Source organism: Nicotiana tabacum, chromosome 8 (genome assembly GCF_000715075.1).
Source record: "Nicotiana tabacum cultivar K326 chromosome 8, ASM71507v2, whole genome shotgun sequence".
NCBI classification, from domain to species: domain Eukaryota; kingdom Viridiplantae; phylum Streptophyta; class Magnoliopsida; order Solanales; family Solanaceae; genus Nicotiana; species Nicotiana tabacum.
In genome coordinates, this window is record NC_134087.1 from 12,646,105 (window position 1) to 12,718,193 (window position 72,089).

Consider the following 72,089-nt stretch of genomic DNA (forward strand, 5'->3'; position numbering starts at 1 on the left):
CCTACAGTTAATTCAGTCCCAGTAGTGCAAGATTTCTCTGATGTGTTTCAGCTGATCTTCCAGGCATGTCGCGCGAAAGAAATATTGATTTTGGCATTGATTTGTTGCTGGGCACTCAGCCCATCTCTATTCCTCCTTATCGGATGACTTCTCATGAGTTGAAGGAGTTGAAGGAACAATTACAGGAATTGCTGGATAAGGGCTTTAGTCGGCCTAATGTGTCACCTTCGGGTGTTCCTGTCTTATTTGTGAAGAAAAATGATGGTTCTATGCATATGTGCATTGATTATCTCTAGTTGAACAAAGTTACAGTGAACTTGTTTGATCAGTTACAGGGTGCTCGAGTGTTTTCTAAGATTGACTTGCGTTCAGGTTATCATCAGTTGAAGATTCGGGAGCCAAATATCCCGAGAATTACTTTTAGGACTCGGTATCGTCATTACGAATTCCTTGTTATGTCATTTGGGCTGACCAATGCCCCAGCAACATTTATGCATTTGATGCACAGTGTATTCCGACCATAGCTTGACTCATTCGTCATTGTCTTTATTGATGATATTCTGGTGTACTCTCGGAGTGGGGAAGATCATGAATAACATATGCGGACAGTGCTTCAGACCTTGAGGGAAAAGAAATTATATGCGAAGTTCTCAAAATGTGAGTTCTGGTTGCATTCCGTAGCATTCTTGGGTCACGTATTATCGAGTGAAGGGATCAAGGTGGATCCAAAGAAAGTGGAAGCAGTGTAGAGTTGGCCTAGACTATCCTCAACTAAAGAGATCCGCAATTTTTTGGCAGGTTATAACCGTCGATTTTTTGAGAGATTCTCATTTATTGCAGCACATATGACCAGGATAAATCAGAAGGGTGCTCCGTTCAGGTGGACGGAAGAGTGTGATGAGAGCTTTCAGAAGCTCAAGACAGCTTTGACTACAGCCTCAGTATTGATATTGCCTACAGGTTCGGGGTCTTATACTGTCTATTGTGATGCCTCAAGGATTGGCCTTGGAGCGGTATTGATGCAGGACGGTAGGGTGATTGCCTACGCATCCAGACAGCTGAAGGTGCATGAGAAGAATTATCCTGTCCATGATCTCGAGTTAGCTGCTATTTTTCATGCTTTGAAGATCTAGCGTCATTATTTGTACGGTGTTCCTTGTGAGATATATACTGATCACCGGAGTTTGCAACAGCTATTCAAGCAGAAGGACCTTAATTTGCATCAGAGGAGGTGGTTAGAGTTGCTTAAGGATTATGATATCACTATTTTGTACCACCTGGGGAAGGCAAATATGGTGGTCGATGCCTTGAGTCGCGAGACGGAGAGTTTGGGGAGTTTGGCTTATCTACCTGCTGCAGAGAGGCCCATGGCGAGGGATGTTCATGCCTTAGCCAGCCAGTTTGTGAGATTGGATATTTCGGACCCCAGTCGGGTCCTAGCTTGTGTGGTTTCTCGGTCTTTCTTGTTTGATCGTATCAGAGAGCGACAGTATGATGACACTCATTTGCTTGTCCTCAAGGATAAGGTTCTGCATGATGACGCCAGAGACGTGACCATGAGTGATGACGGGGTATTGAGGATGTTGGGTCGGATATGTGTACCCAATGTTGATGAGCTTCGGGAGTTGATTCTGGAGGAGGCCCACAGTTCGCGGTATTCCATCCATCTGGATGCCACAAAGATGTATCAAGATTTGAGGCAGCACTATTGGTGGAGGCGGATGAAGAAAGATATATTTGGGTTCGTAGCTTGGTGCCTCAATTGTTAGCAGGTGAAGTATGAGCATTAGAGACCGAGTAGCTTGCTTCAGCAGATAGATATTCCGAAGTGGAAGTGAGATCGGATCACCATGGATTTTGTAGTTGGACTTCCACGGACTTTGAGGAAGTTTGATGCCATTTGGGTGATTGTGGGTTGGCTGACCAAGTCCACGCACTTCATTCATGTGTGTACTACCTATTCTTCAGAGCGGTTGGCTGAGATTTATATCCCAGATTATTCGCCTACATGGTATTCCAGTTTCCATCATTTCAGATAGAGGTACTCAGTTTACATTATAGTTTTGGAGAGCCGTACAACATGATTTGGATACTCGGGTGGTGTTGAGCACAATATTTCACCCCCAGACAGATGGACAATTCGAGCGCACTATTCAGATTCTTGAGGATATGCTTCGTGTGTGTGTGTGTGATAGAGTTTGGAGGTTCTTGGGATCAGTTCTTGCCACTTGTGGAGTTTGCCTACAACAACAATAATCAATCCAGCATTCAGAAGGCACCATATGAGACTCTGTATGGTAGGCGGTGTAGGTCCTCGGTGGGTTGGTTTGAGTCGGGCCAGGCTAGATTACTAGGCACAGACTTTATTCAGGATGCTTTGGAGAAGGATAAGGTGATTCAGGATAGACTTCGCACAGCCCAGTCCATATAAAGAGTTATGCAGATGGAAGGTTCACAATGTTTTATTTATGGTTGAAGAGCGGGTCTTGCTTCGGGTTTCGCCTATGAAACGCATTATGAGTTTGGAAAGAAGGGCAAGTTGAGTCCAAGGTTTATTGGCCCCTTTGAGATATTGCAGCGTGTTGGGGAGGTTGCTTATGAGCTTGGCTTACCTCCCAACTTGGCAGGAGTTCATCCGGTTTTTTATGTTTCGATGCTCCGGAGGTATCACGATGATCCATCTCACGTGTTGGATTTCAGTTCAGTCCAGTTGGACAAGGATCTATCTTACGTTGAGGAGCCAGTGACTATATTGGACAGTCAGGTTCAAAAGCTGAGATCAAAGAGCATTGCATCAGTAAAGGTTCAATGGAGGGGTCAGTCGGTCGAGGAGGCAACTTGGGAGACCAAGCAGGATATGTGAAGCCATTATCCTCATCTTTTCACCGCTTCAAGTATGTCTCTATGCTCGTTCAAGGACGAACGAATGTTTTAAGAGGGGGAGGATGTAACGACCCGGCCGGTCATATTGAGAATTAACACCTTGATCCCCTATTAACTACTTTTCCCGTGTCTTTTTCTGCTATTGTGATTTGTTGGGATGGTTCATCTTGAGTTTCGGAGTGTTTTGGGACACTTAGTCCCTAAATGAGAGCTTAAGTCTTAGAATTTAGACCATAGTTGGAACAGTGTGAAGACGGATGCAAAATGGAATTCCATCAATTCCGTTAGCTCCGTTGGGTGATTTTGGGCTTAGGGGCGTGTCCGAATTGTGTTTTGGAGGTCTATAGCTATTTTAGGCTTGAAATGGCAAAAGTTAAATTTTTGGAGTTCCGGGCCGATAGTGGAATATGACGTGTGTGCAAAATTTGGGGTCAATCGGACATGGTTTAGTTGGTTTCGACATCGATTATAGAAATTTTGAATTTCAAGTTCATTAAGTTTTGATTGGAGGGTGATTCGTAGTTTTAGCATTGTTTGATGTGATTTGAGGGCTCGACTAAGTTCGTATGATGTTTTAGGATTGGTTAGTATGTTTGGTTTACGTCCCGGGGGCCTCGGGTGAGTTTTAGATGCTTAACAAATTTGGTTGGAGACAGGCATTTTCTGAAGTTGCTGCACCTGCGGATTTTGGACCGCTGGTGCAATGCAGCAGAAGCGTCTGGGTAGCCACAGAAGCGGAAGTGGATTAAGGCAGTAGGAACCGCAGGTGCAGCTGGGGGACTGCAGATGCGGCCTAGTGACAGCCGATGTGGCCCCAGCCCGGATAAGTGACCTTCGCACTTGCATTGATTTTTCCACAGGTGCGTGACCGCAGATGCGGCCCCATGCGCGCAGGTGCAAAAATCGCTGGGCAGAAAAGAGGATTTCGAGGGTTTGAAATTTCATAACACAAAATTCGATTTAGAGCTCGGTGGGAGATGATTTCTCGAGGGATTTTGAAGGAGAACTATTGGGTAACGAATTCTAACTCTAATTTGATCCTAATACATTAATCTATTGTTGTTTTCTTCATCTGACTAAGGGATTTGAGGGTGGAAGTTTGGAAATGGAGGGAAAAGTTCCCCAATTGAAAATCTGAGGTTTGAATAGGAATTTGACGTCAGATTGGGATGATTTTTGTACGAGCGAACTCGTGAGTGAATGGGTGTTTGTAATTTGTGATTTTTACCTGATTCCGAGACATGGGTCTGGGAAGGATTTTTGGGTGTTTTCCTATTTTCTTGCCTTAGCTCTGAATTCATTAGCTAAATTAGTTGCTTGTAGCTTTATTTACGTTATGTAATTGATTTGATTAGATTTGGGCCACCTGCATTTGGATACTCGTGGCAAGAGCGTGATTTCAGATTGATTTTGAGCTTGGTTCGAGGTAAGTGGCTTGCCTAACCTTGTGTGAGGGAACTCCCCTTAGGATTTGGTACTATAGTTATATGATTGCCATGTACGTGAGGTGAAGATTGCGTGCACGTGCTAATTGTTGAACCCCCCCCCCCCCATTTTCATTAAGTAAATATCTATATTTTTCCTTTAATTGAGAAATACTAGTATATGTAGCCTCATGTTTAGCTTAGGAAAGCATGCTTACGTGTCTTAACTATATTATTTGCTTTAACTGCTTACCTAGATGTTGTGTAGCATGTTTAGAGTAAGAATTACCTGTCTTCTTTGCTACGAATTTGATTAGAACTGTAGATTTTTCCTAGCTGGAACTATTGTGTATATTGAATGAGTTGTGTATTTATTTTGGGATAACGGAACGGTATTCTGGGAGATCCCCCTGTATGTTTATGTTTGGGACTACGGGACGGTATCCTAGGGATCCCCATGTACTGCATTTTTACTTTGGGACTACGGAACGGTTCCAGGAGATCCCCTACACATTTACGATTTGGACTATGGGACGGTATCTCGGGAGATCCTCTGTACATTTACCTTTGGGACTACGGGACGACATCTTGGGAGATCCCTTGTTGCTATATCTGTGTACTGAGTTATTTCTTCCTGTGATTTCACTTTTCATTGATTGTTAGCATTTTTAACTCTACTGCGATATTTCATACTATTTTATCTTATTATATGTATAAACCAGTAGGGCCCTAACCTGATCTCGTCACTGCACGACTGAGGTTAGGCTTGGCACTTACTGGATACCGCTGTGGTGTACTCATGCCCTTTCCTGCACATGTTTTTCGTGTGCAGATCCAGGTACTTCTCAGGCATACTTCCAGTGAGGCAAGGCGATCTTAGAGACTTCGAGGTATATCTACCGCGTCCGCAGACCTAGAAGTCCCTCTCTATAGACTTTCTGTATTTTCTTCATTGATAGATTTCTGGAGTTAAAAACACTATGTACTTCTGTAGCTTGTGATTCATAAGATTCCGGGTTTTGGGAGTGCTTATGATCAGTTCAGGAGTGTTTTATTGTATATGTCGAGTGGTATTTTAAAATTCTTTATGATATTTACCTGTTAAATTATTAGTTTTCGTATCTTTGTTTCTTTCCTCAAGTTGTTAGGCTTACCTAGTCGTAGAGACTAGGTGCCGTCACGACAGTTCACAGAAGGAGAACTTGGGTCGTGACATTTTATCTCAAATCTTTCATGGGAGCCGACTTTGGGAGCAACTTGGGAGTGCCATTTTCATCATCAAGCATGATGTAAGTGGTGTATACTAGTTTTGAGTTAAATACATCATTATACATGGAATCGAACATGGAAATTAGTGGAAATCGTGGGGTTTTGGTAGAAAACCTAAAATTTGGTATTATTGGATTTTGAACACAATTTTGGGCATGGAGTTGAGAATAAATTATATATTTGAGTTCGTGAGGTTATGGGTAAACTTTATCCTCGAAAAATTTTGGAATCTGGGCACGTGGGCCCGAGGGTGATTTTGTCTACTTTTCGAGCAAAGTTAGGAATTTATCTAAATTGAATTGTTGTGAGTATTAGAGAATATATTTATGGATTTTCTCAATTATTGGCTAGTTTTGGAGTGTTGTGCAACGATTGAGTCGTCGAAAGGGTTTGGAAACCGGTTATGGAACTTCGGAGTGAGGTAAGTCTCCTTTCTAACCTTGTAAGAGGGAATTATCCCATTGGTGAAATAAATTATTATGTGCTTCTAATTGTGGGGCGCTATATACGCATGAGGTGACGAGAGTTCGTACGTAGCTACTAGTTATGCCTATGTCCGGGTAGTTTTAGGCTTACATCATGCTTTGTTGATATTGTTGTTAATTTATGTTATTGTTGTCTTGAGAAGAAACAAGATTAGGGTTGCGTAATAATTGTATTGAAAGGAATTTTAATTGAGGTGATCTCTCATCACTACTTCTTCGAGGTTAGACTGGATACTTACTGGTTACGCGTTGCTTTCATACTCATACTACACTTGCTGTGCATTTTTGTTGCACAAGCACATGTATATCTAGTGGCCTCGTTGGGCATAGCGGCATGGTTGATATGGAGAATTAGGTGAGTTGCATCTCTCAAGACGACCCGCAGCCAGCAGAGTCTCCTTCAAAGTATTGTATTTTCTTTTCTGTCCAATTTGTATTCCAGACAGTTACTGTATTATATTTTCAATTCCTAAAAATTGCTCATGCACTTGTGACACTGGGTTCTGAGGTGATTATGGGATTTTTTAGTATTTAAATTAGTTAAAGACATTATTATTTACTCAGTGTAGTAAATTATATATTGTTTAATATGAGGAAAAGAAACAATTTCAAAAATACTGAAGTAAGAATTTAATTAACTTCTTGGTGTTGGCTTGCCTAACAGTGGTGTCCGACGCCATCACAGCCTTTAATGGATTTTAGATCGTGACAAAATGTTATAAGAGCACTGGTTCCCTTAGGTCTCACGAGTCATGAGCGAGTCTAGTAGAGTCTTTCGGATCGGTATGGAGACATCTATACTTATCTTCAAGAGGCTACAGGGCTGTTAGGAGCACTTCCCTTCTTGATTCCTAATCGTGTGATTTGATTCCTTTGAGGCTTATGCCTTTATTTCCTTCCCATTTAATCTTATATGACGTGAAGTGATGGTTCTAAATTGAGAATTGTAATGGTACTACAGATGTGGTGTGTGATGTTTCCTCTTGCGTATTTGACTGTGCAACGAAGGATGAGGAAGGGTGTGTGGGAAGTGTCTTGTGGTGATTAAGCTCCTAGAAGGCTAAGTGTGGGAAATAGGAGTTGAGTAGTTGCTTAAAGGAGTGAGTTTGACCAAAGTGGGAGAGTGGTAGAGCAGCACATGGGTTCTGTGGTAGGATGACTACACACCTTGGGAGGAGATTAGAGTGAATTGGGATTCATGGTGGTCAGTGACTGGGTCTACGGGCTGGATTTGAAATATTGACTGCTATACGGCGGGAAATCTGGGTGCAACAAAAAGGAGTTGCTTGCTATGAAGAAGGATACAACATGAATTTGGATTGGAATGTATTGTCGTGCTTTTAGTTGATGTCCATGAGGAGTGAATGGACTTGTGCAGCTAGGGATTGAGCATGGGCTCAGGATGGGTTAATGATTTTGTAGTAGTTGGCCAGTACAGCGTCGTTGGGAGATGTCGGCATGTAATTTCCATAGGTGGGTTATCTCTTGTGAGCAGGTCAGTGGTCGTGGGGTTGGTGAAGTTCCTATGAAGGATTTTTACTGGCTATCCAATAAGAGGTCGAATATATGGATTTTACTAGAGATTCAAAGTGTTCATGAAATGTTAATGGAAGGATTTCGAGGAATTTGGCGGTTTGATTGTGCAAGATCATGTCAATAATATATAAATGACCTTTATGGGTTCCAGGGTGGTGTAATAGTAGCTTCGAGCAAAGTGGGAGAGTCCCACCACCTACGATTGGGTTGCATAGTCGTCAATTTATGAGATTTTTGGTCATCACTATTGATTTAAGCAAAGAATTTGAGGAATGCATGCTATAATTGGCCTTATTGATTATGTTCGAGACCAAGTCAGAGTGGGGTGCTCTCAATAACGGTCTATCACGACCCAAACTGATAGGCCGCGACGGGAACCCGGTACCTTACTCAAACGAGTATCAATATAGCCTATCTTTTCATGTCATACTATCATGAATAACTAAGTCGGAGAGGCTACCGTGAAATAGGTAGAATACAATAGGTAATGCCAACTTATACGTAAGACATATGGACCTTTAAGACCAAAATGACCACTTGAACACTGAACATAGGCCGACAAGGCCATACAATCTTTTACGTACATGACATCCGTCTATAAGCCTCTAACAATGCATAATTTTCATAAAGGTCGGGACAGAGTCCCGCCATACCAAACAATACACATCTAACTCATACTAACCAAACAAGCAACTCCAAAACAAATGGCGCACACCAATATCTTTCGCTGAGCTGATAGCCTACTTGGAGGGCTATCGACTTGTCTATTGAGACCTGCGGGCATGAAACGCAACATTCCCAGTCAAAAAGGGACGTCAGTATGAATAATGTACTGAGTATGTAAGGCATATAAATAAGTATATAACAGACATGGAGGAAATATATAGTAGATGACTCCACCTGTAAGTCCGAATAACTTTGTAAATCACGAAATGATTATAGTATCATGCATATGCGTATGAATGTCATGTCGTGCATAGGTACATGTTTCATAACATCATCAGCCTTTGAGGGCATCTCATCATATCATCTCGGCCACTGTGGCAACATCATCAACATATACCAACTGATCAGGTGGTGGTGCGTATATGTAACACCCCGTAAATTTGGCCTAGGTATGAATGAGTTAAAGGAGTAGTAAGGTTATATTTTGAACATGTGAAGTCCCATCGGGATGATTATGGGTGAAAATAGTTGTTTTAAAATCAAGATGGAAAGTAAGGTGCATAAGATTTGACAATAGTTAAACTTCTCTTCTAGTGGAGTTTCCTTTATATGTGAGTGCAAACCACTCATATAAATGGTTAACTACCAAGACATTCAGGATTGTCTCATTTCTCTCTACTCTTGATCATGCCATGAAGCTTAGAGCAATAGTTAAACTTCTCTTCTTATTCCAAACATATTGGATGCCCAAGCGACGCGCGGAAGAAAAACCCAAGGTTCTAGAGAGGATGATTCCCATTGGGGTATAATTATGGAGGATAAACTGGTAATAAATGAGACATGAGATGATGTTAAAAGTGGGATGCAATAGGTAGTAGTACAGATTAGAGCATAACCTCATCAGAAAGTACAAAAGCAGTTATCATGTCTTATGGTTATCAATTTACCTCGATTACCAGTTATACAGTCTTTCAGTTAGCAAGTTTATGGTTATTCAGTACTCCAGTGTTCAGTTATATGTTTATCAGATCTCCAAATTTTGAGTGTATCTTAAATTCTGGTGATTGGTGAGTATACAGTGACGCCTATAGGTGCTAAAACAAAATGTAAGTAACAATGATCAAAGAGAAATCTTCGCATGTTTTAGGTCTGGATTAAGACCAATACTCACCGGAGGACGCATGAAGTGATTTATCAGATGATGGTATACTTTGAAAGATAAGTTTGTGCATGGTAGTATATTCGTATGTGTTTTACCTCCTAGAACAACTTCATTTAATTCTTGAAAATAGAGCCACAAGTTGGATGATGATAGTTCAGATGTCAGACCCTAACATTGGTCACTATAGTTTTGGACAGAAAAGAGCCTAAGGGTAAAATACCTAGGAGTCAGAAATATTTGTTACTACCAAAGATGTGATTTCTTACAACTCATGCAAATGACTAGAAGATACGATGTATGCAGTGAGAACCAAGAGCAGCCAATAGTGAATTTCAGGGAATAATTTTAAGTTGTTAGATTTATTCATATTAGAACTAAAAAGTACCACATTAGTAAGTTACTATAAGAAGCATCTATTGATGTAAGATAAAAGATATGGCAGTTCCAACCTTAGTTTATGTGACTAAATGATTACCCCGGATATTTATAGTATGATATGATTTAGTATTATATAGAAATTTTGGGGTTAGATATTCCAATTTTGTTTAAGACAGATGAATTCCCTAAGTGTGATCCACGCACATAGTTTAAAAAAAAAGGGAGATAGTATGCAACCATAGAATAGGGTCGGATGGTGAGGGATTTTAGGAATAATCTTCTGTTTCCCTTTAGTTATTCAAAGAGGACTAGAAAACATGATGCTAGCAGATGGTTAGTAAAAAAATAGTAAGTAAGTTTTGAGTAGATATAGTGAATTAGCAATTTCAGCAGAGCTAGTAGATGTACGATTTGATTTACTTAGGTAGGTCAACAATAGTGAGTGGTTAATAGTTTAAAACACCAAACGTGTGTTAGAACCCAAAGAGTTTAAGTTAAATCCGAAGTACAGTGATAGTGGTAAAAACAATCAGCTAGGCAGTGAGAGATCAAGCTACAGAAGAATAGCCTTTAAGAGTTATCGAAAGGGGTTTTCTCCAGGATTGACAGTGTGAGCAGAGTTAAATTATTAAGAGTGTGTATGATAGTTGTGAATACATTAGCTTTCCATTATGTGAATAATTTAGTTTTTTCTAGCTCAGAAGTAAGTTGAAAGATGAGTCATCATTGACATAGAGTGCAAAGAATTGTTGAAAATAAAGAAAGTTGTTTGGATCCCAACAAAGAGAGAAGGATCCACAAGTATAAGACCTTTGTTCTAAGGGGTGATGTGAAAATTTTTAGTAAGTCTAGTTAGTGATTTGAAACCCGAATAATTAGCATGGGATATGAAAAAGAAAATCAGTTCGGTAATGAGGGAAAGTTGTATAATTACCACAAGGAATATATCTAGCATGTGTAAGAAGCACAAAGTGATTAGAATGATCACTGAGCTTAGTTATTGATGATAAATGGGTCACAGAAAGGCTGTAAAGCCATGCCTATTTATGTGTTATGAGGGTAGTGGCATTGTACTAGACTCTAATTTTGGAATACAAGTCAAAGTCTTAGCTCGCAACAATGCTATAAGTGTTTTCAGGAAGTGCTTAAGAAGATAATCAAGTGTGGGAAGTATAACTCATGATTGAGGTAGATAAGACAACTCTGGTGAAAGAAGTTCACCGCTTATCCTAGTTAGGAGTTTGATTAGCGTACTCCAAAGATAGTATAGTTGTTGTCTAGAATATGAATTGTTCCCCCTTAGTAGCCGAAGAGAATGAGAAACAATGTGATGATCCCTACGTGTTGCAGTTGAAAGAGGGGATTCACAAGTATAAGACGATGGCTTTTGAATAAAGGGGAGATAATGGTACTTTGAGGTACCAAGACAGATTGTGTGTTCCAGACATGGATGACTTAAAGAGGGAAGATCATGTTAGAAGTCCATAATTCCTGGTATTCTTTCCATCCAGGTTCCCCAAATATGCATCATCACCAAGGAGATTTATTGGTTGAACGACATGAAAAAGAACGTCGCAGACTTTGTGGCCAATTGTCCGAATTGCTAGCAAGTGAAAGTCGAGCAGTAGAAAGTCTAGTGTTTTCATCATAGAATACACATACTTTTGAGTGGTGATGGTAAATATGGAAATTTATAACGGGATTATCTTGCTCATTTTAAAAGCATGATTTGATTGGATGATCGTAAATCGACTTACCAAGTCAGCACGCTACTTGCCAGTAAAAACTACAGATTCAGTAGAAGATTATACCAAGTTGTACATTCAGGAAATCATTTGATATATGGGACTCCGTTGTCCGTCATTTCGGATTGTGGTGCTCAATTAAAATGAACTTTTAGAAGTTCTTTCAGAAATAATTAGGCATAAGTTTTTCATCCTCAGAAAGATGGCCAGGCAGAGCATATTGTTCAAACAGTTGAGGATATGTCCTTGATGTTAAAAGTAATTGGGATGATCACATACCTCCTATTGACCTTGCTAATAATAACCTACCATTCTAGTATCAAGATGGCACCGTACGAAGCTCTGTATGGGCGAAGGTGTAGATCACCAATTGGTTGGATCGAAGTTGGAGAAGTGGAGTTATTAGGACCCGATTTGGTCTATCAGATTATAGAAAAAGTTAAGTTGATTCAAGAGCATTTGAAGAAAACTCAGAGCCGCCAAAAGTCCTATTCGAGCGTGTGGCATAGAGACCTAGAGTTTCAAGTTGATGATTGGGTGTTTCTGAAAGTTTCGCTTATGAAAAGCGTTATGAGATTTGGGAAGAAGGGGAAGCATAGTCCCTGATATATTGGGCCATATATATTCTTGTGAAGGATCGGTCAATTAGCTTATGAGTTGGAGTTTCCACCATAATTAGTGGTGGTCCAGCCAGTATTTCACGTGTCATGTTATAACATTCAAGTTTTCAGTACTCAGATACTCATGTCAGTTCAGTACTCAGATGCTCATGTCAGTTCAGTACTCAGATACTCATGTCATCTCAATACTCAGCTACTCATGTTAGTCTAATACTTAGACATTCATGCCAGCTTAGTACTCAGACTACTCAAATATTCGTGCCAGTTCAATATTCATATATCCATGTTAGTTCAGTATTCACGTATCCATAGCAGACCAATATTCAGTCATTCAGTTCAGTATCGCAACAGTTTAGTAATCATGTATTCATTCAGTTTAGTATACAAGTGTTAATGAAAGTTCATATTTCCACCAGACCCGTTTAAGGTCTGGAGTTAGCAGAAGTTACAGTCAGGACAATCATTCGAGAACGAATGATCCCAAGGGGGAGATAATGTAACACCCCGTAAATTTGGCCTAGGTATAAATGAGTTAAAGGAGTAGTAAGGTTATATTCTGAACATGTAAAGTCCTATCGGGATGATTATGGATGAAAATAGTTGTTTTAAAATCAAGATGGAAATCAAGGTGCATAATATTTGACAAAATCGACTAAGTTTGCAGAAGGTCTGTTTTCCAGCAGGTTTTAGTAAAAATGTGTAAAGAATTTAGGAAAACTCAAAACATTAAAGTTATAGGCCTTTGAAATATATTTCCAACAATATATTATAGATCTCGAACGGATCTCTGTACAAAAAGTTATGCGCCATTTATAGAACAGTATGCGATATGTGTACCCTGTAGCGCGCCCCTAGCGCGACCGCGCTTGTTTTTAGGCAGTGTTACTGCCGTTTTGCACGGTCAGTAGCGCGGTAAGGTCTTAAGGTGCATGGGCGTGCTCGTGGGGGGTTGTTTTAAAGCCATATTTCGTCCCCCACAGCCCCAAAACATAAAAACTTGCTCTAGAAAGGGGAACTCTCAAAAACCTAACTCCTTAAGGGTCCTTCCACCACCCAAGGTAAGTTCTAATAGTGATTCTAAGTTAATTTCAATTTTCCAACATCTTATTAACCTGGGTAAACCCTCAATATCATTAGATATTTGATTGGGACATCATTGTTGAGAGAAGGAAGCGTATTCAAAAGGGTTTGAACTTCAAAAAGGTAATGTCTTCACCCTCTAATTGATTCTAGTATTGGTTTAATGATTATAAACTCTAGTTCATGAGATATGAGTTGATGGGCTTGATAGAAAAGTATGAACAGTTATAGGTTTGGGGTGTTGATTATTGATTATTGGTTAAGGGTGTTGTTTACCTTATGGGTGATAGAGAATGATGTTGATTATAACAATTTGAGACTTTAGAATTTATCTAGGAGCAAGAGAATGGGATATTGGGTGTAGAGACACCACTAATAAGGACTATAAAGATTTATGTCACCAAGTGTTTGAAAAAATGCTTAAGTGACCAAAACATCAGAATTATTGCTAATATGGAATCCTTTTGACTTGTATTAATATAGATTAAAGTTGAAAGGGTTGGCAAATATTGTATTACGCTCAAGAGCAGGAAGTTAAGGTATATGAAGCTAACTCTCTATGTTTGGGAATGTTAATGATTCTCCCTACACTACGTTTCTTTTACAACATTACTAATTGCCTCAGAAATATGGTTTAGCCTAGTTCCTTGAATAGTTGCAGAACTTATATTCTCTAGATTCATAACTCGTTCGCCACTTTCATTCTGAATGTTATGAGCTCAATGCGTATTCAATATAGACTTGGGTTTGATGCCCCCCGAGTCTTAGTATAGATTACTCAGTATGCCATAAACAGTTGAAGTTTCAGTGTTCATAATTAGTTCAAGAATACATATCTTAGTTTAGTCCTATTCAATATTCCAGTATTATGTAACTCAGTGTGATCCAGTATTCCAGTATCATGCAACTCAGTGTAATTCAGTATTTCACTATCATGTATTGCAGTATGATTCTCAGTTCCTGAATGTTGAACACTTGTATTTGGGTCTGAGGCCGCAGTTTATGCTTTATGCATCTTCGGTCCTGAGGCCGCCGTTTATGCTTTATGCATTTTGGACCTGAGGTCGCAGTTATGTATACGTATACTTGGGCCCAAGGCCGCAGTTTGTGCATATATATATATATATTGGGCCTGAGGCCATAGTTTAATATTCAGATAAACGGGTTGTTCATCATTCAGAAGAGGGAGTATTCGTATCCTTACTTCAGAAGATGGAGTATTCATATCCTTACTTCCTTTGTTTAGTTCAATTATTAGTTATCATTTCAGTTATCAGTTATCATTTCAGTCACCAATTATCAGTTCAGTTATCATATATCAGTTATCAGTTAAGTTATCAATTACCAGTTATCATCTATGTTTCAATTTCAATAGTTATCATTTCAATTATCAATTATCAATTCTCAGTTATCAGCTTAGTTTCAGTTTTAGCATTTTTAATTCTTTCTTTTAGTTGCTTTACATACCAGTGCAATTTAAATGTACTGACGTCCCTTTTGCCCGGGGCCTGCATCTCACGATGCATGTAATGACTTACAAGGTTGATGATTCAGAGCGCTAGGATTCTCGTACCAGCTACTTGGTGATCCCCTATTCTTCCGGGGCATTATCATTACTTTATAGTCTTTCAGTATTTACAGACAGTCAGTGTTTTAATTACTTCATTAGAGGCTTCATAGACTAGAGTAACGGCTAGACAGAGTTTCAGGCTGCAAATATGTTTTAGAATTGTATTAGTATTTCCGCACTTTAATTTATTACATCCAGACTTTCAGTATGTCAGCATGTGTTAGTTTATCTTCCACATTCAGTATGTTATGATATCACATGTTGATTCAGCCAGCCAGTTGGTTCACTCGGTCACATGTAGTCAGGCACCGAGTGTCGTGTTACGTCCAAGCCCAGGTTTGGGGTGTGACATTATATAACGCCGTAACTTTTTTCCATATCACATATACATATATACGTGTATATAACGTCATCTGGTCATGGGTCAATGCCCATGTATAAATGGGTGAAATACATGAACAATACGTAATAATCTCAATATTCCTTACGGATAAACTTTTTCAACTGTGTATTATTTTGAGACCCATGAACAGAAGATAACAATAATTCACATGAGGAATCAAGAATATAGACACCCCTAGTATTTCTATGAATAGAGTAATTTATGAAAACTGTGTGTTTGCTCTTTTCTTCTGTACAATTTGGACCATGCCAAAAGAAAGAAGGGATGGCCTTAACATACCTGGAGTAGGGAAAATTTTGTATAATATTCTTGGTGAAGATTGCATCGTACTCTTTTAGAATCGCAAAATTTGAATGGAATTAAGCTTCTGCTTCTTTGAAAAGTTCGAACGAATTTACGTTTCTGATTGTTAAAAATGTTTTGAACGATTTTGATCTCTTGTTCTTGAAATGTTCAACCCAAAAAATGGAATGAAATATTCAAAGTTCAAAACCAAGAAATGGAATCAGAATCAATCTTTCCTATAAAGTTCTAAGGTAGCCACCTCATTACTTAAAATGACTAAGAATTATTTTATGCTGCCACGTTACTAGGGTATAATTTATTAAGTATTTATCCACTTATTAGTTAATTGGGTAATGTCCTGGTACCCGATAATTAATCAATTACATGCAAAATTAAGAATTATTCCCACTTACTTAAATATTCCCACTTACTTAAAATACTTTTCACATACCTTATACACCTTACTATTATGGTCATGTGGTACCTCGTATGGTACTAGTCCATAAATACCGAGTATTTTAGCTTGGGCCGTATTTTATCCCAACATGCCAAACTTGGACGAAAATTCATTTTCTTTGACTTGCTTCCCCTCTCACCTTCACAAATTTACTTGTTACTTGGTTGAAATAGCATAATCCTTATAATCTCCAAATATTCTTTTCCTTGGACTGATGTCAATTATCTTACGACAAATTCATCGTACAATACTACAGGGTGCAACATCGTCGTAATGTAGTACTGGAAACATGACATCTCACTTTCGAGCTCTCATTAATTTATTTATGGCGTATTTTTATGTACAAAAATATGGAGTGCAACATGGTCCTAGTGGATTCAAAGGTTAAAGTGTGGTGCCTAAGGATTTCGTGTCCATAAGTATGGTTAAGAATCGAGCTTTTGCAGCGGAATATGAAAAGAGGCTTGGAATGTTCTATGATATCTTCGGCTTGTAGTGTAACATTTGAGGAAATGAGAGAAAATGACTTCGGATTCGTAGAGGAATTTCAGAATGGGTGTACCGGTTGAGGGTGCAAATATGCGCACAAGGAGGGTATGAGATGGTTCGTGGGATTTGAGATAGCATGGTCTCGTGATACAAGGCCCCTCGGGATAAGTGCGGATTGAGTTCGTTATGTGTTGAATGGATTTATTATTATTTTTTAAGACAAATTAAGGATAAATTAGAGGAAGTTAGATTGGTTAGCCATGGTTAAATTGGCATATTGGTGGCAGTGATCAGTTCCTTTAGTGTAATTTAGTTATGCATGTGATTTATGATGGTACGTTCGAGGCTTAGTGGCCACTGTTATTGATTTTATCTGGGAGTATTCAAGTATTATGTCATGTTATATGTAGGCGAATCCTGGAAGGGTTATGGTAGTATAAACCACTATTTGAGGATTTGCGTATTCTACGGTCATGAGAATTTACTCGCGTGTTGTTATGGTTCTCCTGAAATGAGTTAAGTGAAAGGCTTCTATATGATGAAGTGTTTAATCTATGAGTGGTTTAGGAGTTAGGATGAAATTCTTATACTATCGCGTATGGGCAGGTTAGGTGCAGTGAGCGGCATGAAAATTGACAGTTAAGGGTTAAGGTTGCAGCTCGGTATTGACAAGGATATCACGAGTTCGGATGAGAAGGAAAAGATTTAGATGTTTAAGTAAGTTGGTATTATGTTCAGCGTCACCTGAGATCAGTGCCTTGTGCAAGAGGCTTCATGTAATGATTTGTGTATTCTTGGCTTGCTTTACAGCATTTTGTGGCCGGTGGTAAGGATGTGCAGACTTGTTACCTGATGCGGAAGATCGTGAGAGCGTGTCTCACGGGAAGATTGTATAAGTGTGACAAGTAGTCACTTGATTGATTGAAGATTTAAACCAAGTATGAAGAATGTGGTAATATCGCTTATTTGAGAATTTACGCTTGGAGGGTGCTCGTTTCATTTGGTTGTGGACTGCGGAAGTTGTCCCAGTTATGATGGTTGTTCTTGTGTGTTATTGGGAAAAAAGGGTTATTGTGGACCTTTGAAAGGTTATTAGCCTAGTATGGTGCGATCAAAATCAGCTTGTGGTCTGTGGATGGATTTAAATATGAATATGGGCTCTATATCAGGCTAGATATGTTCATTTACACATAGCGCTCCTTATAGAGGAGTATTCGGACGTGGGATGTTATTATCGTCGGCTATTTCATGTAATACTATAGTGTGCCGTGTGAGTTATGAAACGGCTTGATAATTCTCTTATGTGTTGAGGTTCCGCGTAGCGATGGTGTTATATGAGCAGGATGCCTCTTGAGATTCAGATCATATATCACACCCCAGTTATGCTTGAGTTTTGTAGCGTATGGCACTATCTATCTCCCCATGGATGGTATTATGCACTTAGCGTGCGTGTGGCCGATATTTGGTATTTTGTAGTAATGAGCACTCTAGCTCGGTATGTATCTCCTTATAAAGATTCTATGTGTGGATCGGGTGGCACGCTGCCACGGATATGTTGATGGGATCGAGTTGCACATCGCAACAATGAAATGTTGAGTATAGTCCCCTACATTCTATTTTGTGTGTTTTGTTTCCCATTTTTTTGAGGAAGGCTTACAACACCTTTTCGGTGGTCTAATTAGTTGCGTGAGTTGAGTAGTCCCTTCCAGAGTTCGATTTCCTTGTGTACCACGTTCAAGTTTGTAGCCTATTGGCACATTTTGGCATCATATGGGACTTTTGGTCATGTTTGGGGTGGCTTATTGCCTGAGCAGCTTGTACTGGGTGAGATGAGATTATTGGATCTAGGATCAGTGCGAACGGATTATATGAAATATATTAAAGAGCAAATACCATTATTTCGTTCGGAATGAGGTAATGGTTCTTGTTAGGAGTATAGACTCAATGAGTTGTCGACTCGGCAGTTGGTTATGAGTTTCTGCGTCTCTTCCGTCATGGCGGTATTGCGAGAGTTGGAGCATGACTCATATATGTCATGGGCTGTATTGCGAGCATCAAATTCGGGGAATGTCAGCTATTATGATCAGAAAATGTTATTATGGTCATGTGAATGATGCGGTGCAAGGTGTGAACTCAGCAAAGGTATGCAGTCATGTTCTGGTACATTGTGTGGTGATTGATACGGTGTTCGTATGCTGGAAGCAGGCCTGGCAGAGAATTCCGGATGTTGAAATTGGACTCTAAGCTTATTTGCTTGAAAAAGAGGAATATCTTCAGATTTGATTGAGCTAATGTGCTCAACTGAGTTGTGGTAGCATAGGTAGGTGCATGGGTGTTAAGCAATAATGTCGGACTACTCCAGTGCACTTCTCAGCACGTTCGAGGAGGAACATATGTTTAAGTGGGAGAGAATGTAACGACCCGATGGGTCGTTTTGAGCTCTAGCGTGTCGTTGAGCAGTTTGAGGCCATGAGCATCTTCACTTCAAGTATTATGACTCGTACACATAGTCGGAATTAAATTTTGGGAAGTTCGGAGTTGTTTTGGAAAGAAAATTCTCCTTTTGGAAGCTTTAAGTTGAAAGAATTGACCAAGATTGAATTTTAGAGTAAACGGCTTCAGAATCGGGATTTAAAGGTTCTAACAGGTTCGTATGATGATTTTGGAGTGTGGCATATGTCCAGATCGAGTTTTGGATGACCCGGAAGCGTTTCGGCGCCTATTGTTGAAGTTAACATTTTGGAAGAATTTCATAAATTTGGGTTAAAGTGCATCTCAATATTATCAATGTCCGTTTGGGATTCCGAACCTGAGAATAGCTCTATATGATGATTTTAGTGTTAGAAGCGCGTCCAGAAGTGGATTCGGAGGTCTGTAGGTCATTTTGGGGTCATTTGGCGAAAGTTAGAAATTTGAAGGTTTTTGAGGAGTTTAACCGGAAGTAGACTTTTTGATATCGGGGTCGGATTTCGATTCCGGAAGTTGGAATAGGTCCGTAATGTCAAATACGACTTGTGTGCAAAATTTGAGATCAATCGGATGTGATTAGATAGGTTTTGCATTGAATGTAGAAGTTGGAAATTTTAAAGTCCACTAAGCTTGAATTGGAGTGCGATTCATGGTTTCAATGTTGTTTGATGTGATTTGAGGCCTCGAGCAAGTCCGTGTGATGTTATGGGACTAGGTTGTGTGATTGGATGGGATCCCGAGGGCCTCGGGTGTGTTTCGGGGTGGTTTCGGATCAATTAGAGTTGTTTTGGATTTCAGCTGCCGGTGTCTGGTTTCCTTCTTCGCGAACGCGAAGGAAGTCCTGCATTCGCGAAGAGGGAATGTGGAGGCTTCTGGGTTTTGGATTTTGCGAACGGGAAGGGTTGGCTTAAGGAACCTACGCGAACGCGAGAGGAGAGTCGCGAACGTGTAGAAGCAAATAGGGAGCTAGGCCTAAGGTCTTATGGCTTATGCGAATGTGGAGAGTAAATTCCTGGACTTGAGTTGTTGGGCTTAGCGAACGCGAGGGCATGGACGCGTTCACGATGAAGGTCGTCTGGGCAGCCTATAAGTTTGCAAAACGGGTTTTGGCTCATTTTATCTCAAATTTTTCATGGGAGCCGATTTTAGGAGCAACTTGGGAGTGCCATTTTCATCACCAAGTATGAGGTAAGTGGTTTATACTAGTTTTGAGTTAACTACATGATTATGCATGGAATCGAACATGGAAATTAGTAGAAATTGTGGGGTTTTAGTAGAAAACCAAAAATTTAGTATTTTTGGATTTTGACCACGATTTTGGGCATGGAGTTGAGAATAAATTATATATTTAAGTTCGTGAGATTATGGGTAAACTTTATCTTCGAAGAATTTTGGAATCGGGCACGTGAGCCCTAGTGCGATTTTGTCAACTTTTCGAGCGGAGTTAGGAATTTATCTAAATTGAATTGTTGTGAGTATTAAACATATATTTTATGGATTTTCTCAATTATTGGCTAGTCGTGGAGTGTTGTGCATCGATTTGAGTCGTCGGAATGGCTTCAAAGCCAGTTATGGAACTTCGGAGCGAGGTAAGTCTCCTTTATAACCTTGTAAGAGGGAATTATCCTCATATGTAAACTAAATTATTATGTGCTTCTAATTGTGGGAGGCTAAGTGCGCACGAGGTGACGAGATTCCGTATGTAGCTACTAGTTATGCCTATGTCTGGGTAGTTTTAGGCTTACATCATGCTTTGTTGATATTGTTGTTAATTTATGTTATTGTTGTCTTGAGAAGAAAAATGATTAGGATTTCGTAATAATTATGTTAAAAGGCATTTGAATTGAGGAATTAAAGATTTTAAGGAATTCCGTGAAACTTCATATTTTCGAACGAATTGAGAAATATTATAATAACTTAAGAGATCTATGTGTAACTGCGTCGTATGTGCATTTCACGAGCGGGGAAAATTTCTTTAAAAGTTTCACGTTGAATTGTCCTTATTTTGAAAGAAATCAAAAAAAGGATTTTGATTTATTAATAAATTATATTTGACCGTGTCGCATGTATGATTCGCGAGCAGGGAAATTTCGTAAATTATATTTAACCGCTTCGCACGTATGATTCGCAGGCGGGGTATTTCCTTCTATTACTCTTATGGGATCGGGCAATTCGCATTGGCAGGACTTATGTACCACACTCTCATGGAAGCGGGCCGTTCGCCTCGGCAGGTTAATAGATGCATCTATGGTTCGCGTCGTTCGACCCTCGGCAGTGTACAGTTTACTTTTATGTTGGATCGGGTCATACGCCTCGGCATTTCCTATATATATACATCATTTTGATGGAATTCGTGCGTAAAATTTGGCTAGAAGCCGGTGTATCTTAGGGTTTTTCCCTGATTTGATTTATGACAACCTCTTGATGATATCCACTATATCTTTATATATATGCTCCGATTACAAAGGGAACTTGCTAGTTGAGAGCTTTATCAAAAAGTTCTAAAGAAGGGAGTAATGTTTCATATTTATTCACTTTTCTACTGTATTTGATATTATTGGACCACTAGTAAGTGTCGAAGTCGACCTCTCGTCACTACTTCTTCGAGGTTAGACTGGATACTTACTGGGTACGTGTTGCTTTCGTACTCATACTACACTTGTTGTGCATTTTTATTGAACAGCCACATGTATGTCTAGTGGCCTCGTTGGGTGCAGCTGTATGGTTGATACGGAGACTTAGGTGAGCTGCATCTCTCGAGACAACTCACAGCCAGCAGAGTCTCCTTCAGAGTATTGTATTTTGTTTTTTGTCCAATTTATATTCCGGACAGTTATTGTATTACATTTTAAATTTCAAGAAATTGCTCACGGACTTGTGACATCGGGTTTTGAGGTGATTATGGGATTTTTCAGTATTTAAATTGGTTAAAGACATTATTATTTACTCAGTGTAGTTCATTATATATTGTTTAATGTTAGAAAAAGAAACGATTTCAAAAATACTAAAGTGAGGATTTAATTAATTTTTTGGTGTTGGCTTGTCTGACAGTGGTGTCCGGCGCCATCGCGGTCTTTAATGGATTTTGGGTCGTGACATGAGCCGCCCCTGATCATAAGAAGGTGTAACAAGAAATACAAATATGTGAATAAACATTATTAATATATCTACAATGATTATCAGGGGCGGAGGCTTCGTCGAAACTTTTTACTTAATATATATCTGTGAATAGTACAAAAATCAAATATTTAACAAAAATGCAAAGGAATGACACCACTTTACATGAAAATTGGCTTTGGCACACTGGTTCAACCTTCAAATTTATTAGAGGACATGGGATCTGAGTCCTATAGGGTACCTTATTTTAATTTTATAGATTTGGTCTTAACAAGGGTTGAACCTTGGACCCTTACCGAAATGGCAAAATTAAACCACATATACTGGCACATAATTATTAACAACAAGAAATTTAAAACCATTCTAGAATGGGATTAGTCGAACAACCGTTAAACCTTAAATTTGAAAAACTTGGTCGAGCAATAATATTGAGATAAGTAGCAACAATATTTGAAAGATATAGAACGATTCTTATTTTTTACAAGTGTGTCCAATATGAAATACAAGGGGGAATCAGAAATAGTCAGATTTACAACCGATAATTAAAAAACTATTAGAGTTTTAAAAGTAATCTAAATTTAACCAGTTTTTTATATAAAGATAAAATCTGAACGTAAACACCCTTAGCAATCCAGAAAAATTCTAGCATAATATGCTGGAGTTTGAATTTTGTGTAGAGTGCAGTATCAGTATAACCGACCTCATGTACTGGTAAGTGCCGAGCCTAACCTCGGCGAAGTAGTGATGAGGCTAGGACACGACAAACAACATAAACCTGTGCAGTTTATCAATATACTAACAGGATAACAGTAATAAAAGTTAAGCAGAAATGAACGGGGAGGGGCAACATGTTATGGGGGTTCCAACATGAAGAATCACGGTAGTAAAGGAATCTTAAATAGCTAAAACACTTTGAACTGATAATAACAATAAACACAGTAAATAGAAATTTGCACGGCATCACCCTTCGTGATTTTACTCCCAATCCTCACCATGCAATTAATAATAAAAACGTGAACGCCATCACCTTCTGTGGTTTATACTCTTCCTCACCATATGAATAATGTAAATGTGCACGGATCACCCTTTGTGCTTTATCACTCTTGCTCACCATATGAATAATATAAATGTGCATGGCATCACCCTTCGTGCTTTATCACTATTCCTCACCATAACAATAGAAGAAACAATGACAACCCAGCAAGGGCATCACAATCAAACAACTTTATTTCATCATTTAATTTCACAATAGAAATCTCAGCTCGAGCCAATACTCACCCAATATCCAAAGCAGGAACAACATAGTAAAACTTGTTAACATGAACAATAACTAGTTTAAGCAGGGATAATACGTATAAAGAAACACAACTATCACAAGTACAAAACTCACTCACATGCCGACAATAACGTATAGATACTCGTCACCATACCTATACGTCCTACTCAACAACTAACAAGTGCAAATAGGACAAACAATACCTAATCCCTCAAGCTAAGGTTAGCCACACCACTTACCTTGATTCCACGGTCAAACTCAAGCCTCAAATACCACTTAACCTCTCGATTCCACCTCCAATTTGCTTGTATCTAGTCATAATTAACTTAATAACATCAATAAATTCTAAAGAACTCATCTCCAATGCTTAATTATAGGTTTCCCAATATTTTCCCTAAAAAGTCAAAAATCGACCCCGGACCCGCTTGGTTAGAACTCGAAGTTCGGACCAAACCTCGATTACCCATTCACCCCCAAGCCCAGATATACAATTGGTTTAGGAATCCGACCTCAATTTGAGGTTTAAATCCCCCAATTTTGAAATTTTGAAATTCCTAAATTCTACCCAAAAACATCTAATTTCCCATGAAAATCCCTAGATTTTGTGAATAAGTCTTATAAAAAGATGAAATAGATTGAAGGAATTGAGTTAAGAATCATTTACCTATGATTTGGGGAAGAACTTGCTCTAGGAAATCGCCTCATGGAGTTTAGGTTTTGAAAATTTGAAGAATGAATGAAAAATCTTGTCCAAGACCCTTTTACTCAGCTGCAGATGTCGCATTTGCTTGCAAGTGCGAGGAAAGTATCTCAAATGCAAACCCCTCATATTTCTGATGCCTTCACAAATGCGAAGGAAAGTTCGCAAATGCGAACATCATCCTCCGCAAATGCTACTAAATGATCGCATTTGTAATCAATACCCCTCCCAACTTTACTTCGCAAATGCTACTAAATGATCGCATTTGTAACCAATACCCCTCCCAACTTTACTTTGCAAATGCGAAGAGTTCTTCGCAATTGCGAAAACTATTGGCCCGGCTACTCTTCGCATTTGTGATGAGTGGCTCGCAATTTCAACATTGTCAGGCTTCGCAAATGCGAACTCTAGTCTCGCAATTGCGAGATCAGAGGCAAACACCAGAACTGAACCTGCAACATTTTTTTTCCAAGTCCAAAACACTCTGTGACCTATCCAAAACTCACCCGAGCCCCCAGGGCTCCAAACCAAACATGGACACAAGTCTAAAAATATTATACGAACTTGCTCGTGCGATAAAATCGCCAAAATAACATCTTAAACAACGAACTTAACACCAAAACTCATGAAATCCTTAAGAACATTGAATTTTCTATTTTCACAATCGGGTGTCCGAATCACATCAAATCAGTCATGTTTCTCACCAAATTTCACAACACGACTTAAATACTATATCAAACCTGCACGGGGTCCGGAACCAAAAATACGGGCCTAATACCAATGAGATCACATACTATTTCATTTCTAAAAATTCTTATATTTTCCAGCAAATAATTTTCTTCAAAAATTTATTTCTCAGGCTAGGGACCTCGGAATTCGATTCTGGGCACACGCTCAAGTCCCATATTTTACTACGGACCCTATGGGACCGTCAAATCACGGGTCCGGGTTCGGGTCCTAGTCCATTTGCCAAAAATATTGCCCGAAGTCAACTTTAATCAATTTTAAAGGCAAAATTCAATATTTTTCTTAAATTTCACATAAAGGCTTTCTAGAAACGTGCCTGGACTACGCACGCGAATCGAGGATAATGAAAATAAGGTTTTTAAGGCCTTGGAACACGGAATCAGATTCTAAAACGAAAGATGACCCTTTGGGTCATCACATTCTCCACCTCTAAAATAATTATTCATCCTCGAACGGACATAGAAAAATACCTGAGTCGGTGAAAAGATGGGGATATCTGCTTCGCATATCGGACTCGAACTCTCAGGTAGTTGCCTCAACAGGATGACCTCTCTACTGCACATGAACCGAAGGGTAACTCTTTGATCTTAACTGTCGAACCTGCTGGTCTAGAATAGCTACTGGCTCTTCCTCGTTAGTCAAATCCTTGTCCAACTAGACAGTGCTGAAGTCTAACACGTGGGATGGATCGTCGTGATACTTCCGAAGCATGGACACATGAAACACTGGATGCACAGCTGATAAACCTGGCGGCAACGCAAGTCTGTAAGCCACCTCTCCCACTCGATCAAGGATTTCAAAAGGCCCGATGAACCTAGGGCTTAGATTGCTCTTCTTCCCAAATCTTATCACGCCCTTCATGGGCGATACCCGAAGCAACACTCGCTCTCCGACCATGAATGCCACATCACGAACCTTACGGTCAACATAACTCTTTTGCCTGGATTGAGCTGTACGAAGTATATCCTGAATGATTTTAACCTTATCAAAGGCATACTGTACCAAATCCGTACCCAATAACCGAGCCTCTCCCGGCTCAAACCATCCAACCGGCAACCGACACCATCTACCATATAATGCCTCATAGGGAGCCATCTGGATGCTCGACTGATAACTGTTGTTGTAGGCAAACTCCACTAACGGCAAAAACTGATCCCAAGAACCTCCAAAGTCAATAACACATGCGTGGAGCATATCCTCCAAAATCTGAATAGTACGCTCGGACTGTCTGTCCGTCTGAGGATAAAATGTTGTGCTCAACTCGACCCGCGTACCCAACTCACGTTGCACTGCCTTCTAGAAAGGAAAGGTAAATTGCGTACCTCGGTCAAAAATGATAGACATTGGCATACCATGAAGGTGAACGATCTCACGAATATAGATCTCTGCCAACCGCTCCGAAGAATAGGAAACTGCCACAGGAATGAAATGCGCTGACTTAGTCAGCCTATCCGCAATAACACGCACTACGTTGAACTTTTTTTGAGTCTGTGGGAGTCCAACAATGAAGTCCACAGTAATACGCTCCCACTTCTACTCAGGAATCTCAATCTTCTAAAGCAAACCACCAGGTCTCTAATACTCGTACTTTACCTGCTGAGAATTCAAACACCAAGCCACATACGCAACAATATCCTTCTTCATCCTCCTCTTCCAATAATGCTGCCGCAAGTCCTGATACATCTTAGCGGCGCCCGTATGGATAGAATACCGGGAACTACGATTCTCCTCTAGAATAAACTCACGAAGTCCATCCACATTAGGCACACAAACTCGACCCTGCATTCTCAAAACTCTGTCATCTCCAACTGTAACCTGCTTGGCACCTTCGTGCCATACTGTGTCCCTAAGGACAAGCAAATGAGGATCATCATACTGCTGATCTTTTATATGCACAAATAATGAATAACGAGCAACTGTGCAAGCTAGAACACAGTGGGCTCAGAAACATCCAACCTCACAAACTGATTGGCTAAATTCTGAACATCCAAAGCAAGCGGTCTCTCACCGACTGGAATATACGCAAGGCTGCCCATAATGGTTGACTTCCTACTCAAAGCATAGACCACTACATTAGCCTTCCCAGATGATACAAGATGGTGATATCATAGTCTTTCAATAGCTCCAACCACCTCCCCTGCCTCAAATTTAGCTTCTTCTACTTGAACAAATACTGCAGACTCTTGTGATCCGTGAACACCTCACATGACACGCCATATAAATAATGCCTCCAAATCTTTAGCGCGTGAATAACGGCTACTAGCTCCAAATCATGAACTGCATAATTATTCTCGTGGATCTTCAACTGTCGCGAAGCATATGCAATAACCTTGTCATTCTGCATCAACACCGCACCAAGTCTAATACGAGATGCGTCATAATATACTGTATATGGCCTTAAACCTGCGGGAAATACCAACATCGACGTCGAGGTCAAAGTTGTCTTAAGCTTCTGAAAGCTCACCTCACACCCATCCGACCACCTGAACTAGGCACCCTTCTAGGTCAACCTAGTCATCGAGGCTACTATAGATGAAAACCCTTCCAGAAAACTAACGGTAGTAACCCGCCAAACCTAGGAAATTACAGATCTCTGTAGCTGATGTGGGTCTAGGCTAGTCCTTGACTGCCTCAATCTTCTTAGGATCCACCTGAATACCCTCTGTTGATACAACATGACCCAAGAACGCCACTAAACTCAACCAAAACTCACATTTCAAAAACTTAGCATATAATTGGCTGTCTCTTAGAGTCTGAAGAACAATCTGAAGATATTGCTCGTTTTCCTCTCGGCTGCGGGAGTATATCAAGATATCATAAATGAACACAATCACAAAGGAATCCAAATAGGTCTTGAACACTCGGTTCATCAAATCCATAAATGTTGTTGGGGCATTTGTCAACCCAAATGACATCACTAAGAACTCATAATGCCCATATCGAGTCCGAAAAGCTGTCTTAGGGACATCGGATGCCCTAATCCTCAACTGATGGTAGTCATACCTCAAATCAATCTTCGAAAACACCCTGACACCCTGAAGCTGATTAAATAAATCATCAATACTCGGTAATGGATACTTGTTCTTAATGGTAACTTTGTTTAACTGTCGGTAATCTATGCACATCCTCATCGATCCATCCTTCTTCTTAACAAACAATATTGGCGCACCCCAAGGAGAGACACTAGGTTTGATAAAGCCCTTATCAAGTAGGTCTTGCAACTGTTCTATCAATTCTTTCAACTCTGACAGGGTCATACGATATGGCAGAATAGAAATAGGCTGAGTGCCCGTAGTCAAATCAGTACAAAAGTCAATATCTCTGTCGGGTGGCATCCTTGGCAGGTCTGCAGGAAATACCTCTGGAAACTCCTGGACAACTGGCACAGAATCCAACGAAGGAACCTCAGCACTAGAATCACGAACATAAGCCAAACACACCTTCTCGACCATATGTCGAACCTTCATATATGAGATAACCCTGCTGGTAGAATGACCATGAGTCCATCTCCACTCCAATTGAGGCCATCCCGGTAAGGCTAAGGTCACAATCTTGGCATGACAATCCAATATGGCATGATAGGGTGACAGCCAATCCATCCCCAAAATGACATCGAAATCCACCATATCGAGAAATAGGAGGTCTATACTAGTCTCAAGACCCCTAATAATAACCACTCACGAATGATAGACACGATCTACAATAATATAATTACCCACCGGCGTGGACAAATATATGGGAGCACTTAAAGAAAAACGAGGCATAACCAAATATGAAGCAAAATAAGAAGACACATAGGACTGAAGCATCTCTACTATGAGTATGTAGACCCTGGATCAGACAGAACTGAAGCATCTTTACTACAAACCAGAACAGTACTTGTGATAACTGCATTGGAGGACTCAGCCTCAGGCCTAGCAGGGAAAGCATAACATTAGGGTTGGTCCCCATCACTCTGAACTACATCCCTAGGATGGCCTCCTGCTGGCTGGCCTCCACCTCTAGTGGTCTAACCTCCACCTCTAACACCTCGACCTCCACCTCTAGCTGCCTAACCCCTACCTCTAGCTGGCTGAGCGGGCGGTGGAACACCCCATGCCAGAACCATGGCACGAGAACCCTGATGTTGAGAACTGCTCAACGCTCAAGGGCAAAATCTAGCAATGTGCCTCGGATCGCCACAAGTATAACAAGACTTCGGAAGCTGAGACTGCTGACCCTGAAACTGACCCTGACGGCCTAACGAACCACCCTGAAAACTCTGGAGTGGAGGTGTACTGATAGGAGATGGTGGTGCACTGTAGGGTAGCTGATCAGAATACTGCATATAAGAACCACGACCACCTGGAGCACCGTGAGAAGCCTGAAGTGCTAAATAAAACGGCCTGGGAGGATGGCCCATACCAAATGAATCCTTGCCTCCAGACGAGGAACCACTAAATCTACTAGAATGGTGAGGCCTCTTGTTAGACCCCTGACCGCTCCCTGAGCTAGAACCATCTCAACCCGCCTGGCCACATTGGCGGCATCTTGAAAAGAAATCTCGCTCCTTGTCTCCTTAGCCATCTGCAATCTAATAGGCTGAGCGAGTCCCTCAATAAACCTCTTCACCCTCTCTCTCACGGTGGGGAGTATAAGAAGAGTATGACGGGCCAAATCAATAAACCTCGTCTCGTACTGGGTGATAGTCATAGAACCCTACTGAAGACGCTTGAACCGCCTGCGGTACTCCTCTCTCTGAGTGACAGGAAGGAACTTCTCGAGAAATAGCTGAGAGAATTGATCCCAAGTCAAAGTAGGCGACCCAGCTGGTCCGGCCAAACAATAATCTATCCACCATTTCTTGGCGGAACCTGACAAACAAAAAGCAGCAAAGTCGACCCCATTGGACTCCACTATCCCTATGTTCCGTAGAACCTCATAACAACTATCCAAATAGTCCTAGGGATCCTATGAAGATGTACCGCTATAGGTAATAGTGAAAAGCTTGGTGAGCCTGTCCAATCTCCAAAGCATCTGAAGACATAGTTGATCCATCACCGGTCTGAGCTACAACACCCGGTGGAACTACCCCAACTGGCTGAGATGCTGGAGTCTGAAACGGGGGAGCCATCTGCTCCGGAGTGCGAGTAGCAGGAGTATGTGCTCCTCCCCCAGTTCGAGAGACGGATGGTGCTATAGGAAGTATATCGGCTTAAGTAACACTCTCTATAAGGCCCACCATACGGACCAAAGCGTCCTGAAGTACCGGAGTAGTGATGAACCCCTTTGGAGCCTAAGCTGGCTTTGCTGGAATGGTCTGGGCCGGAACCTCATCATCAAACTCTACCTGAGGCTCTACCGCTGGTGCTGCTGCTCTGGGTTGAGCCGTGCCTCGGCCTTGTCCTCTGCCCCTCATAGGAGCTGCCGCTGGGGTCTCGGGCTGCTGATCAGTTGATGAAGCTGTACAAGTTCTCGCTATCTATGAAAGAATAGAGTAGGAGTTCAATTAGCATTGAGAAATCAAACCGCACGATAGAGAAGAATAGATGTGAAGTTATTCCTAAACTTTGTAGCCTCTTGGGGATAAGCACAGACGTCTCCGTACTGATCCCTCAGACTCTACCTAGCTTGTTCGTGAATTGTGAGACCTAGGCAACCTAGTGCTCTGATACCAACTTATCACGATCCAGATTTTTCACCGTCGAGATCGTGATGGTGCCTACTTTTGAAAGCTAGGCAAGCCAACAGATACATTTCTAACGCATTAATTATTAACCCAAATAATAATAAATAATAACTAAAGCTAAGCAGATATAAAGTGTGGAAGTTTCATAACAGTTCAAAATTCTAAAACAAGGCTACTCGAATGATCTGGTGTCACAATTTCACTAACATCTAAGAATTTCTACAAATACTGGTTTAAAAGAAATACAGTTATTCTCGAAATTAAAAGAGATAGAAATCTAAGACAGAAGAAGGGGACTCCAGGGTCAGCGAACGCTGGCAGATCTACCTCGGCTCTCCTATGGACTGAAGGCAGTAACCTCGAACTCTGATCAGTATGGTCCAGTACCGAGATCTGCACAGAAAGTGTAGAGTGCAGTATCAGTACAATCGACCACATGTAAGTGACGAGCCTAATCTCGATGAAGTAGTGACGAGGCTAGGACACAACAAACAACATAAAACTGTGCAGTTAATCAATATACTAATAGTATAACAATAATAAAAGTTAAGCAGAAATGAACAGGAAGGGGCAACATACTATGAGGGTTCCAACATGAAGAATCACAGCAGTAAAGGAATCTTAAACAACTAAAACACTTTGAACCGATAATAACAATAAACACAACAAACAGAAATTTGCACGGCATCACCCTTCGTGCTTTTACTCTCAATCTTCAACATGCAATCAATAATAGAAATGTGCACGGCATCACCCTTCGTGCTTTATCACTCTTCCTCACCATAACAACAGCAGAAACAATAACAACACGGCAAGGGCATCACAATCAAACAACTTTGTTTCATCATTTAACTTCACAATAGAAATCTCAACTCGAGCCAATACTCACCCAATATCCAAAACAGGAACAACATAGTAAAACTTGTTAACATGAACAATAACTAGTTTAAGCAGGGATAATACGTATAAAGAAACACAACTGTCACAAGTACAGAACTCACTCGCATGCTATGACCCAACAACAACGTATAGATACTTTTCACCACACCTATAAGTCATACTCAACAACTAACAAGTAGCAAATAGGGCAAGCAATACTTAATCCCTCAAGCTAAGGTTAGCCATAACACTTACCTCGATTCCACGGCCAAACTTATGCCTCAAATACTGCTTTACCTCTCGATTCTACCTCCAATCCGCTTGTATCTAGTCATAATTAACTTAATAACATCAATAAATGCTAAAGAACTCAACTCCAATGCTTAATTATAGATTTCCCAATATTTTTTCCAAAAAGTTAAAAATCGACCCCGGGACCACTTGGTCAGAACTCGAAGTTCGGACCAAAATCCGATTATTCATTCGCCCCTGAACCCGGATATGCAATTGGTTTAGGAATCCGACCTCAATTTGAGGTTTAACTCCCCAAATTTTGAAATTCTAAAATTCCTAAATTCTACCCAAAGATGAAATAGATTGAAGGAATTGAGTTAAGAATCATTTACCTATGATTTGGGGAAGAACTTGCTCTAGGAAAATCGCCACTTAGCTTAGGTTTTGAAAATTTGAAGAATGAATGAAAAATCCCGTCCAAGACCCTTTTACTTAGTTGCAGATGTTGCATTTGTGACCTGAGCTTCGCATTTGTGACCTGAGCTTCGCATTTGCGAAGCTCGCAAATGCGAGGAAAGTATCGAAAATGCGAACCCCTCACATTTTTGCTGCCTTCGCAAATGCGAAGGAAAGTTCATAAATTCCAACATCATCCTCTGCAAATGCAACTAAATGATCGCATTTGCGACCAATACCCCTCCTAGCATTACTTCGCAAATGCGAAGAGTTCTTCACAATTGCGAAGACTATTGACCCAGCTACTCTTCGCATTTGCGATGAGTGGCTCACAATTGCAATACTGTCAGGCTTCACAAATGCGAACTCTGGTCTCGCAATTGCAAGATTAGAGGCCAACACCAGAACTGAACTTGCAACATTTTGTTTTCCTAAGTCCAAAACACTCTGTGGCCTATCCAAAACTCACCCGAGCCTCCGGGGCTCCAAACCAAACATGCACATAAGTCTAAAAATATTATACGGACTTGATCGTGCGATCAAATCGCCCAAAATAACATCTTAAACGACGAATTTAATACCAAAACTCATGAAATCCTTAAGAACTTTAAATTTTCTATTTTCACAATCGGACATCCGAATCATGTCAAATCAGTCTTGTTTCTCACCAAATTTCATAGAAATGACATAAATACTATATTAAACATGTATCGGGTTTCGAAACCAAAATACGGGCCCAATACCAACGAAATCACACACTATTCCGTTTCTAAAAATTCTTATATTTTCCAACAAACAATTTTCTTCAAAAATTCATTTCTCGGGCTAAGGACCTTGGAATTCGATTCCCGGCACATGCCCAAGTCCTATATTTTACTACGGACCCTACAGGACCATCAACTCACGGGTTCGGGTCCATTTACCAAAAATATTGACCGAAGTCAACTTTAATAAATTTTAAAGGCAAAATTCAATATTTTTCTTAAATTTCACATAAAGGCTTTCCGAAAATGATCTCGGACTGCGCACGCAAATCGAAGAAAATAAAAATAAGATTTTTAAGGCCTCGGAATACGAAATCGGATTCTAAAACGAAAGATGACCCTTTGGGTTATCACATTTATAGACAATATTTTTTTGTGTATGTTTCCTCATAATGTTTTGGTTGCTCCACCTTAACCATAACTCTTGTTGTCGATCTTGATATCCCTCTTGAAAGTGCAACATACAGTTGTTCTTGCATGAAAACTTATTGCGATAACTATAGTCTAATATTTAGGATGTTTGTCCTTGTGTTTTATTTATTATATTTGCAAAACATAAGCATACTAAAAATTATTTTCACGCAAATTTAAAAGGATATTCCTTAGTTTCGAAAGATGAAATTTGAATTCGGGGATAAGAATATACTTAGAAGCACATTGACCAGTATCATAATTTTTGCATGTATGACATTATTGTCAAAACTTCTATATACCATATGTATGCTATTACATAAGATATTTGGCGTATCGAAGTTTTTCAATAGCATGGCATGCATATTTTTCTTCAAAATCAGCCTATATAAAATGAGAAATTAATTTTAACTTAGTCTAATATATATACGGTGACACTAACATAAGTAAGAAATAATAAACTTGACAACAAACATGTGTGGTAGAGGGCTATTTGGTATTTAAGTATTCTTCTTGGTAGTAATTATTGGTATCATTTTCTGCTGAGTCAAAAACAGAAAGACATTTTGTTTTTACTATAAAATTTTGCAATCAACCTTTTATTTAGTTGATCAACATATTCATTTCTGCTAGCTTTTAATTCTATCATGCAATTTGCACAAATTGTGTTTTAATCTATTGAGAGAAATATTTCTCATATTAAATGCACTACTATTACCATTAGGATTAATAACCAATTGTTCAGGAAGAATAAAATCATCTTTTATTGGATGCTCTTCTTTGTTTCCAATACGAAGCAAGAAGACACTGAATACTGGATCTGTTCTTACTTTATATTTCTTGTTAGTTAAATATTTTTCATTTGAGGCTAGAAGTATAACTTTGGCAAGCAAACTTTTACAGTCTCTACTTTTTTTGATTTTGAAACTACTGGTAGTACTTGACATAAATTACCTCCCAAACCATTAAATTCCACCAAACATTTCATTAATATCCAATATATCTGACAATTAGCCATTAGTGCTTCATCCCATATTATCAATTTTGCTTTCCTTATAGATTTAGCATCATTGCTCTGCTTTGATATATTTGTGATGGTTATTTAAGTTGTTTGAAAAGGTATATCAAATCTAATGTGGGTGGTCTCACAATAAAATCGTTGTTGGTACACCACTTGTTATTATAATAGTGCCATGCCTCGCCTTAGAGAGAAGCCTCCCCGCGAGTGGTGGTGTATGAAGCAGAAGCGAAAATATCGGCTTGAGTAACGTAAACATTGGTGAGAATCCAATGCCCCCAAAACCTAAGGTTCCTCCGCAAGGTTCGTCCATTCATAAGGATAGGAATAAACCGCTTTATGCTCAAAATGAGCAATAGTCATAAAGGGTCGTGTCATCTTTCTTCCAATTTTATCAATTGGATATTTAGTTTTTGCAAAAAAATAAGTACCTTTATTATTATTCATAGTTAATAAACAAGAGTTTTTCTTAACTCCGTTTTTACCCCATAGAGATATTGAATAGAAGGGGGGTTTTTATTTCCCACCATAATTTTGAAAATGTGGAGAAGAGCTTACTTATGAGCAAAACGGGAGGATGAAGTCGCAGGAGATTAGGTAGAGGAGATAGAGCTGGTAAAGATAACCAGTAGAAGCCTCAATAGAGGAAGACAACTTTGAAAGTTATTAAAGCAAAGATTCAATACCTCTTTTATTATTAATTAATAATTGGCATTCTCTGATCGGCCTAATCTCGTAATACATGGCTATGTCCCTGACCTGAGACTAATGCAATCAATTCCTTCCTTCGCCTTCTCTTTCGACATTCGCCAATCGGAGAGGACAGCCGATTGAGTCTGAACCTTAATTTAAAGATGGAAGGAAGATATGATATTTGCAAGTAATGCATGATATAGAAATATTATTTCGATTCCGCCGGAGGCATCTACAAAGAATAATCACGTTATAGCATAGCCGACTCTTTGTAACATAGTCTTGAAAGCTTATCTTTTATTAGGATTTAGCTTTGATTGTGCTTCCTCATACACTTCTATATCATTTTGATTCTTAATAATATACTAACTTGTTTACTTTGTGTTCTAACTCTCTTTCTATTGAATAAATTTATGTATCCTAAGATTTTTTTAACTTGAATAAGAATTTTACGCATATGATGAATTTAAAAAATAATTGAATTGGATTCTCTTGCTAAATAATTAATTAAAAAATTTAATTATTTGGTTTTAACATAAAAATAATTTATTCTATGTTGATTTAGATCTTATTATTAGTTCATCTCTTGTTTTGAATATTTAATCTTAATTATAATTTTATCCACCATAAATTTTATTTTCAAAGAGTAAAAGATTAATATGACATTTCACTTCTAGATCTTTATGTCCATAAAATCATTAGTGGTATTGACTTACCAACCTTTTTTTTTCTCTTTCTCACACATTTATATTCTTAAATATTTTCTTAATTGTTTAATAATTGGGTGTTTTTTAATATAGACGAAAAATTAATAAAAAAATATTATTTGAGTAGAAAAATAATTCAAATATAATATAAAAATATATTATCGTGGGGTATTTTTTTTCTCAATTTCAACTCTTTATACAGTCCATTTAATATTACTTTTTTTTATTTCTTTTTTTTGATATTGGACATTATGGAGTAGTAATGTATTGCCAATACAGAGGACTCTTATGAAATTAACTTTATTAAACCTTCCTACATATTTTTAATAAGAATTTAATAGATAGAATTTATTAATTTTTAAATCTTAAATTTTAAAAATTAGTATAGAAGGTATTGTAGTAAAAAAAAATAGGTTATTGCAATAATGTCCTTTTTGTACGAGTTTTTCCATTTAATAATTTAGGGCTATTTTGTATATTGATATTGTATTTATGCTTTTGTAATAATATAGGCTCTCTTTTTTCTAAATGGATTTGGACAATATAATACATTTTCAAATTAAATTAGTAATAGAATTCTTAAGAAGTATATCCTGAAAGTAATGGGATTACATGACTAAAAATATTTACTTGTTTAATTTTATATGAATTAGACAGCCGAAAGTAAATATACTAATAGGATTCCTAAAGGTAATCATATAGAATTCCTAACGTGTAGTATTATGTCCTAAAATTAATAGGATTATAATGCTAATATCTAGAATTCCGGTTATGTTATTTTATTATGAGTTATTATGCTTAATATTATAAGGTTATTTTTGTAAACCGACATTATTCATGCTTTTATAATAATATATAGATTAATAATGTAAGTGACCTTATTAACCTTAATTTGTTTATTGAAAATACAATAAATACTCCTAGGCTCTTTACTTCAAGGGCAGCTTTGAAAAAAAAATAATCCTTTCTTGATATTTGAAAAAATCAAATACTGTCAGCCCAAAAAAAAGGCCACAAAATCAAATAAAGTGAACCGGAGGGAGTAATACTTTTTATTTTATGGTATCATAAATATTTCGTATAAATTATTAAAATATCAATAAATGTTAGATTTTCAAGTCATAATTATAAAAGTTTGATACTAAGAACTTAAAAATTAAATTATAAATTCATCTCCACAAAAAGTTACACCAATTCTTCCATGAAGGACTTCAATGAAGCAAAGATTTTTTGAGTTCCCGTTTATCGTATCGACCGACCCAGACCCCGTACTTGTCCCCGATGAAAGTCAGGATGAAACTTGCTTTCATTCAAAACCAACTCACTCTAAGAAAAGGAGAGTTATGCGAGGGTGAAGCTAGTATTCGTTTGCGTGTTCGGTCGAATCCAGTAGTTTTAGTTCAAAATCATGTATTTGTTTTAAAAATTTATTAAATTATATACAAATTATTAATTTAGAACCTAATAATTTAAAATGACTAAAATTTTGAACTCACAAATTTTAAACCGTGCCTCCGCCTATGTAAATATGCATATATAATCATTTACAGCTTGTTTGGATGGTTGTTACATATTGTATTGTATCGTATTGTTACTTTAAATACGATGTTTGTTTTGGTTGTTACTTAAATTTTATTGTATCGTATTCCGCCGTTTCGTAACGACGAAATGTGCCACTTTATGTAACGACCGATTTGGTGTGGCTGCGTCGTTATCTTGTCTTTTTCTCTTATCTCACCCTTCATTATTATTATAATTATATAATTTTATTTTATTATTTACCATACCTTTTTATATAATAAATTTACCACATATCATAATTTTTCTTTATAATATTACAAATTTATTTCATATTGCTGGTGCGTGATATTATGAAATAACGACAAAAAATACAATTTATCCAAATATTATATTTATCAAATAATACAGTATAATACAATACAATCTCATACTATACATTATGAAAAGTGTAACAACCATCCAAACAATCTGTTAGGAATAGTAGGTTTATCCCCACTGCGAGCATAAGCTTTTTAGATTAAAATATTATAGAATTGGTTATACTAAACATTGAAATGGAAGTGAAATTTTAGAAATTGTAGCCAGCACCGCAAGAGCAGACGTACGAAACCACACAAAGGAGGTTACTGCAGACCTCGTCCTCATGACTAATTACGTGGCAACCTGCTAATGTGACATTTGTCACTTGCTACCCACGTTGCCACCATCTTTCTTGCCATTAACCACATTCCTCGGACTGTTTCTCGTCTCTACATTTTGTTATGTTAAACAGCAACGTAACTCCAATTTCTTCATCATTATTCCCATTAGAATATTGGGTTTTGCCTGCATTTCTACAAATATGGTACACTCTCAACTCCTCTTCCTTTATTATCCTCTTGCTTAATCAAGAATTGCATGCGTTTCTGCTATTTCTTTTTGTATTTTGTTACTTATTTAGATTGGTACAGTAGTTTTGACTCGTTTTAATGATACTTGATAATGTACTCATGAGTACTACAATTTACAATGTATCATTTCAAGTTACTATGGATTTTCTTGTTTAATTTCCATTGCAAGCTTGCAGTCATTATTTCCTCTATGCATTTAGTAGCTTGTGGGAGGGGTAATTGGTAAAATTGATGTCATGTGACCAGGTATCCACGGGTTCGACCCGCTCCCTGCAGAAATGCAGGTAACGCTGCGTACAACAGACCCACAAGGGTCCGGCCCTTCCCGAGACCCCGCATAGCCGGAGCTTGGTGCACCGGGCTGTCTATATTATACAATCTATTATTTGACATTACTATGGATTTTCTTGTTTACATTATTTCCTCTATGCATTTAGTACCTAGCTTGTGGAAGGGGAGCTTAGCGTAATTGATAAAGTTGATGCCATGTGACCAGGAGGCCACGACTCAAGGGTTTGAGCCGTGAAAACAGCCTCTTGCAGAAAAGGCTGCGTACAATAGACCATTGTGGCCCAGCCCTTCCCTGACCTCGCGCATACCGGGAGCATAGTGCACCGGGCGGCCTATATTGTACAATCTGTCATTTGAAGTTACTATGGACTTTCTTGTTTAATTTCCATTGCAAGCTTGCAGTCATTGTTTCCTCTATGCATTTTGTAGCTTGTGGATAACATAGTAAGGGAACTACTGAATTATATTTTAGAACTGTAAGAATGGAACAGCAAACTAGAAAGTGAAAAGGTAAATAAAGATCTAGTGTCTGGTCTCTTTCTTCAAACTAACATTTGCAAAGCAGGTCAGAATTTATAGAAAGTTATGCAAATTCTTACCAAAGAGCACCTGGGGTTATTATTCCCGGGACCTTACGTCAAGGTAGTACATTCAAATCTGCATTAAATCAATGATAAAGTTAGTTGCCTCTATTAAATACTACGTTGCTATAGTTTCTGTTTGATAATCTGTAGTCATTAATCAGGACAGTGGGAAGTTGGGTCCAAAAAATTGCGGGGAACACTTGGAACAGGCCAAAAATAATTTTCCAGTATGTAAATGTGGATTTGATATGTTGGATACTGGCTTTTTCAATGACTGTAAGGTACTGTGACAGTGTTAATAAGTTCACTTTAAACGTTTCGTTACTACTATTGTCGTTCAACGGAAACTAAGTATGGCCATTTGTTTTGGGTGCTCATTCTTTTTCAGAAGCTTGAAATACAAAAGGGTGCACAAGATTTTAACATTCCTATAATAAGAAGCAACAGGAAGTTAGTTGCTACTGAAAATGGAGGTCTACGTAACCCTTCTCCTTTAGTTTTCAATTCTTCATGGGATGCGAAAGAAGTAAAGCAAGGAACAGACAAGTTCAATTACCCTGTATACTCTGGTATTCAAAGGCCAAAAAATGATGAGGATATTGCTTTTATGAGTGTAAGTGCACCCCATTAGTCCCTTTAACTTGTACTATAATTAATTATCCCGGGATTAGTTATTTTGGGATTTTTATCCCACCCTCTCATACGGATTAAAAAAACACTACAATTCCTGGATAACTAATCTCTGGATTAGTTATACCGTGATTTTATCCCGACTAAACATGGGTAAACTCATTTCAAATTTAATCTCAGGATTAATTATCCCTTATCCTTCGTACCAAACGAGCAAGGAAATATGTTGTACCAATGTATGTCGTTTTTATTTTATTATTGATACATGGTATGCTGTTATATCAGATTCTTGAACTTGGGCAACTTCTAAAGGAAAAATTAATTACATCAGCGGAGCTAACTGGAATATTTTTGGACAGATTAAAAAGGTATGGTGAATGCTTTCCTTCCTGTAATCTGCTTTGTTTGTTATTGAATAATTTGATTCTCAAAATGATGTGCTATTCCGGAGCTTCACAGGTATGGTCCTGTCCTTGAATCCGTTATCACAATTACTGAAGAATTAGCATATCAACAAGCAAAAGAGGCTGATCAACTGCTTTCAAAAGGCAAATATTTGGGTAACGTTCCTCCTTCCTCTCTTCCCCTTGACCCTTTTCCTTTCTTGTATGCCCTTGCTGCTATTAGCATTTTACCTACTATTAACATCCTCCATTGTTTTCCATTATATTCCAGCACGTCTCATCTAAGAAATGAATCCTCCCGGTTTTGATCTTAATTAGAAAAACTTCATATACAATTAGCTTTCTCTGAATTTTCTCGAAGGGACTAGATACATTTATTTGATTCTGCTCTTTATAGGTCCTCTTCAAGGGATTCCGTATGGTCTGAAGGACATTATTGTAGTACCAAACTATCCCACAACATGGGGTTCCAAATCTTTCAAAGATCAAGTTCTTGATCTCGAAGCTTGGGTTTATAAGAGGTATTGACAAATTAATGAATGTAGAGGCCTCGTTCACTAGCTACCATATCTTGCACACGTGTCTCTATAACTTATAGATATGGTTGATGCAGGCTGAAATCTGCTGGTGCTGTTCTTATTGCAAAATTAGTCGCTGGTTCTTTGGCATATGATGATATCTGGTTTGGCGGTAGAACAAGAAACCCATGGAATATGGAAGAATTTTCTACTGGTTCATCGGCAGGACCAGCTTCCTGCACCTCAGCAGGTATATCGAGATATTAAGCTATTCCTAATAAGTGTTTTGATGGAGATAAGCCTATCTTCCGTTGTGGCAAATATGGTACTACTTCTTCTGCTAAATACCTACATCTGTTTGTGTATCTGCACGGTCGAAAGAATGGACTTGAACTAACATTTAGTCATTCAGTGATCCAAATGAATAGAATTTAAAAGATCTTATGTACTGTGCCTAATCCTGAAATCGGTTCAACAAATATGACCAACAACGAGGAAAACTATGTGCAATAGGTAAATGGTGATGAGCAATATCAGTCCGCCCATAAACTTTGTGTTTGTGTATGTAATCCTCCATCAAGACTTAGAATGGCGGTTCCCGCCCGTTCGTGTTAATTTGCTTATTAGTAGGCGAAGTATATTCTTTTGACAATGGTGTCTTTGTGTTGCAGGTATAGTTCCTTTTGCAGTTGGTTCAGAAACTGTTGGGTCGATTACCTACCCAGCTGCTAGGTGTGGTGTTACTGCATTGCGGCCCACTTTTGGAGCTGTTGGTCGTACTGGAGTTATGAGCATATCTGAAAGCTTGGTACCATATCTCTTCCACAAACACAGAATTTGATCCCATTTCGTATGCATTTTATCTTTTATTATAGCAGCACTGACACTTAAATCTGGCTGTTCTATTAGGACAAACTAGGACCATTTTGTAGAAGTGCAGCAGATTGTGTTGTTGTTCTCGATGCCATCCGGGGAAAGGACCCAGATGATCTTTCATCCAGAGACATCGCGTTAGTTGATCCATTTTCAGTTGATATCACAAAACTCACTGTAGGGTATCTTGAGGACGCTGACAAGGAAGTAAGTGACTTTTTTTCATTACCAGAAATTTCACCATGACTCATTCTGTAATTCAATCCGTTTCTTCATCTTCTGTGAGTGCCAGGATTAGACTGTTTAATTATGTCAATGACAGGTTGTTAATGTACTTCAATCAAAGGGAGTAAAGATGGTTCCGTTTGATCTGAAATATACTGTTGACAGTGCTCAAGGTATTGTCAACTTCACTATGGATGTTGACATGCTGGCGCACTTTGATGAGTGGCAACGCTCAAACAAGGATGATGAATTTGAAGCTGAAGACCAATGGCCTCTTGAACTTCGCCGTGCCCGTGTAATAACTGCTGTAGACTATATTCAGGTATATGTCTTGATCTTAGAAAACATTTCTCAAGGTGTTAAAACACTTTGGCTTTGGATAAAGTCTGATCCACTTTGCAGTTATTGTTCAGACATTAACAGATTAATATTTGTATGTGGAATCAAATATTTTGTTAAGCGTTAAAAGAATGAAGTTATACTTCACAGGCACAGAGAGCTAGAAGCAAATTGATTCAGGAAGTCAGAGAAAGCTTCAAAGTTGACGCATTTATTGGAGATGCAACTGATTGGGAGAAAGTTTGTGTGGGCAATCTCGTGGGTATGCCAGTAGTAGTGGTTCCAATAGGATTTAAGAAGATACCGAATGCTCCAACTGATGATACTCGCAGGAGGACAACAATCACTACAGGCATTTACGCTCCTCCTGACTGTGACCATGTTGTAAGGCTCTAATTCTCTCGCTCATTTTTTGGGATTTGTAAGCGACACCTCTCACCAGTAGCAACTCTAGGATCATCTATATCTAGAGTTAAAGAGTGTTCAGACTGAGTGATTTTAGTAGTATATGTATGTATAGCATCGTTCGAACAGAAAGCAATATTGAACTCATAAAAAGCGCCCTAAAGCCATGTTTATTTGTCAACACTATTGACCTCCGATAAGTGTAGTTCTTTCTTGATATTGAGATGTTGTAGGCTTTTGGAATCTTAGCAAAAGCTTGATCATTTTGGAAGTCTGTTTTTTGCTAAGCAACCTCCATATTGATTTTGTGTTCCTTTTTACGCGCAGGCTTTAGCACTAGCAATGGCTTATCAGTCAGTCACCAATCATCATAAGCAGCATCCTCCAATTGATAATATTGGGCCGAACGATTCGATTCCAAACCCACCGACATCCATGATACCCGCAAGACAACTACGTGGTTATTGATCTCCATGGGGCTGCAGCCATCACTTTGCATCGTTTAACTTATTATTGAAGATGTATACCACTAGTTGTAATAGTTACAATTGGGAGAAAAATACTTTTCTTCTACTTGTTTCGCTAGACGAGAGATTCGGGGGCAGGGTCTTTCTTTCTGTTATATTGGTTCCATTCTGTTTAACCTTTCAATAGTTTATGGTTTGGACTTTGACATAAGAAATCTCTCTTTCACAAAACTAACTACTAGAATCCATTTTGCTGCTTGTGTTAATCAATTTTCTGTTAGTCGTAGCTACTGCTATGCTCTAAGGCTGTTGGAAGTAAAAGAAGAGACTATGAATCATAAAGACATCAAAAAAGGGTAAGTCAAAATCCAGCAAGACTTGAATGAACTTGAACAAAAGAATCTATGACGGCCTATATAAGCAACTTGAACAGGATTCTTTTAATTCAAAAACTATGGAAGAATACCCTAGTTATATGGATCTGTCTCATTGTACATTGTCACACATTGCCTATTCCGAGGGAAAAAAACATAAAATTTTGGGTAAATGCTTGCTGGCCTGGCCATTAGGTAAAGCAGGAGGGGAGAAGTAAAAGAACAGCATAGCACCTAACTCAAACATGTAAGCCTTTCTAGCACTCACTACTTCTTCGCCCATCACTAATTATCACGTCTCGTCCTTCTACGAGGAGCAGCAGTAGCATCCTCATTCTGCTCATCTTTCTCCTCTGTAGCTCCTTGGCTGTTAGAAGTGGATGCCTCGGCACCATCACTTCTCTTAGGCTCTTCAGTAGCTCTTGCCTGCACAAGCAAGTAGGTTTCTTTTATCAAACATACCCAACAAACATGAAACCAGGTGTGATATTTCTTTCTTTTCCTATTTCTTTTGAACAAAGGGATGGGAGGAAAGCTGAGGCTGTGTTCGGACTTACAGGTTGCTGCTTCTTTCCACCAAAGGTGAGTTTCAAGAGAACTGTGAAGATGATAACTATGATTGAAATGACAACACCAACTGTGAGATTAGGCTGTGTCTCGGCCTTCTCAAGAAGATCCTACAAGACAAATCTATGCATTAGCCACACATACAAAAATGAAACATGCAACATCAGAACACCGGGTCATTCACTCACCAGTACTTTGGACTTGTGTTCACCCAACAATGGGATGTCAGCCACCTTGTAGAGGAGATCAAATACCATTTTCTGCAAAGTGTTCCAATATATCTCAAGTCGAGTGATGAAATAAAACGATAAGACAAGAACGATGGAATGTATGGTGAAGAAAGTATAATCAATTACCTGGAATCCTTTGAGACCACCAGAGGTCGTTGCTTCCTCAGCCTTCTGTTTCTCTTTCTCTACATCAAATTTGGGCTTCCAAGCAGTCTTCCTGTATGATTCTGCAACTTTCTCATCACTGGCTATCAAGATATTGTCAAACAATATACCATCTTGCATTGTCCAAATTTCAATGCCAATTGCTGCAATAGGCTCAAAATTTGGCCTGTCCAGTTCGAAATAGTTAGGATTTGGAATATCCCTTGGCTTCCAAATACCCTTGTAATTGGGATTGTCAATCAATGGAGCATGCCATTTTCCCTTGTAAGCTGGATTCCTCTTCATTGGTCTTCTCCACTCCCCACATCCAGGGCCCTCGGCACACTTCGGGTTATCAATTTTTGGAGCCTCCCATTCACCATCTTCCTCATCAACCCAATCTTCAGGCTTTGTTGCCTCAGGATCATCGATCTCTTCAGGCTCGTCATCCAACCATCCCTCGGGCTTCTCAGCTTCCTCATCTTCAATCTCCATTGGTGCATCCTCGTCCCAATCATCAGGTTTCTTAGCATCTGGGTCTGGGATCTTTTCCCTCTCATCCCAGTCCTCGGGCTTCTTATCTTCTGGATCTGGAATCGTCTGTGCAGGAATGAGAGATGGCTCAAAATCATCCTCTGAAAGAAAGCTAGCCTTCTTCTTCTCTTCCCCGTCAATCAAGATCAGCAACTCATTGTCCGGTTTCAGCACAGCAGTGTAGACATGGGTTAGTTTGTCAGAAGGTACAGATGGTGGAAAATTAAGGTGGTGCTCGATGTACTCCCCACTCTTAGGATTCTTGTGTTTCAAGATGAAGTGAACCTTGTTTGTGGCTCCACATCTATCTGGTCCAAACATTATAGTATAGGGAGACTCATTGTTGAATTCCTTAGGAATCCAACCTGCCTCCTGGGGCCGGAGGTATTTAAGATAAGCACCACCACATTCAAGTCCATCCTGGAGGCGAACTTCATATTGAAGAACCACAGTTCCATCTTTGAGGTCGACAACATCATCAAGCTCCTTGACAATAGCATATTTCCTTGCCTTCTCACTCACAAGAAGCCCATGGTCATCATGCCCTTCACTCTTGGCATGTTTCCACACACCTGAGACACAATTACAACTAAAAATGAACTCTTGAAACTTTAACAATCAAAGCATTGTAGGCATAAGGACATCGCACAAGGATACAAGAAACACTCTGCAGAAAAAATTTATTTTTAACAATCAAGGATTGACTTAGCATTATAGAAGAGACATTGCACAAGGGTATAAGACACTCTACTGTGAGATTTATTTTACAGCAATTGTGAAAAAGAATCAAGTAATTCTATTAATGCGTCAGAACAAATGAATTTCAGGCCATATCTGTCCCTGGGAACACAGCTCTGCAGCATATACATAAAGTATTTCAACTCTAAAACAGGGTTCAAAATTTGGCAGGGTGCAAATATATAATACACCATCATAGAAATTAATGGATTTGAATGATAAAATATGCTTAATGTACTACACAAAGCATCTTTATCACTCTTTTTTTTTGTGAACTAGGACATCTTTATCGCTTTCTTTGCCTTGATTTTGTAGGTATAGACTGATGCTATCACAAACAACACAATAAAGACATGTATTGAATGTCCCTCCATTTGTTTTAGCTATATAATCATTATAAACATTCCTATACGGTATTTTGGTATTTATATGTCATTACCCCACCCTCAGGATGCCTCACCCCAAGAAACGAAGTTTTATAAGCTGAGTCCTTGGACAATTCTTTTTCTTTCTAATAAAAATAAAAATAAAAATAATAATGCATTAGCCATAGAGTTGCAGTAACTACTTCTTGAAATGCGAGTTCAACCCACCAATCTTACATACAAATTCATGAATGATAACATGAATCTGAAGGAGATTCGCCAAGAAACAAGCAACACTGTATTACAAAATTTGATGAGTCGATCACAGCAGGAAGAGCTAACAACAATAACAACAACAACAACAACCCAGTATAATCCCACTTAGTGGGGTCTGGGGAGGGTAGTGTGTACGCAGACCTTACCCCTACCCTAGGGTAGAGAGACTGTTTTCAAATAGACCCCCGGCATCCTTCCCTCCAAGAACCCACCTTGCTCTTGGGGAAACTCGAACTCACAACCTCTCGGTTGGAAGTGGGGTTGCTTACCATCAGAGCAACCCCTCTTGTCCAGTAGGAAGAGCTAACATATACGAATATAGAAGACAGCAGTATAAAGCACTACGGTAATTCATTAAATTATTCATAATGCTGCGTCAGGTACCTTAATTCTATTAAACTGAAAATGAATTTTTCCACAAGACAACACTCAACAGATGCATCCCGTCACCATCCTAAAATGCATTCATCCACGAAATTCAAAATTATCATTTCAATTTTAAACATGAGTTTAGCAATGAGTACCCTCCCCCTCACCAAAAAACAAAAAAAAAGGAACAGTGCATCCGTCACATTATTATATTTCATTTCGTATTATAGTTTCACTGTATACACTTTCATAACTTTCGACAGTACAAATTCCAAATTTTAAGCTTTGGTGTGAATGTCTTAGTAGGCGTTTGGACATAAGAATTGTAAAATTGAAAAAAAATGGTGAAAAAAAATTTCAAGTGAAAATGAAGTGAAAATGGTATTTGAAATTTAGACTTGTGTTTGGACATAAATTTCAGATTGGGTTTTTTTGAAACTTGTGAGTGATTTAAGTGAATTTTGAAAAACAGCTTTTTGCGGTTTTTCAAATTTTCAAAAATGCATCTTCAAGAAAAATTGAAAATTTTACGAACAAACAACAGAAAGAGAAAACTTCAGCCCGGACCGATTTCGAAAAAAAGTGAAATCTTTTTGGAAAAATCTTCCATCAAATTTTATGTCCAAACGGGCACTAATCAATTCAAGTTTTCAACAACTAGAATCTTCCATTATGCTAAATAAGATATACACAAGTCAAATCCAAAGGAATACCTAACAGATCCAGACAGAAAAGCTTACCATTATACTCCTCTTTCTCAGACACAATCCAACGCCCATCAAATGCCTCATCGAACGACTCGTAAAATTTCTATAATCACCAAACGAAAAAAAACAACTAATTCTCAGCCAACATATATATGTATTCGTTAAAATATGATCTAGTAAATACGCTATTGCCAAACAAACATGTAACATACACTTAAGTAAAGATATTTATCTTACCACATCTGAAGAGGCGTAGAGTTGAGAGACGAAGCAACCGGCCAATAGCAACAGCGCATATCGCGTCCACATCCTCCGGCTCCGCTCCTCCATATCCAAATATGGTGCAAAGAGAGAATTAGATCTAGAAACCGGAGAAAAACAGAGTGAAATTTTGTAGAGCAAGATCTTCAGATAGTAGCATAAATAGATCTTGAGTCCCAGAAAAAATACTAAAATATTCAGATCTTGAGAAATGTGGCGTCGAGTTGTTGTAGCCAATTACTTTGTGCCACGTGAAGTGGACCAATTAACATTCGCCACGTCGTTTGAACCGGGGACTTTGCAGCGGAAGTTGACTCTACGGTTGGGATTGTTTCGTGGCATTGATCCAAATAATTTTAATTTTGTTCGTATAAATCTTCAATTTATTATTAAAAGAATGTTCTTTAACCTTGGAAAAAGTTTTACACTTCGATTTGGTTTGTGGCTCTTAAGTTTTCTTTAGAATTTAAGTTGACAGAGTAAAAGCATTTCATATACCATCATACGTCTCTATAATAGTATTCTTATATAACAATCATTCACTATATATATCATCTATAATAACACTTTACTATATCAGCCAAAAAATATTGGAACGAACGAAATTGTCATAAAGAAGTTTGACTATAATAATTTCAGAAGATTCAATTATGAATTTTTTGCAAAATTATTTTTAAGATACAAGGAGAGATGTTTGATGGAACGACTTTAAAAATTGACGTAGAATTCGGAATCCCAACTGATCTAATTCATTTTTATTTCTTCTAATGTTATAAAATTGATAATGATGGACAAAAACTTTAGCTTCAAGAAAATAAAAACTCTCTCATAATGTGTTATTTCATTAGTACTTATTATAGCGTGCCATCTACTTCTTTAACTTTAATCAAACATAGTGTATTTTCAATTGCATTATTATCTAACTTGCCTTGTAATTTTTCTTTTTGATAGTTTTTTTTTTCTTCTATCGACGTGCCTCAAACAACATATAGTCTTTACCCTAGTATGACATCTTTGGGATGCAATATGTATAAAAATATGGGCTTGGCAGTGATCTTTAGCGGAATGGAATCCTTGTTGGGCTTTAATGCTACTCGTTGACTCTCATTACAGCAACATATTGGTCAAAATAGCATTGATTGTAATTGAAAAATAATCAGTAAAGTCACTAAAAATAACTACTATTTTATGCAAAAATAAAATTTGAACAAAACTACATTAGCTAAAACACGAAAAGTACCAGTTGTTTACCTGTAAAACAGTACAGTTGAATTTGTTATGTGGTTTATAGACAAGCAAACTGATTTGATCCAAAAAGTATAATAAGCAAGATTAAATTCATCTGTACTGTTTTACAGGTAAACAACTGGAACTTTTCGTGTTTTAGCTAATGTTGTTTACCTGTAAAACAGTACAGATGAATTTGTTATGTGGTTTATAGACAAGCAAACTGATTTGATCCAAAAAGTATAATAAGCAAGATTAAATTCATCTGTACTGTTTTACAGGTAAACAACTGGAACTTTTCGTGTTTTAGCTAATGTAGTAAAACTTACCAGTTAAGATTGAAGAAGATAGCAAGTCTGGCTTCGAGAACTGCGTCTCCGAGGACAGAAATAAGAGCAATATAAATAGCAAATAAAATTGTTTTAATTGAGAGCAAAAGTGTAATGCATCATAAGTTTTGCCAAGAATTTCGTGTCTTACAATGGCTACTGAACCTGCTATTTATAGTTATACCTAGGGAAACAAGATCCTAGGATCAAGTCCCTCTTAAATGACAATAAAGGGGACATTGATGAATACGTAACGGTGGGCCATGAATGCAAATATTCTCTGCAACGACTGCCCATTTAATGTTAGAGAATATTCTTCATTGAATGTTAATCGATGACAAACATTTAAACCGCTACCGTTGATCAGACTCCTTTTGGGGTTCATCCGATGCCACCCACAGTTGTTGTTTTCGGTGCTGGTTGTCGCGTGATTTGCCTTTTACCTATCTTCGGTTCCTGTAGCGTGCTATCATTTGATCATTTGTTACGAACTAATTTTACCCTATACACCAACATAATATATTTGAATTATAAAACTTTTGCGTATAAACTTCCAGCATATTATATTGGAACTACAACACATTATGAAATTCCAATACATTATGCTAGAATCTCATATGTAAGAAAAAATTATTATATTATATTAGAATTGTTTCGAATTTTTAAATATTTTTAAATTTTATTTTTATCTGAAAAAGTAATTAAATTACAATTACTCTTAAAATTATGACGAATTTTTATCAGCAATTATAAATTATATTATTTCTGATTTTCCGCCATATTGCATGTTACGATATGTCAATCAACATCGTTTGAGGGTTGTTTGTCCGCCTTGACCCACTGAAATAAGTAGTTGTACTTCGTTTAAGAAGGAAAACGTTGAAAATCGTTTAGATTTTCTTTTTTATTTGCTTGCGAAGAGAAAAAAAAATACTTGGATCTACCCATCTCAACAAAGGGTGGAACAGAAAAGGGAATCCAATAAGGGCATCTTGATTTTACTTAGTTTTACAAGCTCAAAGTAACAATATAAAATAAGAAAATAGACAAAAATGTAGAGAGGAAAGAGATAACTTTCTCAATTCATTAAGTGTTTTTAAGTGTGTACAATATTACTTCTCATCCTCTATTTATAGTATTACATAGAGGTATACAAAAGAATGTCATAAACATAACATTAAACATTTGAGACATGGAGGAAGATCATGTGGAGGTTATGGAGGTATGAGAGTTACAATCATAACTCCATAAGTAATGAAGTAGTGGGAGTTATGGAGATAATGGAGAAGAGTAGTGGGTATTACTCCTTTATGAGTTATGGACACCCACCATTAGATAATTATTTATAACACTCTTCTTTGGATGTCCATAGATAATGTGCATCATTAAAACTTTACTAAGAAAAAATCTGGTGGAAAAAATCTTAGTGAAGGAAAAAGAGTACGCATATCTTGTAATACGCATTGCTTGCTGCCTCGTTAAAAACCTTGTCAGGAAAACCCAGTGGGATTACACCAAGGGAAAAAGAGTGCAGCGTGTATCTTACTCCCCCTGATGAAAACATCACTTTACTTTTCGGAAATGACGCATTCTAATGTTGTATACCAATTTCTCAAATGTTGAGGTTTGTAATGATTCATTGAACATAACTGCCAAATTATCAATCAAATAAATATGTTGAACATCTATATCACTGGAAGATCATGTCTGAAAAGAACTTTAGAGAAATCTTCTTTATCTTGTCGCCTTCAATATATCCTTCTTTCAATTGAGATAAGCAAGCATCATTGCCTTCAATATTATTGAAATCTTCTTTTTCAAAGAAAAGTCACACATCTATTGTGTATTGAGGTACTTGCTTTATGAGTTGCTAGTATCTTGGCATGACTTGAATAAACATCAATAATTTAATGTCTTGTCGAATATTATAGCAGTACTCTCACGTGCAAATAGATTGTTTGAAGAACGTACTTCAGCCCTGCATTTGCATAATATCAACAAAACCGTGTCAATATTTGTTAGAATAAACAAATCTATATCAAGGATTCTTTTTGCAATATAATACTAATCGTGTATATCTCGCCAGCATATTGTTATAATCATAATTCTAGCAAGATATGTCCGTGCACCAATTGCACTAAGACACAAAAATAAATCGTGTATGTCATGACTGCTTTAATCCATATAAGAATTTGTTGAAGATTTATTTAATAAATTTCTTGGGAACCTTAATATACTTCAGAACAATTTAAATCCTTAAAGGATTTTCATTATACGCATATCAAATGTATTGTCGCACCAAAATTTGAAATGACTGCATCCATTACCAGAGGCGGGTTTATGAGGAGGGGTTGGGGTACTTGCACTCATGCTCCCCTCCATAGGCTCTGTATATACAGTACAAAATTTTCAGTTATATAGATAAATATATTGGTGACCATCCATGCTCAGTTGACTACTTTACTGCATTGGTGTTTGAGTGCCCTTTTTGTCTTCCAGATCCAGACTTCAAACCCCATCCCCACGTACTTCTTTTTAATAAAATATTTCTATTTTTTCCCTTTTCTAAAGTTCCTTTTGACTTTTAATTAAATTTTTCTAATAACAGATCCTAAAATACTATGACCCCAACCCCACGTCCCTTTTTACTATCTTTTTCATTCCCTTTTCTCTTAGTCAAACTTTCAAATCCCTAAAATAAATTAGATATGCCCATGTCTTTCATGGATCTAGGAGTTCATACGAATAATGACTAGCGGGATTTCGCATTCAATTGAAGTTGCCTTAGTTGGTTTCCGAAGGGAAGGCACTCAAGACTCTATATAGTGGTTTATGCCTTTATTTGGCTTCAAGAAGTATTAGAATCCCTTATTTAACTTGCGGGGCAATCAAGAAATAATTAATCTTTTTCTCTCTTCGAATACTCCATCTCTCTTCGCCCTCGGTTGATTCTTCAAGAATCAAGAGCACAATTTCTTCTCATTGGTCTCTGCTTTTAGTTTCTTAGGCATGCAACTACCATGTCTCTCTTCTTGCTTTGTATTTTAATTTACTCGCTGAACTTTCTTCTCCTCTTGTAACTTTTCGAATTTTCTTTTCCCTTTCTATTCAATGTTTGAATCTCTTGCTAAGATTTTATCTTGTTGTTGGTAATTACTATTATTTATTTCTAATATTGGGTTGTGGAATGTTATTTCTTGGGAGACCTATGGCTTTAAAGTCTTGAATATTGGCAGTATTGATTTGCCCACATATTGTGTTTGAGAAAATGCTTGATTGAGCTTAGTTAAGTAGGGGTTATGTGAACTTAATTTCTAAGTAATTATTAATATTTTGGGCCAAGATAACATGAGATTGAACTCTGCTAAGAACTAGAGTTTGAACTTCTGCTAAGAATTCTCTAAGAATGAAGTAATTACTAACAATCAAAAAAAGAATCATACTATGAAGCAAATGAATGAGAAAACTGATTTAATGTAGTAATTGATTGATTTGTGTCCCTTAAATCCAATTACTCTATAATTTGAATCATACTATTCTATTTGAATTAAGATAGACTGAATAAAAGTGTAAATGTTTAACTTTGTACGGATGATAATCCTTAACATTGATTGGATAGATTTCTCACCAAGATGAAAAATGGTGAGCCAAGTTCTAGTACTACTCGGCCATCTGTGAGTTCACATATAGCTCCGAAAGTTCAATGGATGATAAATCCTTCACTACTTTTAAATAGTGCACCCATGGTTTTAAAATCCTGGATAAGTCTCTGTCCATCACAGAAGAATATGTCTCCATATAACTAATGTCATTATATTCAAAAATCTTCTTGTGTCACAAGTTGTCTTTATGTCTATCGATTTGATTTTTTATTTAACTTTTCGTACAAGAATATATTTATACCTCCAAGTATTGGGACTATCCATCCAACTTCACTTTTTTTAGATTAAGTCAATTTTTATTGCATATTTTTTATTTGGACAATCATTTATCTGTCCAAATTCCATGACAGATTTGAGCTTAAGTTCTTCGTCAATATTAATACTATAGAGTGCTGCATTATATCAACAATATCGCCGACGGTCATTTTATATCGGTTCTATCGTTACCTAATAAATACATAACTTATTGAGATATGTTCATATCATTATTTTCAGGTACCCGAGTCTCCCTCATGACGTTTTTATAAAGTGTTATATCGTGATGCTCTTCTAGAGCACTTTCCTCCTTATTATGACCATCTTGATAATTTGCTCCTCTCTTTGCTCAAGGAGTTTTATCTTTGGAACCGATTAGTCTATTACATTTCATGTATGCTATAGACTTTGCCATCATGAACTTTATTCTATTTAGAGCATTAGCCGTTGAAATTCGACATTGAGTTCGTAAATGTGCCTTGCAATATTTTCAAATGAATTATCGCTTGAACTTTAAGTTGATATATTCTTGTACGAGGATCGATGTGTACTCATAATAATTCATTCTATGTATTACTTTTTCAACTGCCCATTTTCTCCCTCTAAAGTTGGGACCACCAACACATATTTCCAACCTTCTTTGGAGACCCATCTTTTTGCATTATGGTGGAACAATTAAATCATATAGCACATCAATATTTCTAGATAAAAATTATTTGGCTCCTGACCCTGAACCAATTATGATAAGAAGAATTTATCATAACTTGTTGGCTAGATGCGTACTATTGTTGTTGTATATTAAATAATATACCTCATACCAATTTTTTTGGGAGTTTTATTCTCATAACCAATGGTTTAGCTATAATTAAAGGCATACAATTTCTACTAAACCAACTTGGATTTAAATTAGTATCAAGACAAATCATCATAATTTACATTCTGAAACTATGGCCTAATAATTTGAGTAAGCAACCTCGCAAAAGCTAAACTGCAAGTTGATAACAAACGCACATGTGATCATACAATAGATGCATCTATGAAAATCATATAACACTACAACAAAAAAGGCTTTTAGCGGCAATTAAAATACTTTGTTGCGGCAATAGAAATGGCCGCTAAATCATTTACCGACAATTAGTTTTTGACCGGTGTAATTGGCGTCGGCAAAGCTACTAGCGGCCATTAGACCAAGTGCTGGTAAAGACCCATTTTATGGCCGGTAAAAGTCTTTGAGTTTTAGCAGCATTTATTTCGGCAATTACAATGGCCACTAAAATTCCCTAACATTCCATAGGTCATACATCTTGCAGCCTTTATTATTGCCGCTAATAACCAATTTAATGGCCGATAAATAGTACCTCGATTGGCAGCAAATACAATGGCCACTAAAGCGATTATAGAATTCCGGTTTATTCATCTATTCAATGACTTTTGTGATGGCCGGTAAAATTTAATTGCTATAAAAGAGGATATTTTAGCGACTTTTGTATTTTTCACTAAAAATTATCAAAGAACTACTCCAACATTCGTAATCCATGTTATGCCTATAATAATAATAATTCACTTCAGAAAGCTCAATGTACTTCACCAAATCCATAATTAGTGCAAACAAAGTAACGAATGCTAAACTATTTGAGTCTAATAACTAATGTGACTTCGCGTCTAACTAATTGTTTTATCAAGTAGCTATAAGCTCGACAATAAGCTACATCCGGCAGATTCTCCCAACTCTTGATCATAATGACCGGATTCTCCCAACTCTTGATCATAATGACTTCTACATGCCATGTCTTTGAACATCACAATATATGACCTGAAACAATAAAATAAAATGAATGTTAAATAAACGACATATAAAGTTTATCAACAGTGAATTAAGAAAACAACTACTTGAACTTTACATACTTGTATTGGCGGCATATCAAGGAATTGCTACTACACAATTCAATCAAAATCAAGTGTACAGGAAATGCATTTCTTTTCCTGCTAACCATTACAATACAGCAAAACTCAAATGATTTATAGAATACGAAGGGGGTCAAATGCCAGTCCAAACAAAATACAGTATGTTACACTTTAACAAATTACATTCTCTTTTGTCCTTAACCAATCCTAAATCTTTGAGACACTATAATGCATGTTCTTCAGAATAGAACCCTTATCATGACAAACATATTAAATGGCTGTGACACTTCCGGATATAAATGAGACTGAAATGTCGTTATTCATGACTCTACGGGAAAATAAATTGCATAACAGCTACTTCTAGTGGTAACAAGAAGTAAACAACTTCATTGTTTAAACTCATTTAAGTAGTTGGATTTCTAAGTCCACACAGTTATGTTTCTGCATAGAGATTACTCCATGTAATTTAGTGCAACAGTAGACATATTTTGGTTTCAATTTAGACAAGTCGTTTTAATAGTTTAGATGTTTTATCAACTTTGATTGTCCTCCAAAAGGCTATAGCTAGGTAAGCAAATTACAACTCCTAAAATTTTAGTTCGTTGCACTCTCTTAAAAAATAAATTAAACTTCAAGCAAACACCTCTCAACTTCATGCCTAATCATATTTAATTCAAATTCTTCATCTGCTGATAACACATCAAAGATATAGCCCATCTTTTAGCATAACAAAGTAACAATATATATAACCAACATACTTCCTGCTAAACTCAATAACTTTTAACATTGAAAACTATAAAGAAAAAAATAATCTTGTTATGATAAATATCACATTATGGTGGATGTCTACTCTTCTTCCATGATCTTCATCTCAAATGCTTAATGACATACTCAATGACATATTTTCTTCACTTTTTATGCCTATATAAAGGCCTTGAAATAGATAGGAAATTACACACAATTGAAGAAGAAATAAGAATCTCTCTTCCTCTCAATTTGTTTTTGCTTGTTCTATATTGTTATTTTGGGTTATATTTTATAACACGTTATCAGCACGAGGCTCTACCATCTCAAGAAGATCTTTGAGAAAATTAAGGTATAATTTTTCTCAAATTTGTATTTTTTAAATTATGTATGATATTATGAAAAGAAAGTTTGTTGCCCTTGAAATTTCGGGCAAGAACTATATGACATGGATATTGGATGCTGAAATCCATTTAGATGCAATGGGTCTTGGAGACGCCATTAAAGATAAAGCATCTACCCAAGACTGTGCTAAGGCCTTGATTTTCTTGCGACATCACCTTGATAAAGGGTTGAAAATTGAATATCTCACAGTGAAAGATCCACTTGTTTTGTGGAATGGTTTAAAGGAAAGATATGACAACTTAAAGTTGGTCACTCTTCCACAAGCACGATATGATTGGGCTCTTCTTAGGCTCCAAGACAGTTTCTGAATATAATTCTGCTATGTTTAGAATTACTTCTAAATTGAAACTCTGTGGAGATAATATCAGTGACTATGATATGCTTGAAAAAACGTTTACAACATTTCATGCCTCCAATATGGTCTTGCAACAGCAGTACCAAGAGAAAGGCTTCACAAAGTACTCTCAGTTGATTTCTCTTCTACTTGTGGCTGAACGAAACAATGAATTGCTTATGAGAAATCACGAAAATTGACCCACTATGTCTAGACCATTGCCTAAAGAGGATGAGGTGTATTCCCCATTATGCTAATCGTGGAAAAGGTCGTGGTCATATTCGTGGTCGTGGCCATATCCAAGGAATTTCCTTGTGTTAATCATCCTCCACCGAAAAATAACTTCCAAAAATGGAAAGGGAAAGATGAGAAGCGAAACGCAGAGGGTTCAGAAACTAAATGCTATCGTTGCGGTGGAAAAGGGCATTGGACAAAAATTTGTCGCATACCAAAACATTTGGTTGAGCTTTATCAAGCTCTCTGAAGAATAAAGGTCCTGAAGCCAGTCTTGTCTATGACAATGAATTTGACATCACCCACTTGGATGTAGCAGATTTTTTGAGCACCCTGATGAAAAAATAAACCACTTGATCGGCGATGGATCTGTGGTTAAAGATAATTGAGCAATTTAATTTTTGTGCTTTCCTACTCGTAGTATGTAATGAATAAACATCTCATAATTTTTATTGCACTTTATAATTCTTCTTATGTAGTTCTTAAGAATATTTTTATTTCCGAAATTTTATAAATTTCACAAACAAGTAGTAATATCCTATTAATTAATATTCTAGTCTCAGTGATCTTTTAACAATTTTAACTTTCCTTTACGTTACTTTAATTGACAAGAGGGGTTGCTCTGATGGTAAGCAACCTCCACTTCCAACCAAGAGGTTGTGAGTTCGAGTCTCCCCAAGAGCAAGGTGGGAAGTTCTTGGAGGGAAGGATGCCGGGGGTCTATTTGGAAACAGCCTCTCTACCTCAGGGCAGGGGTAAGGTCTGCGTACACACTACCCTCCCCAAACCCCACTAAGTGGGATTATACTGGGTTGTTGTTGTTGTTATTGTTGTTGTCTTTACGTTACTTTAATTCTCTTTAAGAAAAGGTTTACAAGCACCCTGGAACACCATGGACTTTGCAGTTGGGATCCCATGGACTTTGAAGAAGTTCGATGCCATTTGGGTGATTATGGATCTGCTGACCAAGTCCGCACACTTTATTCATGTGTGTACTACCTATTCTTCAGAGCGGTTGCCAGAGTTATACATCCGGGAGATTGTTCGTTTGCATGATATCCCAGTTTCCATCATTTTAGAAAGAGGTACTCAGTTTACTTCATAGTTTTGGAGGTCAGTACAACGTGAGTTGGGTACTCAGGTTGAGTTGAGCACGACTTTTCATCCTCAAACGGACGGGCAGTCCGAGTGCACTATTCAGATATTGGAGGATATACTTTGGAGGGTCATGGGATCAGTTTCTACCGCTCCCAGAGTTTGCTTATAACAACAGCTATCAGTCGAGTATTTAGATGACTCCATATGAGGCTTTGTATGAGAGGCGGTGTAGATTTCCGATCAGTTGGTTTAAGCCCGGTGAGTCTAGTCTCTTGGGTACAGACTTGGTGCAGGATACTTTAGACAAGGTGAAGGTGATTCAGGAGAGGCTTCGTACATCGCAGTCAAGATAAAAGAGTTATGCTGACAGGAAGGTTCGTGATGTGTCCTACATGGTTGGTGAGAAGGTTCTATTGAAGGTTTTACCCATGAAGGGTATTATGAGATTTGGGAAGAAGGGTAAATTGAGTCCTCGGTTTATTGGGCCTTTTGAGGTGCTTCGGAGGATTGAGGAGGTGGCTTATGAGCTTGCTTTGCCACCCAGCTTATCGAGTGTGCATCCGGTATTTCATGTTTCCATGCTCCGAAAGTATATTGGCGATCCGTCTCATGTTTGGGATTTCAGCACGGTTCAGTTAGATGATGATTTGACTTATGATGTGGAGCCAGTAGCTATTTTGGAGCGTCAGGTTTGAAAGTTGAGGTCAAAGGATATAGCTTCAATGAAAGTGTAATGGAGAGGTCGGCCCGTGGAGGAGGATACTTGGGAGACCGAACGGGAGATGTGGAGCAGATATCCTCACCTATTTGAGGCTTCAGGTATGTTTCTTGACTCGTTCGAGGACGAATGTTTGTTTAAGAGGGAGAGGATGTAACGACCTAGCCGGTCATTTCATGAGTTACCGCTCTATTCATTTCTGCTTCTTATTGTCTTGTTCAGCCGTATTATGTGTTATCGGGTTGGTTAGTTCGTGTTCGGAGAGGTTTTGGAAAGGAATGAGACACTTAGTCTCTTTTGAGTAAACTTAAGTTGGAAAAGTCAACCAAATGTTGACTTATGTGAAAAAGGGTTCGGATGTGAATTCTAATGGTTCAGATAGCTTTGGGAGATGATTTGGGACTTAGGAGCGTGATCGGAATGGGTTTTGGAGGTCCGGAGTAGATTTAGACTTGAATTGGCGAAATTAAAATTTTGGTGTTTTCTGGTTGATAGGTGAGATTTTGATATAGGGGTCGAAATGGAATTTCGGAAGTTGGAGTAGGACCGTTGTGTCATTTGTGATGTGTGTGCAAAATTTCAGGTCATTCGGATGAGGTTTGATAAACTTTTTAATCAAAAGTGGCATTTGGTAGTTTTTGGAATTCTTAGGCTTGAATACGAAGTTAATTTGGTGTTTTGATGTGGTTTTGAGTGTTCTGAAGATTGGAACAAGTTTGAATAATGTTATGGGATATGTTGGCATGTTTTGTTGAGGTCCTGAGGGCCTCGAGTGAGTTTCGGGTGGTTGAACGGATCTATTCATGTTGGAAAAAGTTGTAGAAAATCTGTTGTTGGTGTTGCAGACATTTGCCCTTCGCGTTCGCGAGAGGGCTCTCGCATTAGCGAAGGGTTAGGATGTGAGACAAGATGTTTGGCCTTCATGTTCGCGAAGGGTATCCCGCATTTGCAAAGGGTTAGGTGTTGTGTTCATCGCAAACACGATGAGTATACCACTTTCGCGTAGAGTATTTGGGGTAGTTGGGATCCCTGGAGCTTTGTGCTTCGCATTCGTGTAGCAGTAGCCGCGTTCGCGAAGGTTTGGTCGGCTGAGGCATCGCGTTCGCGAGGGGTCTTCCACTTTCACGTAAGAGGATTTTGGTCAAAGGAAATTTTGTGCTTCGCGAACGCGAGGTTTTGACCGCGTTCGCGATTTAGGAGTTTTAAAAGCTGGGCAGAATGTTTAAAAGGCCATTTTCGCGATTTCTGGCAAAAGTTCACCATTTTTGACTCGGTTTTGGAGCTTCTTGAGGTAGATTGAAGAGGGAATCAAAGATAACATCTTGGAGGTAAGATTTATGGACTTAATACTCGATCCTATTGTGATTTCTATCAAATTAAACATGAAATTTGGAGGATTTGAAGCCTAAAATATGGGAGTTAGGGCTTGGAAATTGGAGACCTTAATCTAGGGATTTGAGGGGCCATTTGTGGTCGGATTTTGGTATTCTTGGTATGTATGAACTCATGGAATGATAAGGATTCCATTGATGTGTTTTTATCTAATTTCGAGACGTGGGCCCGGGGGTCGGGTTGGACCGATTTCGGGATTTTTGGTATAATTTGATTATTTTCACTTGGGCTTTGTTCCCTTAGCATATTCTAATGTTATGATTCTTATTTTGGGTAGATTCGATGCGAGTTGAGGCCGAGTCGAGAGGCAAGGGCATCCTGGAGTAGTATTTCTTCGGTATGAGGTAAGTAACCATTGTAAATCTGGACCTGAGGGTATGAAACCCCGGTATTTCGTATTGTTTTGATAAACGAGGTGACACACATGCTAGGTGACGAGCGTGTGGGCATGCACTGGTAGGGATTGTGACTTGGTCCATCCCGTAGCGACTATTAAGCCTTGTATTTGATTTGAAATCTTATGATATTCCGTATTTTAGAGATTGATACAATATTTTGGGCTGTATGTCATGTTTGGGTCCTTGTGCCGACCTACTTAGACCCTTAGGGTATTTTTACTTTTTTTCTCACTCTATTTGTTTTGAAAGCATATATTCAGTCATGTTTTACCTGTTTATTGCTTAAATCCGGTTTTATCACTCTACTTCTTAATATATGAAAACTGTTTGGGCTGAGTTCCCTGATTTTCACTAATATGCCCGAGTGGCTGTGAGGTTAATGACTAAGAGAGGTTGAGGACCTAATGGTGAAAATTATATATATATATACACGAGCGCAACTATGCTATTACAATATCCGATGACCTAAAAATGGAAAAAGGATCTATTTATACTAAGCTGAAAATCTGGACAAAAATGCCCCTGCGGGGTTAGTGTAGACCGCACAGAATGGATTGCGGCCACACTAAGACTCTTGGCTCCAAAATCCAGCTCTCTGAACTTAGGCTCCACGGACCGCACAGAATAGACTGCGGCTGCGGTGACTTGTAGTGCGGTCCGCACAAAATGGACTGCGGACCGCATTGGCTTGAAAGCTCCAAACTGCAACTTCTCTGAATCTTGGCTCTGCAGACCGCACAGAATGGTAGTGTGGCCCCATGGACTCCAGTGCGGACCGCACTAAATCTAGTGAGGCCGCATTGCCTTTTAGCCTGAATACCTGCTCTCTGAACCTCCTAGTGCGGACCGTACAAAGTGGTGTGCGGCCGCATTGGACCTATTTTGCCTGAGCTTGTCTTGTCTTTGGTACTTGTGCAAGTTTCACTCCTTTTGAGCTGATCTTTGACATATTGTCACTTTGTTGATCAAACCTGCAATCAAGCACAACTTATGAGCCTTTTGGGACTATTTTGTATGAATTTATAATCAAAGCGCAAGCAAGAAGGAGCATAAAATGCGTCAAAATCCCTAGTTATCAACTCCCCCAAACTTAAGCTTTTGCTTGTCCTCAAGCAAACAAAATAAGACCCACCCCTTAAGGGAAAATCCAAGAAATTTTCAGCTATCCTAAAGCAACCTCAACTAGCATCAATTGGGACTAACAATTTCCCTCAATACAAATGAATTATTAACAACATTTAACCTTTGAAACACCATGGATTAAGTGTGACACAAAAGCATCAAAAGTTGACTCAACACATCAAAGAACTCTTTCAATTACTTTAGTCATTGTGGAACCCAAACTCACACATCCTCAACTGTCCCTAAGCAAACCTCACCTTTAGAATAGTGGCACGCAAAATGAGGTTAATGACAATTCACTCATCTCTCTCAGGAAAAAGTCACAAGTCTGACTCTAAGTACCATATGCTTGCCCCTTATGTGAGTATCCACTAATGTAAGCTTCATTCAAGTAAAGATCATATAGGACTTTTTGTGGAGACATTATGAAGGCTTTTGGTTCAGGGTAGGAAGTGTTTTGGTCTAAGTAGGTTCCATATTCTCTTGAGCACTTCTTTTGATTCATTTGGCATATATTCACTTGACTCTTTGAATCATTTCACTTCTTTCTAAGGGGTTAGAGAGACACACTGTCACTCTTTCTTAGGCATTTCAAACCTTTTCTCCTTTGTCAACCTTCCACACCTTTCATTCTTTGTTTTTTTTACATTGAACAATCTTTTTGTCTTTTTGCTATTCTTTCTTTTTTATTGCCTTTCCTTTTCTTCATTTCCGTGCCTTTTTACCACTTTGTTGCAATCCTCGTCTGTCCCCCCAAACTTATACTTTTTCCATGTGCTAAAGGAAAGATTGTGTGCCAAGAGAGGGTATCTTTTAGAACAGGTATATGCTTGTATCATAGTTCTTGAAAGAAAAAGGTTTGAGGCTTAAAAGGATTAACTAGGGATCTTATCATTGGTAGGCTATGGAATTATTCAGACTATCATTTGGATCAAGAAAAGCCTATAATCATGTCTCAAGTCAAAATTCACTTATGATTTTGCCTCAACAAACATTCAAGGCAAGTTCTAGACCAATGGCTCGGGACTTGGACTTGCAATTGCAATTACTCACCACACAAGCTAAGGGATTGCTAAAGACATAGAGTTTGGGGCCCACAACGACCTTAGATACGATTTGAGCACACAAAGGTCCCGAAAAACCACTTGATGATTATCGGTCAACATAAGAGTCTCAAGGCCATGACTTTCACCATCCTAAACACAACAATTTGTTTTTGACCATGAGATCAAAGGCAAATGTGCTAGGCCCAAGTAAAGCTTTGCTTGAAGTACCCTTAACTACCAACTACTAAAAACGAACTCAAACCCTTAAGAAGGTTGTCACACCATCCATCATCAGGAAGAGCCACCCGGTTCACACAACACTCCACCTTTGGAAAGAACCGTGGCATTAAGAAAACCAAAAGCTTATTGCAAACTTTGAAAACAAGAAGCTACAAATCACAATAAGAAGCTAAGAACGAAAAATTTACGGAAAATAGAATGACTATATACAAGAGGGGATTTGAATATACAATAGATGTGATGAATATGTATAATGAAACATAACTTTATATACAGATCCAAAGTAAAATAAAAGTATGATAAATATAACGAAATAGCAGAATTATATACAGACCAAAGATGAAAAATCAAGAAAGCATAAAAATGTATCAAATATATATATATACAGTCATCCGAATGAATAATAGGTAGGGCCTACCCCCTCAAATGAAAGCTGGCATTGTCCCCAATGCCAACTAGTCTAAATAAAGCACCAAAAAGATAAGAGGAAAAATGATAAAAGAAACTCTCTATGGCATGTGTGTCTGCATAGGGTCATGTGTGGTCCCTGGGTCCTCTCTGTGCTCGGGGACCTCAAACTGGTCCCCTATGGCCTGCTACTCCGCTACTGGGACCTGGGCTTGTACCTGGACAGGCTCTGTAGGTAGTGCACCCTGTGGCTGATTGGAAGAGGTCTCTTGTGGGTCAGCCAGCTGGATGACTGCATCATCATCTCGAGGGATCATCCTCTTCCTTTTGGGAGGCCTCTGTGACTACTCCGACTCTAAATGAACTGCTGATGCTGGGTCCTGGAGCAATAAATCCAAAGGCAGGTGATCCGCTTTCAGTCTGTCTACAGCAACTCTCAACACCTTCACGGACTCTTTAGAGGCCCGTGTCTTCCTCAGCTTCTTGTGCTCCCGAGCAAGCTCCTTGAGAGCCTTGCTATGAGAATCAACTGCCTTTAAGAGCACTTCCTAAGTGTTGAGTATTTTCTTCTGGTTGTCTAAAATCTCTCTAAGAGTATCCTCAATTGACTGGGGAACCTATGGGGCTGGAGGTGTTGACTGAGCCTCTACCGCAGTGGTAAGTGTGGACAACTTAGATGAGGTAGTATGCATCTAGTTGTTCATGCTAAGAAGCGCATGGCTCAGTAGGTGAGCAGTAATACGATGGGCCCAGGAAGATGGAATCTTCAGGCCTGCTGAGGTGGATGGGCCAACAGGAATGGCTGTGGATGTGGAAGGACTGGTAGGGATGTCTGTGGAAGTGGAGGTGGGCTCAGCAGGAGCCACTACCACAACTAGCTCTTCAGATTGGCCAGTTGGAGCAGTAGTTGTACCTTTGAAGTTCTTGCTCTTGAGGTTGTCATCCCTCTGTATGCTGTACCAAAAAAATGGGGCTTTTGCCTTAACTTTGATGTCGAAGTGCCTTTTGTCCACTTTCAAGTCCCGGAAGTACATCGTGAGGAAACTGAGGAATGAATAGTTTCTGTCATGCTTCGCACCCACAACGGTAATAATCCATGACATCACATTTCCCACGTTAATGGAGTACCCCACCATTATAAAAGCCACTAACATAGCACGGTGGAGAGGAAGAGAGTTATAATGAGTGGTAGGGTCCAACCGGCTGCAAACAAAAGTCTCCCACCCCCGTGCCTCAAAATTCAAACTCCATCTCAGAATCTAGACTCCAGTAGTCAACCAGTCAGGGGTGATACCTGAGATTGCTAGGTACTGTGCTAACAAGGGACGAACCTCCTCGCCCATTTCCATCTTTTCCATATACAAGGTCTCGTCCTCCTCATTAAATCCAAGGTATTCATTTATCGACTTTTCGTCGAATAACACTTTCAAATTCCGAACCTTGGTCACTTTGGAGCCCTTTTTGATGTGGGATACGTTGCAGTAGAATTCTTTGACCAAGTGTTCGTTGGCGTCCACAGAGTCATCCAGAAAATGCTCCTATCCAACTCTCATCCTAAACTGCCTCCTTATATTGGGGTTGTGAGGTAGCAAGTCTCTATCTATGAAGCTCCTCTCCGGAATCAACTTTCTCACCGGCCACCACTCTCGAAATTTATGGTACGCCACCTTACTTACAAATTTGTCCTCTCAAGCCTCAGGCTTTCTAGTTCTAGCAATGCCTCCCACCTGAGGCTCACCTCCTTCTACTATTACCTCATCTTTCTCTACTTTTTCCTCACCTCTTACTGCGTCCTCTCCGGATAATGAAGCTGTGGGAGATGTGGAATATTCCCTACTACCTGCTATTGAGCCCTCAGACGACTCATAAGAAATGTTCACTGATGCTTGGGCGGCGGGGGAAGTAGGAGGAGTGTCTCTAAATCTATGCCTCTCCGACCAGTCACGGATGTATTCAGGTATAGAGTCCGAAGAGATTTCCCGAGAGGGCTCGTACTCACTCCCCGACATGTCTAGCTTGGGAAGTAAGTCTTACCATTTTCTGCTTCCCTCCCCAGGAGGATTCACCTCTACCGGTTGTTTAGATTTTTTGCCTCGTTGTTTAACCATTGTCTGCAAACACAATCAACTGACTTGTTAGTATCAGTTGCAGCAGCTAAGAAGCAGTGTTGCAGAACAGAGAAAAAAATTGCAGAAGGGTTGTAGAAGCCACCCAATTCGGACCGCACAAAATGGTGTGCAGCCGTACAAGGGTCAGTGTGGACTGCAAAAAATGTCCATACGGTCCACACAGGGATAGGGATCAAACTACGCATCCTCTGTATCTGGGCAGTGCGGCCGCACAAGGGCCAGTGCGGTCCGCACAAAATGTAGTGCGACCGCACTGCCCAAGGTTCAACTTTCAGAAGATCATCAGTGCAGTCCACACAAAATGGTACTGCGGACTGCAGAGGGGCACCGCGGACCGCACAGAAATGACTACGGTCTGTACTGAGTGCCCAGTTTCGGCACTAAGTTAAGGTTTCATGATTTTTTATTTTAAGCTCAATTTTTGCCCCTAATTAATGTCCCTAAGTGATTTTCCAGTGATTATAACTACCTAGGCTTACTTTAATGAAAGAATTAATTACTCTAACCTAACAAATTGAAGAAAAATACGCTAAGCATAGAAGGGGAAGAAGTTAAAACAAAAAGTAAAAGGAATTAACAAAATTAAACAAATAAAAGGAAGATAATGGTACCAGATAATGAGATGAAATGAAGAACTACATTTCCAAGCAGTTAGTTACGATGGAAAAGAGTGATGAACAATGTTTATATGCTTCTGAGAATTGAAAGTTCAAAAAGGGTTAAAGGGGGGACTCAGGCCCTATTTATAAAAAAGGACATGAGGCCCAGTCTCACCAACTAGTGCCGACCGCACAAAATGGACCGCGGTCCGCACTGCACTATTTTGTTCAAGCTTAAGAAGGCAACGCTCTGCGGTCCGCATAAAATGGACTGCGGCCGCAGAGGTCCACTGCGGACCACACAAAATGTAGTGCGGCCGTAGTGGCAAACTTCAGAGAGGCTACATTTTACCCTCACCAATGCGGTCCGCACAGAATGTAGTGTGGCCGCATTGGCAACTTCAGAGACCTGGAAAATTTTCCACTATGTCCCTGTAACATCTCACAATCAGTAAACCCAAAAATCAATCCTATACTACCAAGAAAATAAAAAAAAGAATAAAAACACATGGGTTGCCTCCCAAGAAGCACCCGATTTAACGTTGCTGCACGACGCGTGTTACCATCACATTATTTGAAATGAAGAAGTGTCATCACGTGGCTGTTATCAATTTTCCTAAGATAATGCTTGACCTGATGCCCATTAACTCTGAAAACTTCACCATTTTTGTTCTTTAAATCAAGAGCACCAAACGGGGTCACACACACCACTTTAAAAGGTCCACTCCATTTTGATTTGAGCTTTCCCGAAAACAGACGTAACCAGGAGTTGAACAAGAGAACCAGATCACCTACTTTGAACTCCTTTCCACGAGCATATTTATCATGAAGGTACTTCATCTTGTCCTTATACAAGGACGAACTGGAGTAGGCATGGAATCAGAATTCATCAAGTTCATTGAGCTACTCCACACGAAGATTGGCTACAACATCCCACTCAAGATTAAGCTTCCTCAAAGCCCACATAGCCTTGTGCTCTAACTTAACTAGTAGATGGCAAACTTTCCCAAACACCAACCGATACAGAGACATACCAATCGGAGTCTTGTAAGTAGTTCTATAAGCCCATAGAGCGTCATCCAACTTCTTCGACCAATTAGTCCTATTAGCATTGACCGTCTTTGACAATATACTTTTGATTTCCATATTGGAGACTTCCACTTAATCACTTGCTTGAGTATGATAGGGGGTAGAAACTTTGTGATTGACACCGTACTTAGAAAGCAACGTGTCGAAAGCTCTATTGCAAAAATGAGACCCCCATCACTTATGATTGCACGAGAAGTACCAAACCTTGTAAAATTACCTTTCTTGAGAAATTCAACAACACTTTGGGCCTCATTGTTAGGTAAAGCCACGACTTCAACCCACTTTGAAACATAATCCACCGCCACAAGAATGTAAGTGTTCCCACAAGAGCTAACAAATGGGCCCATGAAATCAATGCCCAATACATCAAAAATATCAACCTCGAGGATGGTATTGAGAGGCATCTCATCTATCTTCGAAATTCCACCCGCTCTTTGGCACTCGTCGCATCTCTTCACAAAATCACCCGCATCTTTGAACAAAGTTGGCCAATAAAATCCACAACTAAGAACTTTAGAAGCCGTCCTCGCCCCGCCATGATGGGCACCATAGGGAGAGGAATGACAAGCCTCCAAGATACTCAATTGCTCTTCCTCCGGGACACACCTTCGGATCACACCATCCGTACAAATCTTGAACATGTACAACTCATCCCAATAGAAATCCAAACTATCTCGCTTGAGTTTCTTCCTTTGGTTAGAAGAGAGCTCACACAGGATTATTCCGGTCACAAGGTAATTAGCAACATCGGCAAACCAACGCATATCATTCATCGATACCGAAAGGAGTTGTTCGTCGGAAAATGAATCATTGATGTCTAGGCCATCACGAGGCCTTCCCTCCTCCTCCAAGCGGGACAAGTGGTCCGCCACTTGGTTCTCACTACCTTTCCGGTCCACAATCTCCAAATCAAACTCTTGAAGTAACAAGACCCAATGCATCAGTCTAGCTTTGGAGTCCTCCTTCATCATCAAGTACCGGAGAGCGGCATGGTCAGTATGAACAATAAGCTTAGCACCCATGAGATATTGCCGAAATTTTTTCATAGCAAACACAATAGACAAAAGTTCCTTCTCGATCACTGTGTAGTTCACTTGAGCACCATTCATTGTCTTGCTCGCATAGTATAGAGGATGAAACATTTTGTTCACTCGTTGACCCAAAGCTGCCCCAACCGCAACATCGCTAGCATTACACATGAGCTCAAATGGCATGCTCCAATTAGGTGCGGTAATGATAGGAGTGGTGGTCAACTTATGCTTGAGAACTTCAAAGGCTTGCATACACTTGTCATCAAACACGAACTTAGCATCTTTTTCCAACAACTTGCACAAGGGGTTCAAAAGCTTCGAAAAGTCTTTGATGAATCTCCGATAGAACCCGCATGCCTAAGAAAACTTCGGACTCCCTTGACGGATGTAGGGGAGGGAGCCTTGAAATCACATCTATATTTGCTTTATCCACCTCAATGCCATGCTTCCAAATTTTATGCTCGAGAACGATTCCTTTCCACCATAAAGTGACATTTCTCCCAATTGAGGACAAGATTGGTTTCTTCACAATGGGCCAACACCCTATCAAGATTCTTCAAGCATTCATCAAATGAGTTCCCCACAACACTAAAATCATCCATGAACACCTCCAAAATGTCTTCCACCATATCAGTGAAAATGGCCATCATACACCGCTAAAATGTAGCCGGTGTATTACACAACCCAAAAGGCATCCTAGAGAAAGCAAATGTGTCATACGAACAAGAGAATGTGGTCTTTTCCTGATCTTCCAAAGCAATCAAGATTTGGTTGTACCCAGAATACCCATCCAAGAAGCAATAGAAGACACGCCCAACAAGTCGGTCTAGCATCTGATCCAGAAATGGCAAAGGAAAGTGATCCTTGCGGGTCACTTTATTCAACTTGCGGTAGTTCATGCATACCCTCCAACCGGTGACGGTTCTTGTCGGAATCAACTCATTTTTGAATTTGTCACCACAGTCATGCCACCCTTATTCTGTACACATTGCAGCGGCTAAGTCCATGAGCTATTAGAGATGGGGTACACAACCCCGACAACCAACCACTTGATCACCTCCTTTTTTCACAACCTCTTGCATTGCCTCGTTTAGCCTCCTTTGGTGCTCCAAAGATGGCTTTGCATCATTTTCCAGAATAATCTTGTGCATGCAAAATGCGGGGCTTATTCCCCGAATATCAGCTAAAGTCCATCCAATTGCTTTCTTCCGCTTTTGAAGCACTACCAATGTGGCCTCAACCTGCATGTTAGTAAAGCAAGAAGAAAGAATAACTGGCAAAGTAGAATTTGAGCCTCGAGGTATGGAGGAAGTGGTTTCAACTCCAACACCGGAGGCTCCTCAATCGATGGTTTGGTTGGTGGAGTCTTTCTATTCTCGAGATCCAAAGACAATTTCCTAGGCTCATAAGAATAAGAGCCCATTCCATGTAAAGCATTCACGCACTCCACGTGGCTTGCATCCTCATTGACATAAAGATTCAACAAAACGGCCTCCAATGGGTCTCCACATTGATCATGGCACTAGTGTCATCAATTATCACTGTTGTGATGAGGTCTACAAAAAAGCACACCTCGGTACTGTTGGGCTGCTTCATAGACTTGCACACATGAAAGACCACCTTTTCATCACCCACTCGGAAGGTGAGTTCCCTTACTTTCACATCTACCAATGCCTTCCTCGTAGCTATGAAAGGTCTGCCCAATATGATAGGAACTTCGTAGTCCACCTCGCAGTCCAAGATCACAAAATCAGCTGGCAAGATAAATTTGTCCACCCGGACAAGCACATCATCAATAATACCCAAGTGTCTCTTCATCGATCTATCCATCATTTGTAACCTCATGGAAGTCAGACTAGGTTGCCCAATACCCAAAGTTTTGAAAACTGAGTAGGCATCAAATTGATACTAGATCCCAAATCACATAGAGCCTTGGCAAAATCCGCACTCCTAATGGTGCAAGGAATGGTAAAAGCACCGGGATCTTCAAGCTTCGGGGCCATTGAATGCACTATAACACTAACTTAGTGAGTCATCTTTATAGTTTCACAATCCATAGAACACTTCTTTGTGACCAAGTCTTTTATGAATTTTGCATAGCCCGACATTTGTTCAAGTGCCTCCACCAAAGGCACATTAATAGATAAGCTCTTCATCATGTCAATGAACTTTCTAAACTGATTATCATTCTTTTTCTTTGCGAGCCTTTGAGGATAAGGTGGAGGTGGCCTTGGAAAAGATGCCTTGGCTTTAGGCACAACCGTCTCCGGCATGTCAATTATGTGTTCCCTAGATGGGTTCACATCATTTTGAGTTTCTACCTCGACTTCTTGAATATCAATCCTCACTTCATTGTTCAAATTTTCAACAACCACATCTTCAACTACCAAAGGGACTTTGTCATCTTGCAACTCAACATCATCATCCATGACTTGCTTTTGCTTAGATGCATTCACATCGCCGCCTCTCCCACTTCTTGTTTTAACCACCATAACATGATTGTTCCCACCCTTTGGGTTCACTACCGTATCACTTGGTAGAGCACCCTTCGGGCGAGTATTCAATGACTGAGAGATTTGGCCTAATTGCACCTCCAAGTTCCGGATAGAGGTATTATGAGAAGCTAACTATGCATCAGAATCCGCATTCTTCTTCATCATCTGCTCGAACATCATTTCAATTCTACCCATATCATTACCCGAAGAACTAGGACTTTGAGATGGAAATAAGGGTGGATTGTTTGGTTGTTGGTACATTGGGGACCTTTGAAAGCCTTGACCCTAGTTTCCTTGGTTTCCACTGTTCCATCCTCCTTGATTAGTGTTGCCACCCCAATTATTGTTATTACCATTCCAATTTCCTTGGTTGCCTTGATGTTGTTCTGATTGCCCCAGTTGTTGTTTTGGTTGTTGTTCCTGTTGCGACCAAAACACTCACGCAAGTGTACGCGATCTTCAAGTAATATAGTAATAAGTAGAGTATCGTTCCCAAGAGGACTTGTTATTAACTTAACGACTGATGCAAACTCAAACAATTATCGATTCAAGCTAATTCATCACAAAATACATAAATAACCAATTTACAATTTAACTAGTAGACAAACAATAATACAACACAAAGTTACTATGCCACTTATGAATTTTTCTTTTAACAATTAATAAAAGAGATATTCCGGGGTTATGGGATTGCTAGAGATCATGCTACGTTTTTAGCTTAAAAATGATTTATTGTATTATCTGGATTATTGAGTATAGGGTTGATAATACCCATAAGAATCTGTCGATTTCTTATGCGCCTATTCAAGTTAAATTAATACCTTTATTTCTATGGTATTAATATTAACTCAAATGCATTTACAAATCCTATTTCTCAACCAAACAAGGCAATTAAGTATAGTTCTATCTTAATCGCGAATCTTTCACCCGATGCCCAGGATCCAGATCTTGCTCTATTTGATTCTATATGCAATCAAGAATTTCCTTTTTCAAGTTTAACTCAAGATTCATAAATAGTATTTCACTGTTAGCTACGCAGTAAAATAATTAACAACAGAATCAAATAAACAACCCTTAATGATAATTTCAAGATCATCAATTTAAGCTTTAGACAACATAATCATCTAACACCCATAACCCCAGAATATTTGGATTTTTAGCCACTCATAATTATACAAACATCAACAATATAAGTCATAAACATAATATGAGTAAATACTAGGAGAAGATTTAGAAAAACTCTTTTTAATCCTTACTCCAAGTTAATGTTCCTCCTTGATTCTCCTCTTCAAAATGAATCTCCTTCCTCTTTTTCTTCTACAAAAACAGGTCTCCCCCAATAATGGCACTGCTTTTGCCTTTTTAATCGTGTAGGAAGGGGTTTGACAAGTATGCCCTTTTTAGTCCGAAATAGAATAATTTTGTGATTTTTACACACCCGCGGCGCCCCGTGCGATGCGTACATGGATTGGACAGAGGCAGAATGCATTTTAACGGAGCAAAACAATGCAGCGAAAATATTTGCACTGCCGCGGCGCCCCCCGCGGTGCCCTCACGGCGCGGCAGTGCAATATTTTGTGTTGCTTCATTTTTTCATTTGTTTTGCTATCTGGGCTTGCTTTGCAACCCCCGAACACAATCCCTACTTGATTTATTTAGCTTTTACTCAGACTTCAAATCCCCAAATCAATCAAATTCATCCCAAAGTTAGTTCTTAAGTCGGATTAGCTTCCTGCAAGGCATAAAGCATGAATTTAGTACAATTCATTATCTTTTAGGCTCAAACCTTTGTAAAATGCAATAACTAAAGTGTTGTTACAACGGCTAAAATACGAGTTTTTAGCCTATGATCAACACCCCACACTTAGACCATTGCTCGTCCTCGAGCAATTAACATACATTTCACATAAGGACGACCTTTTTATC

General features: G+C 38.8%; 2 protein-coding genes across 3 annotated transcripts; one reads left to right on the top strand and one right to left on the bottom strand.

Moving 5' to 3' along the window:
• Positions 1-37,812: 37,812 nt before the first annotated feature.
• LOC107822294 (uncharacterized) lies at positions 37,813-42,856 on the top strand. 2 transcript variants are annotated; one of them, XM_016648826.2, is made up of 13 exons: positions 37,847-37,956; positions 38,859-38,935; positions 39,044-39,158; positions 39,266-39,490; positions 39,793-39,875; positions 39,967-40,067; positions 40,309-40,432; positions 40,525-40,679; positions 41,101-41,237; positions 41,339-41,509; positions 41,625-41,849; positions 42,017-42,250; positions 42,599-42,856. In XM_016648826.2, exons 1-13 carry the CDS (start codon positions 37,954-37,956, stop codon positions 42,737-42,739), a joined length of 1,791 nt encoding a protein of 596 aa, XP_016504312.1. In that variant the 5' UTR covers positions 37,847-37,953; the 3' UTR covers positions 42,740-42,856. The 2 variants fall into 2 exon arrangements, with proteins under 2 accessions (XP_075075081.1, XP_016504312.1); XM_075218980.1 differs by lacking the exon at positions 38,859-38,935 and having other exon boundaries at positions 37,813-37,956.
• Positions 42,857-43,155: 299 nt separating this feature from the next.
• LOC107822295 (calnexin homolog) lies at positions 43,156-47,463 on the bottom strand. Its single transcript, XM_016648829.2, has 6 exons — positions 47,280-47,463; positions 47,076-47,145; positions 44,036-45,159; positions 43,868-43,939; positions 43,670-43,789; positions 43,156-43,538 (listed from the first exon to the last, which is right to left on the bottom strand). The coding sequence occupies exons 1-6, from the start codon at positions 47,370-47,372 to the stop codon at positions 43,398-43,400; spliced, it is 1,620 nt and encodes a 539-aa protein (XP_016504315.1). The 5' UTR covers positions 47,373-47,463; the 3' UTR covers positions 43,156-43,397.
• Positions 47,464-72,089: the final 24,626 nt, after the last annotated feature.

Coding starts and splice junctions, on each gene's coding strand:
- LOC107822294 (XM_075218980.1), top strand. CDS start 37,874: ATGTTAAACAGCAACGTAACTCCAATTTCTTCATCATTATTCCCATTA. Junction 39,159..39,265: donor GCTTTTTCAATGACTGTAAG/GTACTGTGACAG, acceptor ATTCTTTTTCAG/AAGCTTGAAATACAAAAGGG. Junction 39,491..39,792: donor AGGATATTGCTTTTATGAGT/GTAAGTGCACCC, acceptor CTGTTATATCAG/ATTCTTGAACTTGGGCAACT.
- LOC107822295 (XM_016648829.2), bottom strand. CDS start 47,372: ATGGAGGAGCGGAGCCGGAGGATGTGGACGCGATATGCGCTGTTGCTA. Junction 45,160..47,075: donor TGAGAAAGAGGAGTATAATG/GTAAGCTTTTCT, acceptor ATTGTGTCTCAG/GTGTGTGGAAACATGCCAAG. Junction 43,790..43,867: donor AACACAAGTCCAAAGTACTG/GTGAGTGAATGA, acceptor TTTGTCTTGTAG/GATCTTCTTGAGAAGGCCGA.